This window comes from Convolutriloba macropyga, chromosome 7, assembly GCF_964194025.1.
Source record: "Convolutriloba macropyga chromosome 7, txConMacr16.3, whole genome shotgun sequence".
NCBI lineage: Eukaryota > Metazoa > Xenacoelomorpha > Acoela > Convolutidae > Convolutriloba > Convolutriloba macropyga.
This window is the reverse complement of record NC_134474.1, coordinates 38,172,982-38,245,070: the sequence shown is the minus strand read 5'-3', so window position 1 is coordinate 38,245,070 and position 72,089 is coordinate 38,172,982. Positions and strand designations below refer to the sequence as shown.

The 72,089-nt window shown below is 35.9% G+C and overlaps 2 protein-coding genes across 3 annotated transcripts in view; one reads left to right on the top strand and one right to left on the bottom strand.

Annotated features, from left to right (window-relative positions):
• The window catches only part of LOC142342262 (glycine betaine transporter OpuD-like), a 71,111-nt gene extending 52,740 nt beyond the window's left edge, over window positions 1–18,371 (bottom strand). Inside the window, 3 exon segments of the mRNA XM_075393540.1 lie at window positions 13,190–13,454; window positions 17,152–17,355; window positions 18,151–18,371. Coding sequence (XP_075249655.1) covers window positions 13,190–13,454; window positions 17,152–17,355; window positions 18,151–18,213 — 532 coding nt within the window. The 5' untranslated portion in view covers window positions 18,214–18,371.
• A 9,173-nt stretch (window positions 18,372–27,544) lies between these two features.
• LOC142342261 (uncharacterized) lies at window positions 27,545–69,906 on the top strand. Of its 2 annotated transcripts, XM_075393538.1 has the most exons (6): window positions 27,545–27,630; window positions 34,916–34,991; window positions 41,762–42,425; window positions 56,782–57,019; window positions 60,180–60,781; window positions 68,974–69,906. In XM_075393538.1, the coding sequence occupies exons 3-6, from the start codon at window positions 42,006–42,008 to the stop codon at window positions 69,316–69,318; spliced, it is 1,605 nt and encodes a 534-aa protein (XP_075249653.1). In that variant the 5' UTR covers window positions 27,545–27,630; window positions 34,916–34,991; window positions 41,762–42,005; the 3' UTR covers window positions 69,319–69,906. The 2 variants fall into 2 exon arrangements, with proteins under 2 accessions (XP_075249653.1, XP_075249654.1); XM_075393539.1 differs by lacking the exon at window positions 41,762–42,425.
• Window positions 69,907–72,089: the final 2,183 nt, after the last annotated feature.

The following is a 72,089-nucleotide window of genomic DNA, read 5'->3' as shown; positions in this document are numbered from 1 at the left end:
GATATTTTAGGAAAATTAGAATGCATAGCAAATGGATTTTGCGGCCGTGAAGTTTTACTTAAAAGTCTTTGTCAAACTTCCTCTACTTGGACTCAGTGTCTCTCGTTCTCGTCAATCGCTTGTTCTGCGTTAGAGGAAGTAATGAAATCAGTTCAATTAGCATTAGGGCAGGTCGAAAAAGATGTACCATCGGTGATTGAGTCACCAGTTTTCCAAAAACTTCTATGTTGCACTAAAAACTTCAGTGTTAGCGACACTAGTAATCAGTACCAGTTGGTTTCGTTTCTCAAGAAACAACCTAATTTTGTAGAGCCAGTTGATATTATATTTGGAGAGGAGACTGAGATTAGAAATGTTAACGGTCTAAGTAAATTTAAGCAGACGATAAGAACAGGTCAATTTATTCCGATTACTGATGTTCTCTCAAAAATTCTTTTTCAACATGAAGATGTTTTCCAGGTTTGCTTAGCTTATGATAACTACTTGAAAAAACTGTCAGCTCGTGGAATTCTTTTTGACATCAATCAGAGTAAGGGTAGCCTTAATCTTGATAAAGCAAAAGCAATAATAGATTTCGATACAATTGTTGAGTGCGAAGGCGAAATTTCAGTGAATGTATCTCTTCAACTGTATTTTGACGAACTTGAGACTGCAAATCCGATAGGCTCTAGAGCAACCATACATAAAATTGGCTGTTTTTATTGGTGCCTAAAAAATCTGCCCCCCTGGTTGAATTCTGATTTGCGTTTTACCTTTGTTGTGGCCCTTGTTTCTTACCTTGACGTAAAATCTTATGGTTTTTCACCTGTAGTAGCTGCTATAACAAATGACTTGAAAAAACTCGAAAATGGAATCACCTTAGCAACAAAAAGTGGAAAATCTCTTACATTAAAAGCAAATAGACTAACTTTCGTTGCAGACAATTTAGCGTACCACTCTGTTTTTGGATTCAATGAAAATTTCTCCGGCGGCCTATGCTGCGAAAAATGTACTGTGCAGCAGTCTAAGTTCAAGGAAACGTTCGAGGAGAAAGTACAAGAGCTCCGGTCTGCTGCTTCTTGTTTGAATGATGTAGGTGTGACGGGATCAGGTGTTAAATCTTTATGCCGGCTTAAAACATCTTTTTTTGAACCGTACGATAATTTCACAGCTGACCTGCACCATGACATTTTTCAAGGAGGATTGATGCACACAGTGAAACTTGTTCTTAATAACCTTATATTTGAATCAGGTTATCTTTCACTGCAGGATCTTAATTCACGGATAAATTGGTTCAACTACGGACGAGATGTTGACGGAAAGCCCTCCGAGTTTGCTGAAGAAAGGTTATTTTTATTTCAAGCTACGCGTGCAAAAGTTTTCTATCCGCAGTTTTTCGCGTTTCATTTTCTAGGATAAAGGAAAAGACATCCAAGTCACTTAAAGAGAAGTATGATTAGATGTACACCCTCTTCCGCTTCTTACCCCTAATGCTGAGTGACTTGGTGCCAGAGGGTGACTCGGTTTGGGCTTTCATGCTAGACTACTTCAATCTTGTCGAGATGTTGCTGAGCCCTGCTTTTGAGGAGGAGGACATCTCAATTCTTGGTGTTCTTATTCACAATCACCTCAGTTTGTTTGCACAAACTTTTACGGACAGCAGTATGATTTTCAAACAACACCACATGGTTCATTATCCTAGGGTTATTCGATCTTGTGGCCCTCTCTTGTATCTAAGCGTGCTCCGCTATGAACGAAAACATCAGTTTTTCAAAAAATTGGCAAACAACATTTGTAATTTTAAAAACTTGACTAAGAGTTTGGCAATGAGACATCAAATTGCGCAGTTTGTTGATTGGCGAAACGGTTTGCCAGTGAAGGAGGATGATTTTCCTGGTGCTAAGTTGGTCAATTTTTCAGAGTTTTTCAAATGTGAAAACCTCGATATTGATGAAAAATTTAAAAAATTGTAATGTTTTAATCTCAAAACATGCTCAAATCAAAGGTACGCGCTATAATTCTAATGAAGCTATCATAATCTCTATTTCTGATGATAATGTTCCTGTTTTTGGTCTAATAAAACATATTCTTGTAATAACACTCATGTGTATTTTGTTGTAGTCAATTTGAAAATTCATTTCTATGATTCTCATTCACGAGCTTACGCTGTAACGCAAGATTCCGCGCATAAATTTTCGTTCGTTGCTTATTCAGATGTTTTTGATTTCCATCCCCTTTCCCTGCACTCCTGTTTTCTTGAAAGTTGTCAGTTCTCTCATATCTGTTTACGTCATAGACTCGTGTTCAACAATTATGCTAGTTTATTTGACACTGTGAGCTGTAAATAAAACAGCAAAGTTTTGCGTATTTTTCTTGCACTTTTTTCTTTAGTTTTTCGTTTTTCGAACCATAGGTCTGGTTTCGGTTTGGTTGTTTCGGTTCGGTTGTTTTTTGCCGTTGTAGTTTTATATATTATATATATATATATATATATATATATATATATATATATATATATATTATATTATATTATATTTATATATATATATATATATACATATTAATTTTTCTCTGAGGTTAACCAATGCTTCAGAGATGGACAATCAACAAGTGGAAGAGGACGAATTTCATGTTGGAAAACTCCAGCCAGGACAGGTAGTATCAGATTATGCAGTGAAGTTATTATGGGAAGTTCAAAACGGTTACGTGGAATTAGATAATAGGGTAGTGTTTATTGGAGACTCTAATTTAAGAGATACTTATGAAACATGCTGGTCTTATGATATTTTAAAAACTTATCATAAAAAGTTTGTAATATGTTCCCAAGGCGGTCGTAGATTATCACATTTAGCAGAGCTATTTCCTTCTGTAGCACATTTTAAATATATTTGCATTTTACTGGGCGGTAATGATTTGAGAGAAAAATCCGTTGATGAAATGTTGCAATATATTTTACAATTTAAACAACATCTGCCTGCTGAGTGGCCCAATCAAATACTTTGTGTAGCTGAACTGTTTGAACGTGGTGATCAAACTGAAGAACCACTTTTATCAAAATTAAAGAACTTTAATGCACGATTAAAGACTGAATTTAAGGCTGAATATTTTCCCAATACTGTTGTTAAAGCAAGTGCTTTTCCCCGCCCTTGTGATAGTGCTCAAAATAAGTTTTTTTACGATCAGAACAATAGAATAATTCCCAATTACCATCTGAAAGTGCAATGTAGAAGCCAATACGCAAAACTTCTTAGTAAATTATGTGATTTCATGTTCAATCGTGCCTGCGTGCCTGACTTTTCCTAATTTTTATTTGTTTTGAACTGCTCTCTGACTTAATAGGTGACATATTGCTCTTGATATTAAGATTACACATTGTATTAGGACTGAGATTGCAGAAGGTTGGAGGGCAGTTCCTGAAAGTGTTACTTACATGAAGCCAATGTGTAACTTAATATGTAACTTCAATGCTTAATATTTGCATGTAGATTTATTATTTCATTTTAGCAAAAAAAAGTTAAATAAAAAGAAAAAAAGCCCAAAAAAATTAGTTAGTTCTCCGAATGTGCTGTATTAATTCATCTGTCTCGTACGCTGCTCCTTGAACGTCTGATTTTTGAATATCAATTTTCCGCCTGCTTCAATTATTTGTATTTCTGCTGATAAAATCAAAGGTTGCTGCTATTGTTAGTATAATCTAATTTCTAATTAATAACTCAGTATTTATAAATGCGATGCTGACTTTAATCTCTTTGTTCTGCAATTTTCTGTTATGCATTGTGGTTGCTCCCAAACTATATTGTTTTTAGAATTCTTATCATTTCTTAATCATTTTAGTTGTAGGAATTAAAGTTTTGGAGCTTCCCTTCATCTTTTTCTGCCGTTTAGAATGAAAGATTAGTTTGAGTTCAAAAATATTTAGATTGCATTTGAACCTATTCAGTAATTTTCTATTTTCATACTTCTAGTTTCTTATTTATAACTCAGTATTTATGAATTCGATGTCAACTGTAATCTCTTTCTTCTGCAATTTTCTGTTATGCATTGTGGTTGCTCCCAAACTATATTGTTTTTAGAATTCTTATCATTTCTTAATCATTTTAGTTGTAGTTAAAGTTTTGGAGCTTCCCTTCTTCTTTTTCTGCCGTTTCTAGTGAAAGATTAGCTTGAGTTGAAAAATAGTTAGATTGCATTTAAACCTTTTCAGTACTATTTATTGTGATTCCAAAACTGCCTCATCTGCTCTTATTGTGTGATTTGAATGTGCTGGGCTCCTCATTTTGTTAATCTGCTGTTTTCAATGTCCGATTGTTATCATTATAAAAAACAAAAAAAATTAGTTTGGATAATACAACTCTTGAGTCGATTTATATGGAAAAGAAACCTACAGAAAACCTGAATATAAATAGGTATGAAATATAAAACAAATTTTTAGAGTAGGCAGGTGTGTTTTTTGATTAGTGGGCACCGCCCTGTCAAAAAGCATGCCTTCCTATAACTTGCTTTCAATATTTTCAGTATTTTGCCGAAAGAGGAACGGAACTTGAGTAGAGGGTACCACCCTATCAACTTCAATTCTTCTGCTGGCCTGTGAGCTGATTTATTTTGCACGTTAAAGTGTTTTCTGTTGTTTCTTTTCCATTGCTCCAGAAAGAGGTTTGATGTCTTTTATTTTGTAAATTGGATTTGGGATGGGCAGTAACTCTCTCTGGAGCTTCTTTATTAAATTTTTTCATGTATTTTGCATGTAAAGCATGTAACATCACATGTAATTTTAATTCTTTGCTACTTTTAATTTGTGCCTGTATGTTTTATTTTAAATTTTACACTGCCCGTCCTTAATCCCAAGTTCGAGACCTTGTGGGCGCCTTCCCGCTGGTGGTTTTGTTTAAGTCGTGTACTATGTACATGGCGAGCTGAGACCCACGTTAAAAATACAGTATAATGGGAAGTGCAAAGTTGATAACCTGGTCACACCAGGTTTTTTTGCACACCCGACAGAAGCTGCTTGCTAATCAGAATGGTGTTTAAATTTGCAGGTAAATTGATTATAAAATGCAGGTAATTTTACCTAGAATTTGCAAGTAAATTGTTCTTTAATGCAACTTACCTAGAAACTACCTGCAAGCAATCTAAACTACCTGCAATTCTAGGTAAATTTGCCTGCAAAGTACCTAGAAATTGCAGTGTTACCCTCCTAGAATTTTACCTGCAAAAAAAAATTCTAGGTAGTTCTACCTGCAAATTGCATGTAAAAATTGCAGGTAAAATTACCTAGAAATTTCATTTTGCAGGTAATTTTTTTAGGTGAAAATACCTGCAAATTCTAGGTAAGTTCTAGGAAAATTTACCTAGAATTTTACCTGCAAAAAAAAATTCTAGGTAATTCTACCTGCAAATTGCATAAACGGTTTGCAGGTAGAATTTTTTTTTTGCAGGTAAAATTCTAGGTAAATTTTCCTAGAACTTACCTAGAATTTGCAGGTATTTTCACCTAAAAAAATTACCTGCAAAATGAAATTTTAAGGTAATTCTACCTGCACTTTTTACATGCAATTTGCAGGTAGAACTACCTAGAATTTTTTTTTTGCAGGTAAAATTCTAGGAGGGTAACACTGCAATTTCTAGGTACTTTGCAGGCAAATTTACCTAGAATTGCAGGTAGTTTAGATTGCTAGCAGGTAGTTTCTAGGTAAGTTGCATTAAAGAACAATTTACTTGCAAATTCTAGGTAAAATTACCTGCATTTTATAATCAATTTATCTGCAATTTTTTTAGAGTGAACTCTACGTGATGTTCCTCACATTCCTACATCTACTATCCTTAATTTTGTTTGTGTCTATAACGAAAGTTAAGGAGTAGATGTAGGGATGTAAAGAGTATTATGTAGAGTTGGCTAACTGCAATTTTGGAAGTTAGTAAGACAATGTTAATCGCAAAAGATCTTAAAAAGAGTCAAAAAGAAGAGTTAAACGGAAGAGAAAAATGTATTGAGAATAAAAGACATCCAGCTGCAGTACACCAACCAAATTTGCTTCTTTAATCAAAACTAGATCATTATAGGTTCCCTTTTAAACATATTTGTGATCAAAATCAGTTTTTCTGGTGGCTGATATTGAAACCTAATTATGAACCACGTTACCCTCTCAATTTTCCTTATTTTACCCCCTGAAGACGAACTCTTTTTTCCACTCATTGGCATCCCAATGATCGGATCTCAAAGAAATTAAACAAAATCAACAGCATCAATTTAAAACAGTGCCATTTGCTCAATATTTGCGTTTTTCGCTGACAAATGTAGCAAATTTTACCCAATTTAGTGTGGCATAAGAAATCTTTTACAGCAGTTTATTGTCTGTGCTTTTGATTAATCCCAGGACAAGGTTTCACCCGCAATTTGGCTCTAAATAGCGGGGATAAGAGTGTAATAGGTGATTCCACTCTAAAATTTGGAGAAAAAGAGTGGAAAAACTGGAAACTGTGTTAGAATATCAATCAAACTATAGTCTTAAACTTAGTGAGAATTAGAAAGAAAGTTTGACTTACCAGATTAGAAAGACAAGCAATATGACTTCGATCAAAGAAATTATAGAAAAGAATCGTCAAGAAATGGTGCTTAGAATTAATATTCGGTTCAAATTGGTGAATCTAGATAACTACTATTAGAATTAGATTAATTGATGTAAAATCTTCCCAGCATGTATTAAATGATGATGATATCTCCGGAAGTGTGAATGAATTCTTAGAAAAGTGCAAATGCATTCCATTTATGGTTCCCTTTGCGACTGGTTTGCAGAAGCAAACCATATTGGGTAACCTTTCCTACCCCCACTATAAATCACGGTGCTAAGATTAGTTTTTTATCTTGACTTTTTCACACTGATAATGGGTATATACACAGCTGATTTTTGAGTCCTTTTTCATTCCCCAAATTCAAATCACCATCTTGATTTAATAATCAGATCTCTTCTGCAAATCTATAAATTCTACTGTAAAATATCATTTTGTTATTCTCTCATTTTTTGAGAAATTAAATCTTTTACTTAGTTAAAAACAATTTTTATTCCGCTTGCAAAAGTCCATAACCCAACAGGTTATGAGCCCAGCAATTTTCTAAGTCATAAAACTGATTTCCAAAACAAAACTAATTTGTTGTTGACAGTCATAATCCTTTTCTGCTACTTACCTTTTCTTTTCACAACTGTTTTGGTTGCTCAAACTCCCATAGATCAACAGACAGTGAAGCTGCTGACATACACAGGAAAGGCACAGGACTTTCCAATCTGGAGCGCAAGATTTGTGGCGATGATGCAGAGGAAGGGACTCTACAAATCACTACTGGGACAGAGGAGCAACCCAATGAGCCTGCGCCACTGGCCAATGGGGCAACCAATGCTGAGAAGAAGAACCACAAGGTGCTGAAGGATGCATATGAGAAGGAAGTTGCAGACATCAAGGAGAAACGGAACAATGTGTGGTGCCACCTGGCAGTGACTCTAGATGCAACAACCCTCATGCTGATGAGACATGACTGTGTGGGAGATGATGGCATTGGAGATGGAGCAAAGGCTTGGAAGCTTTTGCAAGAGAGATTTCAGAGTGTGGAGACGCCGACAGTGATGACTTTAGTGGCACAGCTTGCTCGACTGCAGCTCGAGGATTCTGAGGATTTGGTTTGGACAGCTTCTTCACCAGAGGACAGGAGTTGCTCACAAGGCTACAAGAAGCAGGGGAAGCAGTCTCAGAGACCCTCTTCAACGCCTTGGTCCTCAATGGTCTGCCATTGAGGTATGAAAGTTTTGTTATACAGGAAAGCTTCAACCCGGCAACGAACTTCACAGAGTTGAGGAAAAGGCTGCAGATCTTTCATGAGAGCACAGTGCAGAGACACAAGGGACAAAGTGGTTCAGTGGCACTGGCAGTGAAGCATGACTTCAAGAAGGGACCCAAGAAAGGAAACTGCTTTGTGTGTGGGATCCCTGGACACTTTGCCAAGGACTGCAGGAAGAAGGAGACAGCACAATGCAGCAAGTGTGGTGAGAAGGGTCACCTAGACAGGGCATGCAAGAGACAAAGAGATAGAGGCAAACATGAGTAAGTGGCAATGGGTCCAACATTGGCTACACCAGACAAGGAATGCTGGGCAGCTCTTACCCAGTGGAAGACAGCAGACATGCTAGTGGACAGTGGTTGTACAGATCACATTGTGACGAACATCGATGCGTTTCTGGACTTTGTGCCCATTCAATCAGTGGTCAGAAATCCCAACAAAGAGGCTTCCAGAGTGGTGGGCAGAGGCTGTGTGAGGATCAGAATACCCTCAAACAAAGGGGAATTACAATGCGAACCCAAAAATGTTCTGTTTGTGCCGGACTTTTCTTCAAACCTCCCATCAGTCTCAAGATGCACGGAGTGGGGACATAGCTTCACTTTCTAGAGAGGAAACAGTTGCATGAAACTCCAGAAGGGAACTCGGGTAAAACTAACACAAGAAAATAATTTGTTTACTTACCCTGCAGCGTTCTAGAATTCAAGATGAGTTCCAACAGCGTGAAACTTGACAGTGCAAGGATGTTACACAGACAATTGGGTCATTTGAATCAAGCGGATGTGGTCAGGAATGCACCAGAGACAGTGGGGGAACTTGATGATGTATGCAATGTGTGTGCATTGGCCAAGAGCACAAAGACTCCAGTACCAAGAGTGGCAGAGACCCAAGCAGAAGAGAAGCTGGAGAGGGTGTTCACAGACGTGATGGGACCTTTCAGAGTAGATTCACTGTCAGGGTTCCGGTTCTGCATAGTTTTTGCAGACCAGTACACGAAGTTTGTGTTTGTTGAATTGCTTAAGGCAAAGAGTGAAGCATTGGCCAGCCTGATGAAATTTGTTCTCAGTGTGGGGACGCCCAAGACGCTGAGGCAAGACAACGCGAAAGAGTTTCTCTCAGAGCTGTTCAAGACGTACTGTTTAGATGCAGGCATTCTACAGGAGAAGACCATACCAGAGACGCCACAACAGAATGGGTTAGATGAGAGGTGCTACAGGACACTTTTGGAGAGGGCAAGATGTTTGGTCATTGACTCAGGACTTCCCAAGATGATGTGTGGAGCAGCAATTCTTTACGCAGCAAGGATCAGAAACTTGGTTGTGAGACGAGGAGAAGAAACATGCCCAGCAGAGCTGATGAGAGGTATAAAACCTAAGCTTCCAATTAGTAAATTATCTATTTTTGGTGGCACAGTCTTCATGAGGAAGAGGGACAGAGAAATCAGCAAACTTTAACCCAAGGCACTGGAAGGAAAGTTTGTGGGTTTCACTGAAGGAGAAAACGGATACCTGGTGTACATACCCAACAGACGCAAGGTGATGGCAGTTCGAGATATGATCATTAAGGAGTCTGAAGTGGGCTCAATCCCTGACAACAAAGAAAGGGCTGACCTACTAGATGATGGGTCGAAACTGGGAATCTGGCACCCAGATGATGCTCATCAAGATGATGACAACAGAGAACGACAGGACACATCTACTGCAATAAAGGAGGAGTGGCATGACGCAGGGAGCGTGAATACTCAAGAAACAACACTGAGACAAGAGGTCTCGAATGTTGGAGAAACAGCACTTGATGAAGGATCTACTGGAACAAGAGGGAGTCACAGAGACTCAGAGTCACTGGAAGACAGTGACACAGAAGACTTCTCACAGTTAGAGACAGTTGGCTTCAATGAAGATGCACTGGAACACGCGGACAGAGCAGAGCCCAGACGAGGGACACGAGCAAGGAATGTTCCGCAATTTTTTGGAGAAGTCAGGACCCATCTTGTTGTGACTGAGGGCGACTATGTGGAACCCAAAACAGTCTACGAAGCCAAGCAAGTAGACGATTGGGACCAATTGCACCGGGCAATGAAGGACGAGGTCAAGGCACTCCAAGACAACGAGACTTGGAACCTAGTGAGACCACCCGCAGACAGGGACGTCATACCGGGCAAATGGGTCTACAAAGTGAAATTGGGACCCAGTGGTCAAGTGTACAAAGACAAAGCGCGCTATGTGGCAAAAGGCTTCAAACAAGTGGAAGGACTGGACTACTTTGAGACTTTTGGGCCTACCTGTAAGCCAGAGACATTCAGGATTCTACTTCAGCTATCAACGAAGCAGGGCCATGTGATGCACCAAATTGATGTCAAGACTGCTTTCCTGCACTCACCAATCGAGGAAGAAGTGTATCTGGAACAGCCACAGGAGTTTGTAAAACGCGGATCAGATGGGGAGAAGTTAGTATGTCGATTAAATTAATCAATTTATGGTTTGAAACAGGCTGCTAACAACTGGTACAAAGAGCTGACAAACTTCCTACTGAGACAGGGGTTCACCAGAAGCAGGAACGATCACTGCTTGTTCGCAAGATCGAAGGCAGAGGATCACACCTTGGTCTGGGTTGACGACATCATAGTAGCATCAAGAAGTATGACAGTGGTCTCTGATGTCAAGAAGGCACTAGAAGCAACCTCTCACATGCAAGACAGAGGGAGACTACACTGGTTTCTGGGTCTAAGAATCAGACGAGAAAAGTGCAAAGTCACAGTCGACCACGAACGCTACATAGAAACAATGCTTGAGCGGTTTCAAATGGATCAATGCAAACCCTCAAGAACTCCAGCTGATTTGAATTTGAAATTTCAGACAGCACAGAACGGAGACGAAGAAGTGGACCAGCGGATCTACAGAAGCTTGGTTGGATCACTTCTGTTTCTGGCCGAACAGACGAGGCCAGACATCATGTTCACAGTCAAAATTCTGTCCAGACACATGAATGCACCTACCAATCAACACTGGATGGGCGGAAAACGACTTCTGCGATATCTTCAAGTTTCAAAGAGTTTAAAAATTACTTACACAAAAGAGGCTAGTTATGATTTAGTGGGGCAAAGTGATGCAGACTGGTCTGGAGACGTGAACGACAGAAAATCAACAACGGGCTATTACTTCAAGCTCAACGGACGTGGCGCAGCGCTCAGCTGGGTTGTCAAGAAGCAGGCCACAGTTGCTCTTTCTTCATCAAAAGCAGAATATCAGGGAATGGCAGCAGCAGTTCAGGAAGCACTCTACCTGAAACAACTTCTAGAGGATTTTGGCATCCAACAGAAACGTCCAATAGCAATTGGAGAAGACAACCAAAGTTGTATCAGACTCTGCCAAAACCCAGTCATGCACAAAAGAAGCAAGCACATCGAAACAAAGTTTCACTTCATCCGGGACAAGACGGAGGATGGGACTATTTCAAATCATTACGTCCCTACAGACAAAATGGCAGCGGACATGTTCACAAAGTCCTCACCCGTTTCGAAAGTGGAAACATTCAGAGCAGTTTGATGGGAACAGACTCTACGCAATCAACTCAAGTCTGAGTGGGGTGTTAGAATATCAATCAAACTATAGTCTTAAACTTAGTGAGAATTAGAAAGAAAGTTTGACTTACCAGAATAGAAAGACAAGCAATATGACTTCGATCAAAAAAATTATATAAATGAATCGTCAAGAAATGGTGCTTAGAATCAATATTCGGTTCAAATTGGCGAATCTAGATAACTATTATTAGAGTTAGATGAAATGATGTAATATCTTCCCAGCATGTATTAAATGATGATGATATCTCCGGAAGTGTGAATGGAATCTTAGAAAAGTGCAAATGCATTCCATTTAAGGTTCCCTTTGCGACTGATTTGCAGAAGCAAACCATATTGGGTAACCTTTGCTACCCCCACTATAAATCACAATGCTAAGATTAGTTTTGTATCTTGACTTTTTCACACTGATAATGGGTATATATACAGCTGATTTTGGAGTCCTTTTTCATTCCCCAAATTCAAATCACAATCTTGATCTAATAATCATATCTCTCCTGTAAATCTCTAGATTCTACTGTAAAATATCATTTTGTTATTCTCTCATTTTTTGAGAAATTAATTCTTTTGCTAGTTAAAAACGCTTTTTATTCCGCTTGCAAAAGTCTATAACCCAACAAAGTCCTTGAACAAAATCAACAGCATCAATTTAAAACAGTGCCATTTGCTCAATTTTTGCGTTTTTCGCTGACAAATGTTACAAATTTTACCCATGTCAGTGTGGCATAAGAAATCTTTTGCAGCAGTTTATTGCCTGTGCTTTTGTTTAATCCCAGGACAAGATTTCACCCGTAATTTGGCTCTAAATAGCGGGATAAGAGTGTAATAGGTGATTCCACTCTAAAATTTGGAGAAAAGAGTGGAAAAACTGGAAACTGCACTTTAATTGCACTTTTTTGTCAATAATACTTAATTGCACTCTCTGGTCCAGGTGAAAACAAAGTGCAATAATAACTAATTATACTTTTTCCCATGGTAAAGCTAAATTTCACCTTTTCAGGTCAGAGTGGTATAATACGAAATCGCACCTTTGTTTACACGGTTGGTTTACCGAGCGATTGGGCTATGCAAAACTGGAAGAATAGTCAAGTGTTAAAATTTCCGGGGTCAAAGTAAATGAAATATTATAGGCAACGAAAATTTGGAGAACTCTCGGTTAACACAATTATAACTCATCTATAGCTCACTTTTCAAGAAGTGGTGCACAGTGACATCATAGGCTGGGCTTTTTTAATTCAACCGAACCTAGTTAAACATTTTCCAGTCAATATAGCTTAAGTTCCATAAAATCCATGCCTGAGAACTATTGTAACTTTATTAGGCTGCAAGTGTTTTCATTGATCGCTAAATGTTCTCATTAACTACATTACCTTAAGTGGAAGAGCTTGTCTGGGATTTCCTGGCAGACACTTCACCATTGATACCAGACAGTATATGAGTGCGAGAAAAGTTGGACAAAGATCTGGAAACTTTCAGAGCTATGACCACGGAAGGTCTACAAATCTAATAAGAGATCGTTTTTGTTTGACGGTTTGGTTGAAGATGGATTAGATCATACATTGAAGGCATACAGAATTTCCAGCGCACGAGAGTCTGATCAGAGTTTTGATCTACGATGATTTAATTAGAGGTCTAGGGTTTCAAGCTGAAAGAGTTCAAACTGGCTGCAAATATTGAGTAAAAACTACAGATAATAAATGCTGAACTCACAGGAAACATCACAGATCAAAATTGTGCCGGACAATTATGAAAACTGGTGCTCAAGAGGTCAAAATATGCCATATCGATGAACTCACAATTGAACTTACCCCAGTGCAAATAAGTGAGATTGATGGCGTCCTGTGCGATGAGGTTGTCTGGTCTGTAGGGGTCAGCTGTGTACCTGTTGGGCTGAGTATAGTGGTATACTGGCTCTGCCACTCCATAGTAGAACAAACCCACCCCCACTCCACACGAGAACATCATCGAGAACCACGTCAGGGCTGGGAACTCCGGCTCGTCATCATCTTTACCCAGCTTGAGGGAACCATATTTGCTGAAGTATAGCCATACCATGAAAAATAGCCACAAATCCTGAAACAAAACAGCAGTCCGCATAAATTATCAATAGTCCAATTTTTGGCTCTACAATAAGAAACGATCGATCTTTGATCGGTATTTTCAATGGACAACATACAAACCCGTCCTCACATCTCTTTCTGATTGGCCGTGTGACTACCAAACGTATTATATTTGCTACTTTATTCGATGAAAATTTCTCAAAGATTTTTTTGTACTCTGCGAAATCGAGCAGATAAGCTCAAGAATTTCGTTTAACAGTTTAATGCATTTTACCTCATATATACATTTTTATAGTTTTGATTGCTGAATTTGGCGTGAAAATTGCGAAAATATATGAGTAACAACTAAGTGAAAAAATGGGTTTTTATTTTAGAGAAAAGAGGTTTGATAAAAAGCCGCTTGTTTAGAGAAGAGAAAACCAGCATGTAAGTAATTTTGTTCCAAGTAAAAACTAGCGAAAATGTTCATTTTGAATGGAACCAGAGCTCAGTCTCAAACTCAATTTTCTTCTATTAGCTTTTACGTGAAACAGAATATGATTCAGTTCGACCGCCTGCAGGTTTCCAAATTCAATTTTCATTGGTTTGCCAAATTATCTAGTTCGCAAGCATTTAGAACAAATACGTTTTTTAGTTTGACATGCGGCCATATCTTGGCTAGTTTTTTCCCTCTTCCCGGACCCTTTTATTACAAAAAATTATTCGGATTGTGTTCGGGTGCGATCAGCTCTTCAAACTATTTTTGTTCTTTTTGTTTTTTTATGTTAATTATTGAAAAATTTTGAAGGTTCAAGTAATAAAAATCCCAATTACAACCAATTGAAGTCAAATTAAAAAAAATAGATATTTGGGTCTCAGAACGAGCTCACTGTTTTTATGGCTTTGCAAAGTGTTTTTTTAAAACCTAAACTGAATTCTCGTTTTTTCCTGGATTTGTTTTCTTCGCCTCATGACTTATTCTCACTAATTAAAAAAAACCAATTGGCTTCTTTATTTGTACAAGTGAAACTAAACCGTGTTTCAGTTGACATCTTACGGCTCTTATGAGTATTTAGTAGACTATCAATGAGTTTTTGAACTTTGCAACCCTTTTATGTTACTTCTTACTACTTTTAGTTTACTATCAGTAAAGACAGCTCAATCGTTTTTTAATGTAAAATAAAATTTAACTTCTATAATGATTTTTTGTTTTAGCTAATGGCTACTTGGTTCCTACAATTTTTCAAAAACACGTTGGATTTTTAAGCGTTTGCGTGTTTTTGAAGATTTTGTTTACTTGACAATATATCACATTAACAACAGGTCCAATTGGCCTCTAAAGACTGCGCAACTGAAAGCATTTAACTTTTGGGTTTTTTGTGAAGGTTTTGCTGAACACTTGAAAACTATTAGGAAATTTTTAAATGTAGGCGTCAAGTTTTGGTTGTAATTAAAGTTTTCTAATCTTTTATTTTTATCTTTGTGTTGTCCAGCACTCTCATTAATGGCAGGTTTTGTCGGCCCTACAATTCAACATTATTTTTCCATTTAGTAGTTTAGTGAACGATATATTTATTTTTGAAAGGTTCAATTTCTTCCTCATTTGCTGGAGAATCAAATCAAAACGTGACTGAGTGGGGTCGGAAAACATAATTACGTGCAAACGCACATTACCGAGTCTTCTTATCATTGTTTTATTTTAATTTGTAACTGTTTCTTTTCATTTTCGGTTACTACCAAGGTTGAGGTCCAGACCCAATTTGGTTTATGATCAGACCCAGTCGAGAGCACACCCGTTTGTTCTCAGACAAAAATTACAGGGAGTGGACGGAAGTTCGTGCGCATTACATTCTGAAAGATGGTCTGGAGACGGTCTGATCAGAGGTCAATTTGTTCTGAAAAGTCTGATCATAGGCAGATTCGAGAGTACTTGGGTCTAATAATAGCCTATTCGAGCCCACTTTGGTCTGATCAGAAGCGACTTCGAGCGGAATTGGGTCTGATCATAACCTTTTCGAGCGCACTTTGATCTAATCAGAGGCAACTTAGAGCGCAATTGGATCTGATCATAACCTTCTTGAGCGCACTTGGGTCTAATCAGAAATATTTTCGAACGCAATTGGATCTGATCAAGGACCATTTCGAGCGCCTTAGTTTTTTCCATTTTTTTACTGAGAGATTTTGGTTCTGCCAAGAGGCAAAAATAAAGCAGCGTTTTGATCAGAGACTCATCTATAGTCCGATAGCTTTGATCTATAGTCTATAGCTTTGATCAGAAAAAGAAGTCCAGCTGATATCAAAGGCCGGTACCCTTCAGAGGAAAATTTGATCAAATGGAGACAACGATGTTTCTTATGGAGAGTTGTCGAAACTCATCCATCGTGTCAAAACTATACAATAAACGATACGCTAATTTTTTTTCCCATCAGTTGGTTTTCCCTTTCTCCAGCAAAACTTTTATAATTGATTTTTCCTTAAATGAATTAAATACAGTAAACATCAAATTTTATGAAATGAATATATTATAGCAAAGTTAAGCGATTTGTTCATAAGTAAAATCTCTCTCTGATCAGACTATTTAGAGCGCACTTGAGTCTGATCATAACAGGATTCGAGCGCACTTCAGTCTTATCATGAATGCGCAACTGGGTCTGAACATAAATGCTTCGAGTGCACTTGAGTCTGATGATGGTCTGATTAAGGTCTAGGCAATGGTCTGAATTTGAGTTTGGACCGTTGTCTGAAGATGATCTGATCAGAACGCCTCCGGTCTGAAAAGTCTGATCAGAGACCTTTTGTTTCTGGAGAGTCTGGTCAGAGGTAACTTGGGTCTGGAAAGGCTGATAAAGGTTAATTTTCGTGTGGAAGGTCTGATCAGAGATAATTTTGGTCTGGAAAGTTTGATCAGACAAAAATTTGGGTCTGGACCTCAATCTGGGTTGCTTAATTGATTGTTCAGAGTATGCATTTTTTAGATTTTTGTAAGACGAATACAGAGACTTGACGACTGAATTAAGTAATTTAGAAATTTTCCGGATGAGTTCTTTTTTTAAATTTTAATCACAAAAACTATTCCTTATCGACAATTGAAGCGACACATACGGCAACAGAATATATCTTGTCTATAGTTAAAGTAATATTGTGCTTCGGAATTAGTGATATATTGGTTAGAAATTTCTGAAGAAATTGAATTAAAATAAATCACGACATTCAGCTTTGTCTTAAAATTGTTTTTTTTTCTATATTTGATACTATAGTAGTCCCACAAACCATTATAAATGGAAGTAAAACAAAATATTACAACCGAAAACATTGCTATAGATTATTGGTTCATGTTTGCGATCATTTATTTAATAAATATTTGAAAAAATTTTCTAAATTAATTCCAAATAACGAGAACGCTTATCAGGTGTTCAGCTCTTTTATCCGATTTCAATTTCACTTGTTTTCGACGTAAATAAAACCAGTAATTGGAAACTAATCTTTTTATGCGCTTCAAATCTCGTTAATTTACAATGGTCATGTTAAGGCATTTCAGAACTTACAATACGCAAATTGAGCTGAACAAGAATTGGTTAAGGTATCCCCACACTTCGCGAAGGTAATGAAGCTCTTGCATCTCTTGGCAAGATATTTTGAAGTTTTTTTCACAAGACTTTTAGTGGGATATTGATACTATATTGGGCTTTTATTGTTTTCATCTTCAAAGCGAATTATAGTTCGACCATTACCTGTGTGGCAACGTAGAGCCACGTGAGATTGTCTGCGATCCAGGCTCTTGAATCTCCCATGTTTCTGTTTGCATTGTTATGGTACATGCACCATATAGTCAAGCCCCAAATGATTGCGAATGCAGGAATGGACACCCTGGGATTCAGGTCGATTCTCAACAGTCGAGGCACTTTCTTGGAAGTGGCTATTCGCAAGCTTGTATCCTGAAACAACTCACTGTGTTGTCTGATCCGTAACTCCTTGCGTGCACAGAACTTGTAAAATTTTGTAGAATTTTCAGAAAAATCAAATTGAACAAGCGGTTTGATCCATTTCTAGGGTTTCTAGGAACCAGTTGATTTTATATAATGTATTTCGACAAAAGTAAGCCTTTCCATGTTGAAGACTTTGGGGAGCATGAAGTACAATCAACCGCGACATACTACGCGCACAAAAAGCCAATGATTATTTTTGTTGAGTCTGAAGTCAGCACTACGTCAACTTGTATCTTTTCCTTTTGTTCCAACCCCCTCCCCCAGCCCCATAGATTTTGTGGGTGCGTATTATTTACACCTCCAAACGTACATGCCACATTATTAAATAGTGGTTGCTATGTAATGCCACGTGGGGTGCACAACTTACTGGGGGCACAAACGGAAAATAGCCGTAGTCTTATATTCCAGCAACCGGATTTCGGTTTGGATACGACTGTCTCTTATTGCAATCTGTGACAAATTCAAAATCAGAATGTTCATATGTCTGACCATTCAAAGTATGCCATGAATCAGTATCATGAATAAAAAGGCTGATTTCAAATTGGCGCTCACTTGCAGAAAAATCAACCAATGCATATCATGATGTATTGAGTGAGTGATAACACTATGATGATTGAGTACTCGTCAGATGAAGAACAAAACTTACCGACCACTATTCCAAAATTCTGAGGCTGTATCATTTCATAGAAAACATATTTGGCCAACTGTTACTGTTTTTTTAAATGAATTCTGTGCCATTCTTACCTCAAATTTTCCATACGTTCCATCTCCTTTGTTTCCGTACACCTGAGCTGTTCCGAAAAACATTTTTAGTGTTCTTTCCGCTTTTCGCTTCCGTTTTGGGTCGCAACTCTTTTGTTCTCTGATCAACACGCTGTTTTTTGGACTTTAGTGTTGCGGAAAATGTAAGAAGCTGGCTTTGATATTAGTCAGATTGTAACTAAATATAGATACATTAATCACTTTTAAACACTCTGTAATCGACAGTATGATGCTTAAACGTCCAGCAATTAAAATTTAATCAGCTCTTTATAAGCCGTAGAAGAAATTTGATTGCTCGCCTTTTTGTGAAAAACTTCTACCTCTGGGCCACCACGTTTTTTTATATACATAAATTGTCTGTAGCATGAGCAAAATACCATTAGGCGGTTCAATGGCGAACCAATCTGAAATACATTAATGAACGCCTAATTTGCAGCTAATAGCATAAAAGTCCCTCGGATGACCAATTGCTGACGCACGACCATACGCAGGTTAGCAATTACGTAGATAAAGGCTTTTTAGAAGTTTGGTGTATAAATGAACAAGACGGCTCGTGCGAGACTGTGCGTAGCACATAATGTTCCAACAAACGTCTCAAGATTGTGAAACTATTCTTATTCTTCGGAAAGGAAAAGATCTCTTGACAATTGGTTTTGCAAAACTTAAACTGAAGGAATTTTCTAGAGCATCCGGGAATACATTTTTATATGAAAAGTGAAAAAATCACAGTCCTCATTTCGATATGATTTTATCAATATTAAATTGCAAGCATTGTCAATTCGTTTGCAAAATAAAGCAGATCCGCAGAAAAATAAAGCTCAGCGAGAAAAATCAGTCGCAAAGAAAATTTATCTTACACAAATCTAGACAGTAATTTCCCGGACCTTCGGGTTAAACGATCTCAGCGCTGAATCATACTATTTAAGTCTGTGATTTTACTCTGAGCAGTACTATGTTCATGTCATTTTTGAAACTGATCATAGTAGAAATTCAAAACAAAAAAAGATACTGAATCTAGTCTGAATTTGTTTTGAACCCGGTCTGAACTTCATCTGCAAAGGTCATTTTTACATTCTGCTCAGTCTGATTTTATGCCGAAAATTTTATTTATATTCTGAGAAGTAGTCTGAACTATGCTGAAATTGCTGTTTATATTCTGAGAGATAGTCCATGTACGGGTACCTACGGCTGAGAAATAGTCCATGTACGGGTATATACGGACGCGAAATAGTCCATGTACGGGAACCTACGGCTGAGAAATAGTCCATGTACGGGTGCATACGGCTGAGAAATAGTCCATGTACGAGTACCTACGGCTGAGAAATAGTCCATGTACGGGTACCTACGGATGAGAAATAGTCCATGTACGGGTACCTAAGGCTGACAAATAGTCCATGTACGGGTACCTACCGCTGAGGTGCAGTCCATGTAGGAGTTCCTTCAACTGAATATATACACAAATCGTCGTCCCATCTTAGTGGGGTCGGAAAATTATGTGCGAACGTATATTGCCGAGCCTTCTTGTTTTCTTTGGTTGGAAATTCTTACACAAATCGTCGGCACAGAAACATTGTATTCCAATTGTATATCGTCAGCCCAGTACTCTATCCGTTTTCGTGAGGCTGAAAACTATAATTCATTCAAATTTCCATTACAATCTGAATTAAAAACCATAAAAATCTAAAAATCGGCAGGTCCCAGACACTCAGCGTGTGTTTACTGTTGGTTTTGGCGGGTGTTTTTTGTAATGATAAAACGTTGTTTTCAATGTTTTAATGTAGTAATCTCATCGTCATTCTCAAAAAGTGCATCGCCCAAAAATTCAAAATTTTTCTCGAAGTTTTCCAATTTCATTCTGATTTTCCTATGATCATCATGAGAATCAAAACCAATGATGCACAGAATATTTTCAGAAAAAAAAGTATCTATGAGACTTATCCTGCACATCATGAGTAGCAAGATACTCTTAAGATACACTGATACACTACTCGGCCGACGATATACAATTGGGATACAATGTTTCAGTACTGAAATACTATGGCACAAAGGTCCGGGTTGTAGAATAAAAAGGAAGTAATCTGTTTACAGATAAATTACTGACGCTGCTGTTGTCTTTTTTTATCTCATAGAAAATATGCTTCAATTGCTTCAATCTACCGAATAAGAAGACAAGATAGAGGGACAGTTGAAAATCAAGGAGTAAACAGAAATTAGAGTCGTTTATGTAACCTTTTGTCTTTTTGGTAAGAACTCTCTTCGTGTTATTTTTGATCCATTTGTCTTATGTGCCACATATATATAAATTTGCAAACATTTAACTAAAAAATCAAACACTTTTCTGTTCAAAAATTATCGAAGAATTAGAATAAAATTAGTGTTTTTTTACGTTTTTCATACTGCAACCGGATTGTTTTTTATGATAATGAACTCACGCAGGTTGATTTGGTACTTTGAGGATTCAATCAATTTTTATTTTACTGGAAAAAATAGATTTTGAAGTCAACCAAGCGTAATTTGAGAGAACGGTTGCATTGTTATGATGCAAAATGACTCTTCTTCGTTTTTATCTTTACTGAGCACTTCTTTCCTGTTCATCCTGATACATTTTAATTAATGATGATTTCAGCGACTCAAAGTTGTATATAACCCTTAAATAACTAGTGGACAGGGTTATGGCTGCTATATGCAGCAATTTATGAGAATATTTTTTCTCACTAGATGAAAAGGCGTACTGTGGAAATTGCATCAAATCCAACTGTTAAATTGAATGAAAACAATTCTTCGCTCTTCCGACTTCTCTTGATATTCCTGTTGTTGTTTTTGAGTAAATAGCAAAAGTAACCCTAATTTTCTGTTGTGACCTTTTAAGACATAGAATGGTAGAAGGCTTCAATGCGGAGGCTTTAAACTGCATATCATCAATTTGCACAATAATTTTAATTAAAAAAATTTTCTATCCTAAAACTTTTCCTGATTTGATTGTTTCTTATTTTTTTGATAAAGAACTATATGCTGCATAAGGAGCCAGACCATAGCCGAATACAGTTTGAACATCATAACTAATGAAGCCACTTGGGAACGGTAATTTCATTGTTTTTGTTATTAGTATCACTGGATTTGAATCTATACTTCACGTGTTTAACAACTGCTAATTCTAGCAGGTGAAACCTTGCAATGCTTCATTCGGGTTTTGGAACAACAATTCATAGGAAAGGAATTTCCTGCAATAATTTATTTGTATAAGATATTAGATAACTTTTAACCGTTGGAATTTGGAACTATTATGCGAAGCAAAATATGCGTATTCTATGCGAAGCAAAATTTGTACAGAAAAGCTGAACAATTAGTTAGTGAAACCACCGGAGTATAAAGTATTGCAACGGTAACCTACAGTGTAGCCGATAAAAGTTTACAAAAAAACCGCCAATAATTTTTTTCGGACATATTTGAAACCGCTGAAACGACCTCTGCATTGTAATGCCGTCCTTGCCCTTGATAGGAATGCCGTTGTTACTTCTAGCCCGTTAACCTAGAGTGTTAAAAACGAACTGCTGTTTGGTATAGTGGAGAAATTTCCAATGAAAGTCAAGCTGCGACAACAATTGGGAACTAATTTGACTAGATTAGGAGGCCCAGTAACTTGCAAAACCAAATCATCAACTGTGTTCAAGTACAACTGTGAGCGAAGACCCGAGAAGGCTACGAATTTAAAATCAACAACGAGCGGCATAGCAAACTCAAATTAATCTACCAACAGATATGAATAACTGATACTCACCTTGAGCAAATAATCAAAAAATGAAGCGCTTTTTTTCACAAATAGGATTTGCTTTGCAGTCGTAAAATCAACATAAAAAGAATTTTTTGACAAAACGAATGCACAGTTTTGTACTTCCTTGGAAAAGAAAAAATCTTTGACCAATAGTTTATTAACTGTACGCAAAACCACAGCAGACATAACCGCCAACGTCTCCCTGCCTTTCACAAAATTGCTTGTCCTCTACATGAAAATGAGAAAGAAAATCAAGACAATGAGCCATAAAATATCTACAAAAAAAGAATGGGGAAAGCTGAGCAGCTTGCTGTTTCGAAAAAGACAAGGTTGTCCATGCTCGGTTTTTCCGAGTATTATATACCAGTTTTTATATTCCAGTTTCTATAAAAATTTGTTATAAATGTAACAATTGAAGGAGGCTGGCCAATGTATGCAGTTTCCCGAATTCCTCCTCAGAAAAATTGTAAAAGTTCGTCAACCTAGTTATCTACAACTAATCATATTTACAACGGGGCAGCAGTAAAACATCAACTGAATTCAGTATAAATAGAGATTTAAAACTACAACAAATTATTCCAAACTCTTTAGTTTTGTCTTATTAAGCTGACGGAATGCAAACTGAAGTACAATTAATTGAGCGGTAAAGTTATTGTTATGTTGTTTTTCTGTGTTTTTGTCTTTTCCAAAAAGAATTAACTTTTTTAATCTTCTTTCTTTCTCTTTCTTTCTGAGGAGCAAAGTTTTTAAGTCTGAGAAGTACTTTTTCCAATACTAGCCAGACCGTAGCCAAAAAGAGCTTGAACAATAGAACTATTGAGGCCAAACTTGAACGAAAATTTCTAGGTATTACTGTAATTTTTAGTGTAATTGATTGTTATTATTTTTAGTGTCATTAATTTTGTATGTTTTAGGTTCACGTGTTTAACAACTGCTCGCTGAATCAGATCGAAAACTTGCATAGCATAGTTGGGTTCTTCCAAAAAATTTGGAAGAACCCAACTTGGGTATTTCTAAAAATTGTTCAATTGATTGCAATTTCCACAAATTCTTCAACAGTACAACTTGGAAACATTGCTGTGCAAACAAAAAAATCGAACAGCAAAGCTGAACGATTAGATAATGAAGCCAATTGAGTATCATGTAATGCAAAAATAATCTACAGTATAGCCAATAATTCACAAAAGTTAACCACCCGTTCGCCAGTTCACAAAAGTTAACCACAATAACGTAATATCTGAACAGATTTGAAGCTCTCGAATGAATTGTGCAGTTTCGAAATTGGTAAAAAAACTGTGCAGTTTAGTGTGTTCCGTGGTACAGTGGAGCAGTTTTGGAAAAAAGATCCTATATCTGACAATAATTCAGAATTAAATTGACTCGGTTGTGGGGCCAGCAACTTGTAAAACAAAAATCAGCAACTGTCAAGAAAATCTGTTAGTGCAAATCTGAGAAAACTGGGAATTAAAAATCAACAACGATCAACCGAGCAAAATCAAAAAATATGTCAGCAGATACGCACGATTGATAACCAATTCGAGCAGCACATCAAAAAACGACGCTCTATTTTTCATTAAAACCACTTGTTTTGCCGTCAAAATATGGATCAAAGAGAAATCATCTTCAAAATGTACGCATTTTGGTTGCCGTAATCCATGGAGAAGTGACGTTCTCTGACCAACATTTAATCAACTGTACGGAACAACCCAGCATACATACCAGCAAATGACAACAACCAAAACTCGAAATTTTGCTGTGCGAAGAAACACATGTAACAACAAGACCGAACCATCAGTTATCGAGGCCAATTATGTATCAGGCAATGCAAAAATATTCTTCAGTAGAGCCACTAATTCAGTTCACAAAAGTTAACCTCATTAACGTTTAATCTGGACAGATTTGAAGCTCTCGAAAGAAGTGTGCAGTTTCGAAACTGCTGAACGAAATATGCAGTACAGTGTTTTCCTTATTATGGGTAGGAGAGCAGCTGTTATTTTTGGCCGCTTAACCGAGACAATGGAAGACAAGATCCTAATTGATATGGTGGAGTAATTTTTGAAAAAGGATGCCACCGACAACAATTCAGAACTAAATTGATTTAATTGTGGGTCAAAGCAGCTTGCAAAATAAAATCAGCAATTGTCAAAAACATCTCTTAGTGAAAATCTGAGAAGGCTAGGAACTAAATATCAACAAAGATCGACCAAGCAAAATCCAAACAATCTATCATCAGATACGCAATGCTGATAACCGCATCGAACAACTCATCAAAAAACGACGCTCTATTGTTCACTAAATGCATTTGTTTTGTCGTCCAAAAATCAAACAAAGGGGAAATCATCGACAAAATTAACGGATTTTGGTTGCCGTATTCCATGGAGAAGTGAAGATCTCTGACCAACAGTCAATCAGGTGTAGGGAACAACGCAGCATACAAAACCGAAATTTACTCCCCATCTTAAAAAGAAATTGTGATAAATATAGCAAAGTAAAAAGCGCTCCAGCTTAGAAAATTCCCAAACTCCAGCTTAGAAAATTCCCAAACTCCAGCTTGAAAAATTCATAAAAAATTGTCGGCCCAGCTATCTATAACTAATCAAGCATGCAGCTTGGCATTAGTGAGAAACCACTTGAAATTAGTAAAAATAGGATTACTTAATGATGCCAATTGAGTATCAACTAGTGCAACAATAATCTAAAGTTCGCAATAATTCAGATAAAAAAGTTAGCCAAAATGACGTGTTATCCCGACAGTTTTTAAGCTCTCAAACGAACTGTCCAGTTTTGAAATAGGTGAATGAACTGTGCGGTTTAGTGCGTTGTGTTTAAGCGTGTTGTTTTTTAAATCTGCGAAGTACATTTTCTAATGCTACTAGCCAGACCGTAGCCAAAAAGAGCTTGAACAAATTAACTATTCAGGCCAAACATGAACGAAAGTTTTTTAATATTACTCTAAGTTTTAGTGTAATATTACTCTAAGTTGTTATTATTATTAGTGTCATTATATTTGTATCTTTTAGATTCACGTATTTAACAACTGCTAGCTGTATCAGATCGAAACCTTGCATAGCTTAGTTGGGTTCTTTTCAAAAAATTTGGAAGAACCCAACTTGGGTATTTCTAAAAATTGTTCAATTGATTGCAATTTCCACAAATTCTTCAGCAGTACAACTTGGAAACATTGCTGTGCAAACAAACAAAGTGAACAGCAAAGCTGAACGATTCAATAATGGAGCCCATTGAATATCATCTAATGCAAAAATCATCTACAGTATAGCCAATAATTCTGTTCACAAAAGTTAACCACAATAACGTAATATCTGAACAGATTTGAAGCTCTCGAATGAACTGTACAGTTTTGAAATTGGTGAAAAAATTGTGCAGTTTAGTGTGTTCCTTGGTACAGTGCAGCAGTTTTGGAAAATTGATCCTATATCTGACGAAAAATTTAGAAATAAATTGACTCGATTGTGGGGCCCAGAAACTTGTAAAACAAAAATCAGCAACTGTTAAGAAAATCTGTTAGTGAAAATGTGAGAAACTGGGAATTAAAAATCAACAAAGATCAACCGAGCAAAATCAAAACAAAATATCAGCCGATACGCACGGTTGATAACCACTTCGAGCAGCTCATCAAAAATCGACGCTCTATTTTTCACTAGAAGCATTTGTTTTGCCGTCAAAATACGGATCAAAAAGAAATCATCGACAAAATGAACGCTTTTTGATTGCCGTTATCCATGGAGAAGTGAACTTCTCTGACCAACATTTAATTAACTGTACGGAACAACCCAGCATACACACCAGCACATGACGACAACCCAAATTCGAAATTTTGCTGTGCAAAGAAACACATGTAACAACAAAGCCGAACGATCAGTTATCGAGGCCAATTATGTATCAAGCAATGCAAAAATAATCTAGAGTACAGCTACTAATTCAGTTCACAGAATTTAACCTCATTAACGTTTATTTCAGACAGATTTGAAGCTCTCGAACGAACTGTTCAGTTTTGAAGCTGCTGACCGAATTGCGCAATATAATGTCTTCATTGTCATGGTTAGGAGAGCTGCTGTTATATTTGACCGCATAATCCAGACTGTGGAAGACAAGGTGCTGTTTGATATGGTGGAGTAATTTTGGAAACTAGATCTCACCGACAACATCTCAGAACTAAATTGAGTCGATTTTTGGCCGGGCAACATGCAATCAAAATCAGCAACTGTCAAAAACATCTGTTAGTGACAATCCGAGAAGGCAAAGTTTTGAATATCAACAATGATCGACCGAGCAAAATTAAAACAATTTATCAATGGAAACGCATTGCTGATAACCGCATCAAACAACTCATCAAAACACGACGCTCTATTGTTCACTAAATGCTTTTGTTTTGCCTTGAAAAATCGGACAAAAAGGAATCATTAACGAATTTTGGTTGCCGTAATCCCTGGGAAAGTGAACATCTGTGACCAACAGTCAATCAACTGAACGGAACAACGCACCATAGAAAACCGCAAATGACTCCCTATCCTTCAAAAAATTTGCCAAATTCCAGCTCAGAAGATTCATAGAAATTTCTCGTCTTAGCTATCTATAACTAATCAGGTATGCAATTAGACCGCAGTGAGATACCACTCAAATTCAGCAGAAATAGGGCTTAAAACTATCACAAATTTGATAAAACTCAGTAGGTTTCTCTTTTTAAATTGAGAGACTGCGATTTGAAACCAAATTAATTGAGCAGTAGAGTTATTCTTACTGCATTTTTTTCGTGTTTTTAAATTTCAGGAAAAAAAGATTATATTGACATGCTTCTTTTTCTCTCCTAATATATCCGAGGAACAAATTTATTGAAATAGAGCGGTAGTGTTTCTAATACTTCTTAATTAACCTGACCGTAGCCGAACACAGTCTGAACATCAAAACTATTGAGACCAAATATGAACGAAATCTTTGTTAATTTTTTTAGTTTCCTTGGAATTATATCTTTTAGGATTAAGCTTTTAAGAACTGCTATCTGTATTAGATCGAAACCTTGCTTAACTGTAGTCGGGTTCAAGACGGAGAGTTGATAGGATTGATTTTTCCTAAAATTGCTCAATTCTTTGAATTGATAAGAAAATCTTCAACAAACCAACCTCGAAATATTGGTGTGCGAAGCAACATATCAGAGACCAAAGTTGAACGATTGTTAATGAGACGGGTTCAAGACGGCGAGTTGATAGGATTGATTTTTCCTAAAATTGCTCAATTCTTTGAATTGATAAGAAAATCTTCAACAAACCAAACTCGAAATATTGGTGTGCGAAGCAACATATCAAAGACCAAAGTTGAACGATTGTGAATGAGACCAATTGAGTATCAAGTAATGCATCAATAACCTACAGTATAGCCGATAATTCAATTCACAAAATACAATCACAATAACGTATTATCTGAACAGATTTGAAACTGCTCAACAAAGTGTGCAGTTTTGAAACTGCTGAACAAACTGTACAGTTTTATATTTTCGTTGTCATTGATGGGAGAACAGCTTTTACATTTGGCTCCTTAACACGGACTGTGGAAAACAAGAAACTGTTCGGTATAGAGAAGCAATTTCCGAAAAAATATCAAAGCTTCGCCGACAAATCAGATGTACGGTGTTTCGATTGTGGGGCCGGTCGAATCAGCAATTATCAAGAGCAACGGTGAGTTGAACTTCGAGAAGGCTACGAAATAATTTCAACGAAGATCAGCCAATCAAACTCAAAACAATCTGTAAGTAGATAAGCGAGGTTGAAAACAGCATCGAGCAGCTCATCAAAAAGCGATGCGCTAATTTTGACTAAATGGATTTGTTTTGTCAAAAAAACACCAAAGGGAAATAATTGACAAAATGAACGCTTATTGGTAGCCGTAATCCACGGAAAAGTGAACATCACTGAACATCAGTATATCAACTGCACTGAAGCACTAATTATACAAAACCTCAAACGAGTCTCTGAGGTTTGATTAAATTCCTCTCCCCCTCTTGAAAGTGGGAAAGAAAGTCATGATTGCGAGTATAAATTTTCTCCAAAAGACCAGGAAAACTGAGCAGCTTGTTGTTTTAAGGACAAAATAGTTTTCCAAACTCTAGTTAAAAAAGGATTTAGAGTTGAAAAGAAAAGAACATGAGATATAGCTGCAGCTTTTGTAAGAACAAACTACGCTCAACTTATAATACCAAATGGATCCCTTGAACTAAAGGGCTCGAGCGAGATGACGATGGCTTTAATTTGAGTGCAGAAGGCTGATTATATTTCAGTTGGAAGACTTCAGTTGGAAGTCTACAAAAAATCTTCGTGGCTGGACCGATCAAATAACCCTGAGAAGAGTTACGATAAGTAACGAAAATAAACAATTTTGATCATTCCGAATTGAGGTGGCCAACGAATAGCCCAGGGTAACGTACGTTTGATCATAACTTTTTGATCAAATTCAGATGACTGAGCAGAAATTGATACTTTATAATTCACGGTCAAAACAAACCACGTAGGGCATAACTGAGTTTGATCGAACATAAAGGCTCTCCTACGACAGAAAAAGTTGAGCATGTTTATTTCTACGGTGCATCAACTCAACATAAAATCGTAAGAGAAACTGAGCCAATTGAAACCGCTAATGACTGGCACAATTACATCAACTTGATTTTCAAATGCGTATTATGGCGTGTTCTACACTCAAGCTCAAGTCCTCTTGTAGCTCATGTTTGGTGGCCAACTTCTAGTTGTTCCAACTAACAATTCAACAACAACAATCAACAATTTCGTGAAGTGATTGAAGCAAAACAAAAAAGAATATGATTTACAATCAAGTGCAACACTTTAAATTGCGGTAAAAATTTCCCTGCAAGGCTCAAAGCAAAATGTTTGGTTCTTCAAAGTAGAAAACAGATCTGAAAAAAAAACATGAAAAAACAGGACCTGATCTAAGACTCTGTTAACAAAAGCTGCCAACAAGACGTTCTTGCATAGTGGTTTTTCAGCGTTCAAGAGAGAGCGAGAAAAAGAAAATCAAAAGACAAACGGAGAAAAAAGATTTTTGAAGACGTCCAACTTCAGTTAACTTTCAAACGTGAAAAAGCAAAAAGAAATTATTGTCCACTGGTTTGTGACACTCCTAAATTTTTGGACTATGTATTTTTCAAGATAATGACTTCGAATGATCAATACGCTGCAGTGAGGAAGCAACTGGAAAGCACAAACTTTGGCTATAACAGGCAAAAGCATAGTTTGAAACAACTCAGCGTTTTATTCTATAAAAACCCAATTTGATTGAAGTTTGCATCTTCCTTGTTTGAGATGCTGACAAGATATGACAACCATTACACTAAACAATTGGCACACTCAATGAATTTTTTGTCGTCCCAACGGCATTAGGGTGGGTAGTCAGTTGACCCAAGCCGGGAAAAAGAAGACAAAACGTCTTTTAATTTGCCATGAAAATGATGTGAAAGTGGCTAAAGACATATAAACCTGTTGGAAGATAGAATTTCCCTTCCAAATTGCACGTCATGAGTCTTGACAAAACAAAAGCGAGCACAAAAACGATAAAGAGTACGGCGGAAACTAATGTAGAGCAGTACGAAATGAGAATGCCTCAACCACAACAATCAAGAAGCAAGTTTTACTAAGGTCTTGAGATTATGGAAATTTGCATCACCAATTAGTAGACACCAAAGTTCAAAAGGGGGTTTGTAAGAAAACTGGTCGTATCCAATTTGAAAAATTTTTGTTGAAGAAAAGATTGTGTGACAACATCCAGCTCAAAACCAAAATAAGCCTACAGGATGTTTGCAACACTGCAAACAATTACAAATAATTATTCTAGCGATAACCTATAAAAAGCATTCGGTCTACTGCACTTCTTGATTGAAACCATATTCACAGATTGTGACAGAACGAGACGTCTGCCGGTCAATATCGAATCAATATTTCTTTAACTACAAGTTCCCAGGCACAATTCAAGTTTATTGCATGATCATTGGCGATCAATAACTAACAAGCCTGTTCAAAGATACGAATGTTAGTGTCAATTTAGATTTAAAACTTTTAACTTGTTCAAATTTTGCTGGAAAGTGAAACATAAAAAGCAATACTTAAGAAATTTTTTTAATGATTCCACCAAATGGATGCAAATACCCGAAGAGGCAATTGCAGTCTTCAATCAGTTACAAACTCGTCACTTACAATGTGCAATAGAAATTAAGAATTTTTGCAAAGTATCTAGAATACGAATGGATAACAATGGGAAAACAAAGTGGCCTCTGTTTAAGCATTCCTGATGTGGAGCACACGACTTCCATTTGGCGTTGGAAAAGAAGATACATTAATACAACGAGGGACAAAACCTAACATCGTGTGTCTTTTGACTTATCTCAAAACAAAATATGTGCAGTGGTCTAACTTTGTTTGGATCCTGAATGAAACAAATTTTCTTAGCGTGTTTTAGTTGAGAATTTGAAGTGGAACCAAAAAGACCTCTTCCAAAAGTGCGCTTGCAAATGCATTGCAGTTAGGTTGATGGAACAGTTAGCCAAAGAAATTAAAATGAAGACTTAAAGCAGCACTTTCTGCTCGGAGTCATCTACAGTGTTGCAGTTGATCCAAAACTCCCATCGCAAGAAACAGGTATTTGCTTCCAATTGACTGGTTGCAAAACTGGATTTTTTTGATATTTCACAGTGGAATCACATACGCGTTATCAACAACCCAATCAACATTGTTACGAATGCAATCAACAATAAAAACTCAATAGATTTGATTGGCTCACTGGGCCGGCCCGGTTGCAGCAATTAGAAAGTAAATCACCAGAGCAAGCTAATCTAATCTATTACTCGGATGTGTAGAACATACACTCATCAGTCCTCATAGCACAAGCTGAAGAAAAAGAAAGCATTTATTCAGTAAAAAAGAGGAACAATTCACTAAATTCACCAGGATAATGGATACTCTGGCATAAGTACAGAGAACATTGGGCTATCATAAAGTGGCAAAATTTGTAAAAAGCTTTTATGAAAATCAAAAAAGCATAGAAAAGTTACTGAAGAAAGAGCAGAGGTGATGTGTCATAAAAAGTTATATAAAATTGAAAACAACAAATTTTAGCTGTTTTCAACAATTTGACTTATTCTTGAAAAATGTTGTGTGCATTTGACATATTCCTGAAAAACGAGCACAAAACTAACAACATGATGGCATTGAGGATATAAGAAAAATTATTCAGCAGAAGATTTGGAACCTTGGCTATGAAAATATCTTTAGTCAATCAACAACAATTGCGTAGCGCGGAAAGAGGGCAGGCCAGAACAGATAATTCCAGTAATGGCAGTTTTAACGCAAAAGTGGTTAGATGCGTCAACAGCCTTTAAAAAAGTTACAATTGACTACTGTGTCTTTTTTAATGTTAAAAAAATCCAAATGAAAAAATCCCGGTGGGATAGTGTTTTTACCTTTCTAAGTAGAGCAGCTAAAATATAGAAAAATCAGTCAAGCTAAAAACAGATAGCTAACTCAGTGCAACTTTGCATTTCGTTCCTACGAGAAGCACGAACAAAGATCAACGACAAAGGGAAAAACTTAGTTGACGCAAACAAAGAGTTTTCAGAGTATACTTAAGTAATAAACGGAGAGGGGTCCAAAAACAAGGAATCAGATGGAAGTTCAAGCCTACCAAATAACCTCATTTTGAAGGGGTATTAGAACGGTTGGTTAAAGAATGCAGGCAATGTTGGGGAATAGATCAGTTGCCAATGGTACTCCTTCAAATACAAAACGTTTCGTTGAAAAGAAGTTGAGCAGAAGATAGTTGACAGCAGTCAAGTCAGATGTCAAAGACTCAGAAGCATTGATTATCAATCGCTTCTTGCTTCGTAAAAAAATTGCCTAACTTGAATACCCAGCGCAAAAGTTTCTGTTTATCATCGCAGTTGGTCGGAGAAACTCAATATCAGGCAAACCTAATTTCAGATAGATTATGTAGAGAGTTTTGTACAATTTTAAGTAATCGGCAAACATGGCAATACCCTACAGCAAAAAACTCAAAAAGGCGGATCTCGTTTTATTGATTCAAGACACCGGGAAGGGAGGATATGGTCTCTTGGGTCAAAATACCCAAAATGGCTGAACGTTGTGATTGGACGAGCAAAAAGTTTGAACAAACGGCGGAGTTAACGGAACAATTAAACACTATCGAGTTGATAACTTTTGCCACCATTGGTAGTTACCATTTTTTATACGTGATTAAGATACATGAAGTGATACTGAAATTCAAACTCCAACTACCCATTAATCACAAATCATTAAAGCCACTTCCACCCAAATTACGAATTTATTGAACTGTTTGAATGCTAGTTTCAAAACAAAATACCAGGGTCGGGATACATCAATGCTTGGGCATTGAAATTCGGAAAACATGTTACTGAACACACCTTCAGGTTATTTCTAACGATAGTTTTTATGAGAAAAGTGTTTCAACAATTCTACAGGATGCGCAAATTACACTAATTTTAAATAAGGAGATGTCCCTGTTTTAATTAATTATCGTTCAATTTGCGCAACATCAAATTTTGTGAAAGTTTTGGAAAAACTTCTACTTAATCAATTAGTAGAATATCGTGAAAAATATGCATTTTTGAACGGAAATTAGTTCGGTTTTCAATCTAGAAAGTCGTCAAACCATGCGGTGCTGTACATTATGGGAAGATATGGAAAATGACAACGACACAGGTGTTGTTTTCTTGGGTCTTGCAAATGCTTTCAATTCAATTTCACACGAGATCTCTCTCAAGAGAGCTGAAAATTTCAATCTTTCCCGCTCAATAATTTTACTTCTTGAATCTTTTCTCACAAATCGAACATGGTGCGTAAAATTTTGTATTGACTTATCAGATTAAATAAGTTTAAGTCATGGTGTTCCACAAAGAATTGTGTTAGAACCTCTTATTTTTCTGTTATATTTCAACGGTTTCTCTGAAAAACTGGAAAGCGAAAATGATATTGTTTGATTTGCGGTTGACTCTAGTTTATATGCAAATTAAAAATTAATGAAAATATTCAACAGAAAATTGAAAAAACTATATTTAACTTTTAATGAAGTTATCAAACCAGCCCGGGCTTGAAGTTTTCGTGGAGTACAAAATGATTCGAACCTAACCTTTGAGAATCAATTGAACTCAGTTTTAAGCCTGATGGCTAATTCAATTCGTCCTTCGTATCTTGTAAGAAATCAAATTCCCTTAAACGTAAGAACTGGTGTTTTCAAGCATTTTGTTTTGTTGTAATCTTTCATCTCCCATCTTTCTTTCGGTGGAATATTCCTTAGAACACTTAGAGCAAAAAAACATAAGTCGCATAAATAGGCAACTTAACGGGGGAGTGAATAAGTGTTTTTTTTCGACCAAAATTTGACCACCCCATTTTCTCATTAAGGGTCATATCTTGCCAGCCGAATAGTTTATCTGAAAAGTTAGCTTAATGAAGCTACAAACAGATAAGACACTGGGGAACATCCAAAAAATTTAAAATGTCTACTAGCCGCCAAAACGCTAGATAGAGCAAGAAAACAAATCAAATTATAATAAAAAAGAACGAAACGAAGTGGAGTAACAAATCTTTGATCTTGAAAAGCGTTCAAAAATGGAACAAATTGCCCTCTTCAATAAAAACCTTAAACAGTAAAACTTGCATTAAAAATATTTGAACCAACGTATTGCACGGTCAGCGCAAGAAAGTACCCGTTAAAAGACAAATAGGAGCCTTCAAATCTTATTTTTATCTATGAGAACAAACAGCCACAATTTTACAATTATTATATTAATAACAGTTCTGAATAATTTATTGAACATTTGAAAACATGTAGATATCTAACCTTAGGTTTATAATCTGAATAATTTACATGTTTCAACAAAATTACATCAATTCGGAGAGCGCGGTATGGCTTACTTTATATCACGGTTTTGAGTGCTAGCAATTTTTTTCTGGCTTTTGTTATCATATGGTGCGCTGTTAACCTAGTTAGTGACTTTGTGCCTTTACGCGCGCTCGGAACAAAGCCTGAAGGGGACTACAATTTATGTGTTGCCCTATTTAGGTGATCCAAAGAGCAAAAACTGATTTTTTACCCCTATTTGAAATTGAAAAAGCTGGGAATTTGGATCATTTCATTTTGTGTTCCCCCAGCTTTGTGAACTCGTTATTTGAATCCACCCGACGCAGGTTATTTTTACCTAATGATTTGCTATGTAATTGCACGAGCTGTGATAATGAAAAAGCTGCCCTATTTAGGTGATCCAAAGAGCAAAAACTGATTTTTTACCCCTATTTGAAATTGAAAAAGCTGGGAATTTGGATCATTTCATTTTGTGTTCCCCCAGCTTTGTGAACTCGTTATTTGAATCCACCCGACGCAGGTTATTTTTACCTAATGATTTGCTATGTAATTGCACGAGCTGTGATAATGGGGGTGCGTAAAATAATGGGGGCGCAAACGGAAAAGAACCAAAAGTTTTAATTAACAGATTTTTAGCCGCATTAAAGACCGTTTCGATGAGTAAAACATGTTTCAAAAGCTTTCAAAATTTATGCAAGGCGACTAACTTAAATGAGGCGACGGGCCGCTATGGTGAACTGCTAATTTATCACAAAATTCGGGTCTTGCCCATTATAGCCCAACGCACCTTAGTCCTTAGTAGTCAGTTAACGCATAGCCCTTCGATCCTGGTAAAAAGTAGGCTGTAATTTTGTTTGTGGGGCATAATGGGAAATACCTCAACATTCAACGCAGGCAGTATTTTAGTACAACCTGACTTTTACCGATTAATTCAAACCTAATTTGCTGGGCTGAAGATTAATCTGAAGCGTTTGCCTGCAGCAATCAACACTTCGATAATTTTTTACCCTGGGTTCCGGGAAATGCTAAAATCAAAATATTTGTCAACTGAGTATGTTTTAGTGCAATGACATGGGCGCATGAGACGAATTGTGGCACAAGACGATTAAGATAAGTGATTTAACTTATAAATAAAATGGTACGATTATGCTGAATGTTTCAAATTTCAGATAGATCTATTCTGTTACTATTCCCCAGCTTAGCAGGCATCTGACTTTTTTGCCCCCAGACGAACACGCTAATTTTCACATAGTAACATGCTATACAGCAACCCGAAATTTGAAAAATGGTTGGGGCATAAAATTCACAGCCCCATTGATTGTGGAAATTTTATCGTGTAAGATCTGATAAGATGCTGACAAAGAATTTTTATCGTGTAAGATCTGAGCAGATCTTACACGATAAAAATTCCTCTTATCAGAATTTACACGATAAAAATTCTGTTAAGAAGAGTTTTTATAGTGTAAGATCTTATAAGACATCTTATAAGATAAACATTTCTCTCATCAGAATTTTTATCGTGTAATATCTGAAGAGACATCTTATAAGATAAACATTCCTCTCATCAGAATTTTTATCGTGTATGATCTGATAAGATGGAATTTTGGAATTTTTATCGTGTAAGATCTGATAAGACGGAATTTTTATCGTGTAAGATCTTATGAGACATGTTTTAATGATTTCAATATAAACCGTATAACGTAGTCAAATTCCTTTGATAGTAAAAAAAATCGGTCAACTAACCAATTATGAAACAAAAAAAATGAGTGTTGATTCTGTTTTGGCGGCAGTTTTATTGTGAGTGTTAACTGGGTACTTTGAATAAATTTAGCAGTCCAAGAGAGTTTCGGTCTTTGAAAAAAATTTTCAGCCTAGTTTGATAATCAGCGCTTCAGAGAAAGCCCTTGCCACTGGAATAATATTTTTTACAATATCTTATAAGTCTTAAAAGACTGTATAAGATACTTTTCTCTTTGTTGCTCTGACGCTTAAGTGTTGCTTGCTGTAGCTTTTCGGCTACTGCTTGAAAACAACTATAAATTGTCTTCAATTTGAAGAGCATGCCATACTTCAAGAACATTTAGAGTCATAGCTTTCCAAAGGCTTATCGTGTAAGATCTGATAAGAGGAAATTTTTATCGTGTTAGATCTGATAAGACGGAATTTTTATCGTGTAAGATCTTATGAGACATGTTTTAATGATTTCAATATAAACCGTATAACGTAGTCAAATTCTTTGATAGTAAAAAAAAATCGGTCAACTAACCAATTATGAAACAAAAAAATGAGTGTTGATTCTGTTTTGGCGGCAGTTTTATTGTGAGTGTTAACTGGGTACTTTGACTAAATTTAGCAGTCCAAGAGAGTTTCGGTCTTTGAAAAAAATTTTTAGCCTAGTTTGATAATCAGCGCTTCAGAGAAAGCCCTTGCCACTGGAATAATATTTTTTACAATATCTTATAAGTCTTAAAAGACTGTATAAGATACTTTTCTCTTTGTTGCTCTGACGCTTAAGTGTTGCATGCTGTAGCTTTTCGGCTACTGCTTGAAAACAACTATAAATTGTCTTCAATTTGACGAGCATGCCATACTTCAAGAACTTTTAGAGTCATAGCTTTAGTCTAGTTCAGTTTTTGATGCTTTATAACAGCAGCAAAATGGTATTGAAGTCCCTTGATTAAAAAAAGTTTGGATGCTAAATTTATAACTAGAGCCAAGATGTATTCTACGACCTCCGGTCAGCAAAAACTACATGTTTTGTATTAGAGTTTGTACGACTAGAGGCAACTCATTTTGTTCACGCTAAGAGGAATTATCATGAAAATCATACGGGACTTCCATCATTATTATATTGAGGACAATCCGTCAAAGCAGATGTACCTCAGGACACACTTGTTACAACTGTGACTTCAAAAAGCTAGCTGGCCATTTTGCGTCACTTGTTTACTTTTTATCCAAAAAAATCTGACGCAATAAAATCTGACGCAACCTCAGATAACATTCTTTTTATGTCAATAATGTCAGCTAATAACATTTTCATTCTGAACGTAATTGTGTTATCAGTTTTGCACTTATGGGCTATTAATACAAATCTTGTACTAGATTTTCACAACAAACATAGGACAAATGCCAAACTTGGTCCACTCAAAACTTCATTAGTGTTCATGCCTGCCTTTCTTGTTGCTATGAAAAAGTGTGAAAACGACGAGGCTGGTATCCAGAAAGAACTCAAACTTGTTGACGGCTTTTTTATATGGCCCTTTTCCAACCGAAGCAGTCAATCCGACGTCACTATAGGACTAGACATGTTTCAGCAAAGTTACAACCAACACCGTGAAAACTATCAGTTCGAGGGTGAAAAAGCTTCTCCTACGAAATGCAGCGATGAAATGACGGCCCAAAAAGATGGCATTGAAAAAGCAAACAAGGTTACTTGGTCAAACTAAAACGCCAAAAATTGTCATTTAAGTGAATCAGTTCCGGAAAAAACATCACGGAAAAAACTCCCACTTAATTTGAGGTAGGAAATAAACCCCCGCACGCAAATATACCCCACTTGACTTTTACCGATCTCCGCTATTAGGCCCGTGGGACCTGATAGGAAACTCTCACAACCGAACAAAATATCACTACCAAAAATCAAATTTAAAATGTGGGTAAACCGCTTTTTTAAATTTGGTTTTTGATTGTAATAATTTGTGGTAATTTGGTTGTGAAAACTTGTCAAAATCCTCTTTATTCATATTGAGAGCAGGTACATCTTTCGTTAAACTAGAAATTATATAAAGCGTCGAAAACAAGCTTGGTAACTTGAAAACAAAGTTCTTGGCCAAAATCGAAATAGCTTGAAAGTTTCAAAAAATATAAAATTGAAGTCACTCAATCAGAAATTTTACATCAAGAAATTAGGGAAAAAAGAAGATTTTGAAATTTTGTTTCAGTCAACTGTTTTCTATGGTTGTTCAAAATAAAAATAACAAGGAGGCTCAGTAATGTGCATTCGCATATAACGTTCGGCGCCATCTCAAACATTTTGAACTTAATTGTCTACCAAATGAAGATAAGATGGGACTGAGAGCATTCAAAACTCTAATATTTTTAGAAAATATTGGTGCATCTGTTTTAAAAAAATTGCTCTAAAATCAAACCACTAATGAAATTTAAAAATGATTCACGAGCAAAAGACCGATGACATCGGCTAGCGAGAAAAAGGGACAAAACCGGCAAGGACTTCAAATAAAAACAATGAAGATTAAATACGAGAATAACTCAATATCTTTAATTTTCTAAAACATTTATTATCTCAACTAAACAAATTAACATAAACTTTTTGAAGAAAATTCATCTCAATGTGATGAAAACTACTAGATATTAAACAAATTTCACTTATACCTTCAAAAAAGCCATTGAAACCATCCATTATAAAGAATGTGAAACGACTACATAAGACTGCAATAGGGAGGCAAAAATCAAGAAGTGAATTAAAACCTGCCAGAAAACGGAGTGGAAGGCGTTAAAATCAAATACTATTTATTCACTACAAACAGTAAACATAATCAGTTGCGTCTTCTTTCAGGTAGCTTATTGTGAAATTTGACTTTTGAGAAAGGTGTCAATGATGGGCTACTGTGGCAAGACAGCAACACAGCTAAATTGATTCTAAAAATGGGTGAAAAAACTACAATTAAAAACAAAATTATTGAAAACAAGTAGCATTGAAGACTAAATCCATTAATTGAAGGAATAAGCCAGCAAATAGAGTTAACTTTTATTTCATTTGAAATAGGATTTGACCTCCCTATTTTGGGGGACTACGATAAAAAATAAAAGCAACAAAACAAAGTGAAGAAAACTAACTGTTATGGGAACCAAATTTTTCAAATTTCAGCTTTCGACAGAAACTAGATAATAAGCTTAAACTTTAACTGCTTAGAACTGCGCATTCCTTAGGACGCAAGGAGGGCGCCAACTCAAAAATTTTAAGATGGGTTTCGAATTTAAAATAACACAAAAACAAACACAATAAAACACACAATAAATACACAACTACGTCAAACTGGCAATAGCCCTGAAAAATTGAATATCAGTTTCATCCCTGTAAATTTGCATCAAGTTTTGCACTTTCCCTTTCAAATTCTCATACTTCTTCCTCTTTGGGAATTTGTGACCGGATGAGGCATTCAAAAAGTTTAATTTTTGCACTGCAGCGTCTTTTTGTAAATTAGTCAAAAGTTTCCAAAATCTGGGGTGGGATCCGCTGAATAAGGATTGTATCCCATAATGCCAGCCCTCAACAGCATTGGTTTTTCTGGCAATTCCCTCTATGGCTGCGTCTCTTTGATTCCATATTTGTGGGGGGAATGTGGCAGGACGGTTCAATAATGGACACTTGATATAATTTGTTTGGAAATATAAACAAAGCTCGTCTATTTTCTCAATAACGAAGCTATCTAAATTCTGCCACATTAGATATTTCCTCGACAATCAATTCAAAAGATTTTTCTATTTGTTCATATTTTTCTATTAAAATTTTGAGTTAAATGGAAATAACAGCCCGACAACATAGAAGCTAGATGATGTTTTTGAAAGGCATTAATAGGGGCAATTTCAAAATCCAACAGAACCTTATCCGGCTTACAATCTAGGGCAAAGGTGTCTAAGGCATCGAGTAATCGGCTGTACGTTTTCTCCGTTTTGTTCGGAAGGAGGGCATATAAACAAGCAGGGGCAATACCGAGATCATATACATGAAGGGTGTATATTTGATAAAAAAAGTTTTTTGGCGATAGTTTAAACGTTCCGTCCCCAAGCCAAAACTTGGAGCTTTCGAGAACCGACGTCATATAGGGATCACCAAAAACCAAAATACGCTCGTGGTCATCTTTTCCGCTGTCATACCGCAAAAACTCTTGAAAATTATCAGGTATATCAAAATGCCGGTCCGATGGCTCATGAATTGACACTGTTTGTATAACCTTTCTCAAGCGCTGTGAGGTTTGTATTAAATTTGGTTTTGACGGCAACGCATACTGGGTCGAAAGAACATCAGTTACTGGTGAAATTGCGGAAGCGACGGCTGCTGCGGGTGTTAGGTTTTTCACTCAGGTCTTTAACCTCTTTTATAACTTTTCATGTGGCCGGCTTTCCAATCGAAGCACTATGATTGTACTCACCGTTCACGCGAATAAGTTGGTCATCTTGTGTTAAAGTGGAAACGCGGCACTTGTAACTTTGATATTTTGAGCAATTCCAGGCAGTGGTAAACTTATTTAATCTTTTAACATAAAACTCATGGCCTTCTACAACCAATATTTCTTTGTTTTTTGAAGAAATAGTAAACTCAAAGTCGGCAGTTATCATGCTGAATTCAAAATGCAATAAAACAAGAAATGTTCTTGAGTTCCAACCACTTTTCAATTGCTTTTAATTGCCCCATTAAGGATTAGTTGAGATAACTAATTCGCTAATTGTTATAGTTTTGCATTAAACTATTGTGTCGTTAGCTCTATGTCTCTGACAATTATGATCCATGAATTTACAGATTAAAATTGGGGTGAAATGATTGAGGTGTGAAAAGTATGTTCACACCTCAGTCATTTCACCCCGATTTTAATCTCCATTAATTAAAATAGAATTAATTGAGGCTTAATTATCCTCAATTATACGAAGCCTAAAATCGGGGTGAAACAATATAGGGGTTAAATAATTGAGGGGTTTAATGATGTAGAGGTTAAAAAAACGGGGTTAAAATATTGGGGGTTAAAAGAATAGGGCTGAAAAAACAGGACACCGCCCATTATAGTCCAACGCACCTTAGTCATTAGTAGTCAGTTGACGCATAGCCCTACGATCCTGGTAAAAAGTAGGCTGTAATTTTGTGGGTGGGGCATAATGGGAAATACCCGAACATTCAACGCAGGCAGTATTTTAGTACAACCTGACTTTTACCGATTAATTCAAACCTAATTTGCTGGGCTGAAGATTAATCTGAAGCGTTTGCCTGCAGCAATCAACACTTTGGTAATTTTTTACCCTGGGTTCCGGGACATACTAAAATCTAAATATTTGTCAACTGAGTATGTTTTAGTGCAATAGGGCGCTTGAGACCGAATTGTGGCACAAGAGGATTAAGATAAGTGGTTTAACTTATAAACAAAATGGTACGATTATACTGATTCTAATTTCATATAGATCTATTCTGTTACTATTCCCCAGCTTAGCGGGCATATGATTTTTTTTGCCCCCAGACGAACACGCTAATTTTCACATAGTAACATGCTATACAGCAACCCGAAATTTGAAAAAGGGTTGGCGGCATAAAATTCACAGGGGTCGAAACAGAATAGATCCTGTAAATTATATTTAGTGAAAGAGGGCAAATAATAGCTAGGTTGTTACCCCCCCCCCCCCCCACAGACACACGCACCCCGATTCAGCGTAAATGTATCATAATGGGGGCTGTAGATTCGTAGGGGCTATAATTAGATTCGTGTAGCGTCGCAGAAACTTCACCTTCTTTTTCAGACCGAAATTTAGATACTTTATAGGACCAGCAATTTTTATCTATGATAAATCTAATTCTTTCGGCACACAATTAAAGCTGCGGCTTCGAAATATTAGTGACCATGTTGTTGTAGCCCATTTTTTGTCCTAAACTTAGACTTTCACTTCTTTAAGTTCAAACTTTCAGACTAAGATCGGAGCCTCGAAGTTTTAGTTACAGATGAAATTGTACCCTGGGTTCTCTAAAAGAAAGCGGTGCACTAGTTCAGTTTTTGATGCTTTATAACAGCAGCAAAATGGGATTGAAGTCCCTTGCTAAAAAAATGTTTGGATGCTAAATTTATAACTAGAGCCAAGATGTATTCTACGACCTCCGGTCAGCAAAAACTACATGTTTTGTATTAGAGTACGTACGACTAGAGGCAACTCATTTTGTTCACACTAAGAGGAATTATCATAAAAATCATACGGGACTTCCATCATTTTTATATTGAGGACAATCCGTCAAAGCAGATGTACCTCAGGACACACTTGTTACAAGTTTGACTTCAAAAAGCTAGCTGGCCATTTTGCGTCACTATTGTTTACTTTTTATCCAAAAAAATCTGACGCAATAAAATCTGACGCAACCTCAGATAACATTCTTTTTATGTCAATAATGTCAGCTAATAGCATTTTCATTCTGAACGTAATTGTGTTATCAGTTTTGCACTTATGGGCTATTAATACAAATCTTGTACTAGATTTTCACAACAAACATAGGACAAATGCCGAACTTGGTCCACTCAAAACTTCATTAGTGTTCATGCCTGCCTTTCTTGTTGCTATGAAAAAGTGTGAAAACGACGAGGCTGGTATCCAGAAAGAACTCAAACTTGTTGACGGCTTTTTTATATGGCCCTTTTCCAACCGAAGCAATCAATCCGACGTCACTATAGCACTAGACATGTTTCAGCAAAGTTACAACCAGCACCGTGAAAACTATCAGTTCGAGGGTGAAAAAGCTTCTCCTACGAAATGCAGCGATGAAATGACGGCCCAAAAAGATGGCATTCAAAAAGCAAACAAGGTTACTTGGTCAAACTAAAACGCCAAAAATTGTCATTTAAGTGAATCGGTTGAAAAAAACACCAAGGAAAAAACTCCCACTTAATTTGAGATAGGAGATAAACCCCCACGCAAATAAACCCCCACTTGACTTTTACCGATCTCCGCTATTAGGCCCGTGGGACCTGATATGAAACTGTCACAACCGAACAAAATATCACTACCAAATATCAAATTTAAAATGTGGGTAAACCGCTTTTTTAAATTTGGTTTTTGATTGTAATAATTTGTGGTAATTTGGTTGTGAAAACTTGTCAAAATCCTCTTTATTCATATTGAGAGCAGGTACATCTTTCGTTAAACTAGAAATTATATAAAGCGTCGAAAACAAGCTTGGTAACTCGAAAACAAAGTTCTTGGCCAAAATCGAAATAGCTTGAAAGTTTCAAAAAATATAAAATTGAAGTCACTCAATCAGAAATTTTACATCAAGAAATTAGGGAAAAAAGAAGATTTTGAAATTTTGTTTCAGTCAACTGTTTTCTATGGTTGTTCAAAATAAAAATAACAAGGAGGCTCAGTAATGTGCATTCGCATATAACGTTCTGCGCCATCTCAAACATTTTGAACTTAATTGTCTACCAAATGAAGATAAGATGGGACTGAGAGCATTCAAAACTCTAATATTTTTAGAAAATAATGGTGCATCTGTTTTAGAAAAATTGCTCTAAAATCAAACCACTAATGAAATTTAAAAATGATTCACGAGCAAAAGACCGATGACATCGGCTAGCGAGAAAAAGGGACAAAACCGGCAAGGACTTCAAATAAAAACAATGAAGATTAAATACGAGAATAACTCAATATCTTTAATTTTCTAAAACATTTAATATCTCAACTAAACAAATTAACATAAACTTTTTGAAGAAAATTCATCTCAATGTGATGAAAACCATTAGATATTAAACGAATTTCACTTATACCTTCAAAAAAGCCATTGAAACCATCCATTATAAAGAATTTGAAACGACTACATAAGACTGCAATAGGGAGGCAAAAATCAAGAAGTGAATTAAAACCTGCCAGAAAACGGAGTGGAAGGCGTTAAAATCAAATACTATTTATTCACTACAAACAGTAAACATAATCAGTTGCGTCTTCTTTCAGGTAGCTTATTGTGAAATTTGACCTTTGAGAAAGGTGTCAATGTTGAGCTACTGTGGCAAGACAGCAACACAGCTAAATTGATTCTAAAAATGGGTGAAAAAACTACAATTAAAAACAAAATTATTGAAAACCAGTAGCATTGAAGACTAAATCCATTAATTGAACGATAAGCCAGCAAATAGAGTTAACTTTTATTTCATTTGAAATAGGATTTGACCTCCCTATTTCGGGGGACTACGATAAAAAATAAAAGCAACAAAACAATGTGAAAAAAACTAACTGTTATGGGAACCAGATTTTTCAAATTTCAGCTTTCGACAGAAACTAGATAATAAGCTTAAACTTTAACTGTTTAGAACTGCGCATTCCGTAGAAAACATGATATTTGTTCATTGGACCCCATTTGGAAAAAAGGGTACCTCGCAATAGCAGAACGTGCAAATGAAAATTGATTTGTCTCTAATTTGGATGAAAATGCGAAAGATTTTAAAAAGGACATGTTGATAGTACAATCCGAGTCTTTTTGGATGCGAAAAGATAAGATCAGAAATAATCTTACTATTGTGTGCGGCTCTTTAAAAAATGTTAATGGTTTTTCCGGCTATTGAAACTAACCAAATTTTAAATTTAGTTTATGTTTTTCTAATAAAAGTCAATTTAAATTGGCAAAAGACTGCCGAATTCTTAGTTCCAGAAAGCGGTTTTAGGAACCAAAGGTTAAGAACAATTCATTTTAGTAAACGAAGACTGTATCATCAGTTGATGTGTCTGCACCGCCTGTCAATTTGAAAATAGCGGGCTAAAGAAGCATGACTAATGCCACTTTTCAAAAAGGGAAAAAACTGATGACTTTCAAAAATTTTGCAAAACCAACAAGGTAATACTAAACAATGCAAAGAATAGAGGAATGTGATATGTGCGCAATAACATTTGGCAAAAAATATTCCAATTTAAATTTTGGCAGGAACTTCTGCAGACGGGAAGCTTGAGAAAATGTTGCGATCTTCCAGAGTAGAGTTGCTGTGGGGTTTCTGGATCTGCATTGTCTTCACGATGAAGTGCATAAACTTTATGCTCAGTGTTGTGTGGCCAAGAAACAGATACAACATTGCAAAAGAATTTTTCTCGAGGTCTTCACGAAGTTTTGTTTAGATTCAGGAATTCTACAAACCATTGCTAAAAGACAGAAGCAGCTGTAGAATGGGTTAATTGATAGATGCAACAAGACACTGCCAAGGACGGCAATATGCTTTCTCATTAACATTAAATCAAAATTTTTCGTCCGCGAACACCTGGCAATCAGCTTTCCTAGATGCAGCATGGATCAGAATCTATGTTTTGAGACGAGGAATAGAAAGATACCCAGTAACAATAATGAATCATTCAAAAGAGAAATCTCTGTAGATTAAGGCTTTTTTCTTGATTGCACAACATTCCTGAGAAAAAAATATACGGGCGTCAGTAGACTGAAAGACAAGGCATTACAAAAAAGTCAACCATGAAGACAGGGACGTCATTGCGGACACTTTGGTTAAAAAAAGTTGGATCCAATTTCCAAGTTGAAAAGAATAAAGGACAATATATGGGTATGTTACTACGCGAAAAGAATTAATCAATTTATAGTTTGCAGAAGAGAGATTGCAACTGATACAAATGAATTTCTTGTGAGACAGTGAATCATCAGAAATAGGAACAATTCTGGTTTAACTGCGAGAGAAAAAACAAGGAGTCAAATCTACATCTAGTTCAGGGTTGATGACATCTTTATGCTACCGGGAAACACGACCGTGAATTCAAACAACGAAGAGAGAACTTGATTCTTTTTTTCATATGGAAGACAGAGGGTTACTTTTTGGGCCTATTAACCAACAAAAGGACGAGGAAAAAAACCACATTCCACCGTATGCTAAATACGGACGATGTTCAGAAGTTTTAAAAGAGTTTCAAATTTGAACACTCAAAAACTCCTGCTGCCCTTGAATTAAAACCATCCTCAGTACAGATTGGAGGAGAATGATTGGATCAGAGAGTTTAGAGAAGCTTGGTAGGATTGTTTTTTATCTGCAAATGCAGTTGATGACAGATATTAATTTTCCAACGATTAAGAACAGTTCATCTCAGTAAACGAAGACTGTATCATCAGTTGTTGCGTCTGCACTGCCTGTCAATTTGAAAATAGCGGGCTGAACAAGCATGCCCAAAGCCACTTTTCGTCGAAAAAAAAATGATGGGCCTTCGAAAATTTTGCAAAACCAACACAACAGAATAAAATGCTTAACATAGCCTGCAAAGATTTAGAAGGCAAGACGAGTTCAACAAGGTAATACTATACAGTGCAAAGAATAGAGGAATGTGAAATGTGCGCAAAAAAATTTGGCAACAAATATTCCGATTTAGTTTTCGGCAGGAACTGGTGCAGACGGGAAGCTTGAGAAAATGTTCCGATCTTCCAGCGGAGAGTTGCTGTGGGGTTTCTGGCTCTGCATTGTCTTCACGATAAAGTGCATAAACTTTATGCTCAGTGTGGTGTGGCCAAGAAACAGATACAACATTGCAAAAAAAATTTTCTCGGGGTGTTCACGAAGTTTTTGTTTAGATTCAGGAATTCTACAAAATATTAAGAAAAGACAGACGCAGCTGTAGAGTGGGTAAACTGATAGATGCAACAGGACACTGCCAAGGACGGCAATATGCTTTCTCATTAACATTAACTCCAAATTTTTTGTCCGAGAAGACCTGGCAATCAGCTTTCCTAGATGCAGCAAGGATCAGAATCTAGGTTTTGAGACGAGGAATAGAAAGATACCCAGCAACAAAAATGAATCATTCAAAAGAGAAATATCTGTAGATTAGGGGATTGTTTTTGATTGCACGATATTCCTGAGAAGGAGATATACGTATGTCAGCAGACTGAAAGACAAGGCATTGGAAGGAAATTCCTTTTGGTTATTCGGATCTATTCTGTTTCGGCCCTCAAAGCTTAGTGGGCTTATATTTCTTACGCCCCCCCCCCGGCGCACGTGCTATTTTGTTACATAGTAACATGCTATATAACAACAGATAATTTGTAACTGGGGGCATAAAAACACTGGGGGCCGAAACAGATAAGATCCGGCTTTTTTTTCTGTGGACATCGAATTTCTTAAGTTTACAGCCCAGTACAACAATTTGGTGGCCTTTCGAACTTTGGTCTCGAAAAGGTCTGAATTGGGCTGAACCTCTGGTAAATCAGATAAAACTGTTGAACTGGAAGACTGTGCAGAACATCTTCGCGGAAACATGGAGAAAATAAGATTGCCATCAGACGGGCACATCTGCTGCAATTCAAGAGTAGTGGCATGATACAGAGAGCGTATACACTGATTAAAACACAATCGAATACTTGTAAATTCATACAATCGAAAAGGGATAATTAAAAGAATAATAGATAATTATCAAAAGAAAAATAGGTTCATTGCAATTAAACGTTTAATTTCTCCGGCACTTCAATTCCTTTTTAATTCCTAGCTCTCATGGCACTTTCACCTTCAACCAAAATTTTTCGTCTTTTTGACAATTTCATTTTTTTCTGAAAAGTCTATGAACATTATGAAAAACTCAAAACATCATGTTCATCCTACTTTCAGAAAAAAATGCTTTCTGGGTTTATACTGAACATACTTGGCTAACACAGTACCATTAGGCCACTCTGATTCAGTACTGAATCGTCGATTTACTATTGGATTATACTGATTCAGTAATGAAAGTCTATGACACTCGGGTCCGGGCTTGTTTAACTGCGAGAGCATAAACAAGGAGTCAAAGCTACGTCTAGTTCAGGGTTGATGACATTTTTATGCTGTCGAGAAACACGACAGTGAATTCAAACAAGGAAGAAAAAACTTGATTCTGTTTTTCATATGACAGACAGAGGGTTGCTTAATGGGCCTGTTAACCAACAAAGAGAAGAGGAAAAAATCACATTCCACCAAATGCTAAATAAAGACAATAATCAGATATTTTAAAGAAATCTCAATTGTGAACACTCAGAAACTCCTGCAGACCTTAAATTAAAACCATCTTCATTACAGATTGGAGGAAAATGATTGGAGCAGAGAGTTTAGAGAAGCTTGGTAGGATTGTTTTTTTATCTGCAAATGCAGTTGATGACAGATATTATTTTCCCAATTAACGATTTGCAAAGACTTCAAAGTGGACACGCAAATCAGCAAATGCAGTTGTGGAAAACGACCACTACGTCCTTTGCAGTTAGATAAGCAGTTGCACTTAATTATACTCAAGAGGCTAGTTATTTTATTTACTTTATTTGGGGAAAAAGTTACGGTCCATATATGTAATCGAATACAAGAAATCAAGACGGGCTGCTGCTTCAACCTGAAGGGGATTCGCGTACCTCTCTGGAGTGGCCTCAAGAAGCAGCCCAGATTTGCTCAATCTAACCTTCATGAGAAGGAGAAAACCAGGGCGAGGCAGAAGCTGTTAAGATAGCACCCTACTTAAAAACAACTTCGACAGGATTTTAAACGGACACACCCAACAGTGATTGGCAAAGACAACCAGAGTTGCATCAAGCCTTGACAGAAACGGGTCATGAAAAAAGAGGGGCAACCACGTCGAAACAAAATTTCACATCATTAGGGGCAACACAGACCATTGGACTATTTCCATGCACTGCGTTCTCACTGATGAAATGGCACCAAACATCTTTAGGAAACTCATACCCGTCTCAAACTTGGAATCTTTCCGAGTTGTTTTGATTGGTAGAAAATAACTCGAACCTGGGTAGGGGTGTTCGAATTTTTAACAAAATTCTTAACACGATGAAATTATAGTGTATACATTACCAAATTAATTTCAGCCGGAAACTATTGTAAAATTACAGTTATTGCATAAAACCAAGCTAAATATTACTGAGCAGATGAACATCTTGTTCATGTACTCTGTTTTAGATAACTAATTTTAGCGGCAAGCTCTATAAACTTGAACTCTCGTCCCGTCTTTAGTGTTTAATTTGTTAGAGTACCTGGAATATCCATTATAATTCATGGAAGGTATTTCACTATACTTTCTCATTGATAATAGTTTTTATAAGCGCTACTTTTATCCCTTTTTTTAAGTTTTTTTTCCGAATCACAGCCTTGATCAATAAACCAGATCTCTCTTTTAAATATCAAAACTTTACTGTACGATTCATCTGATATTTCCTCAAGGTCATTTCGACTGCAAAAATCTATGACCAGGCATACAAAACAAAGCTTAATAAAATAGGCTAAAAGTGAAATATTTTAAACAAATTAAATTTCTCCTCCAGCGGAGTTTTTTTGAATAGTCTCAAATCCCGGGCCGAAGTGTCAACGCCATTCAACGCAAAATTTTGTAAGATAAGTGGTGAATGTGGTGAAATGACATGAATCATCCGGTGAATGCGGTGAAAAAACCTTTATCGCCTAGTAGCGGTGAAGTGAAACGACATACTTTCACAGCTGAACTTAGCTGTGAAATTACATAATTTCACCGCTTCATTTAATGACAAACTTATATAAACTCATCGCTCAGAAAAAAGTGTTACACTTGTGTGAGAACAGCAGTGAATGCGGTGAAATTACATAAATTCACCGCCTAATTTAGTGGTGAGATTACAAATTCACCGCTTGGAGAAAAGTGTTAAAATTGCGTGAGATCAGCAGTGAATGCGATGAAATTACACAAATTCACCGCTGAATTTAGTGGTGAAATAACATAAATTCACAGCTAAGAAAACGCTTTGAATTCTTTTTTGTTCAACGAGGTTAAGATAAATATATTAAAAAACGCACGAAAAGTTTACCCACGAATAATTATACATCTTTTTGAATTTTTTTAAGCAGTGAATTTAGGCAATTTCACCACTAGAGTAAGCGGTGAACTTACAAAAAATCACCACATTTCACCGCTAAAATTTGTAATTTCACCGCTATTCTTACAAAACTTCAACGCGCATGTTTTACAAAAAGTAGACTGAATTTGATTTAAATTCAAAACAAATATGATAGTTTTTATTGAGAGGCGGGGCAGTGGAAGAAGAAGTGGCTGACATGCAGTTGAGAGGTTCGAATCCGTGCAAGGACCGTAATCTGTAATAAGCGGTGAAATGTGGTGACTTTTTGTAAGTTCACCGCTTACTCTAGCGGTGAACTTACATAATTTCGCCGCATTCACCGCATTTCACCGCAAAACTATGTACGAAATTTGCGATGAAAAAAAACAACTTTTCAGCGCTTCTCTTACATATTTTTTTTGATTTTTTCTCGACCCGGGATTGTCTCTTCGACAATAGATTCCGTTATTTTAGGGTTTTTAATTGCGCTTTTCTCCTGTAAGTCTTCCATTGTATCCTACTGGGGCGAAAGCTTGGAACAAAATCTATTGTGAAGTCTTCGATATTATTTCCTAGTCCTTCCGATTCCGTCGGTTAGGTTGCCCTAACCTGAGTCAAATTCTTTGTTGCTCATTACAAAGAGTTAAAATTAGGATTTTTTACGTATGTGCCATAACAATTTACTATGTAATAACGTGTGCTCTGTAACTGGGGTTTGCACAATGCTCAAATGGAGTAGATCTAAAGTTAGGATCATCTTAATGGGGTGATCTTAATTGGTTTCTTTTTCAATTGCAAAAGAAAAGCAATGAAATATTTTAATGAGAAACCGAAAGAATCAAATGAATCATCTCGCCAAACCCACAATTAACACAACCACTAAGTTTCAGAACTGCCTATTTTTTGCAATAATTTCGCTTCGATAATGCACGTTACATGATTTAAAGAGTTGTATTTTATCTAGTAAATGTTTACCCGGGCTGAAATCCCAGACGGAATCAAGTATCCAGACAAACTCAGACGGAAACTGTCTGTTTCAAAAGCAAAAACCTCTCAACACACTTGCTTCGGTCTGTACATACTTGTTTCCGTCAGGGACCTCAGCCTGGGTAAGGTTGAAAACAAATTTCAATTACAGGAAGCGAGAAGCTTGCGGGAGTAAAATACACCTCCTGCTTGGGGTCAATCAAGGATCAAAGATTGATTATCTTCTTATGTTACACAGAATTGCAGAAAACAAAGTTGCGTAAGATGACTCAGATGATGGATTTCATTGATAAGCATAAAATTAATAATAAAGAGCAATTTGAATTTCAGAAAAAAACTCAGCGACAGATGCAGTTTTAGAACTGGTTGAAACAGTTTCCTCTAATTTAGATCAAAGCAAAAAAACTGTTGCTATAGATCTAGCTTTATAGATCTTGCAAAAGCGTTTAATTCCATTTCGCATAATATTTTCCTGAAAAAATTGAGATGTATGGTTTTTCCCAGGAAGCAAAAGAATTACTGTTTTCATTTCTTGCCAACCGCATACAAAAGGTAAAACTTAATGGCATGTTCTCTGATTGTGAAATTGTGATCACGGTGTGCCACAAGGAACTGTTTTAGGACCATTCATTTTTCTTTTATATGTGAACGACTTCTCATCTAATATAAAAACAACGGAAAAAGTAATTCAATTCGCAGATGACACAAGTATTGTCTGTTGTGGACCGAAAAGTAGCTTACATGGAAAAGTCATGGAAATTTTACAAAAAACAGAAGCATATTTAGAGATGAACAAACTAATTTTGAATACAAACAAAATCGAATTAATCTTTTTTTTTCTCGCGCGATAATTCTGATTTCGGATCTATTTTTTAAAAAAACGAAGTTCTCACAACAGAAAAAAGTTCCAGATATCTTGGTATTCAAATTGACAGGAATCTTAGTTTTGATGAGCAGCTGAATAAAACCTTAAAAAAGATGGCTCATGCTATAAGATCAATTTACTTAATAAGACATCAAATTCCCCTGAACGCGCGCATTCTTCTAAAATCACTTGTGCTTTCACATTTATCATTTTCGGCAATCTTTTTTCAAATTTTATCTGCAAAAAACCTAAAACGCCTTAACCGACAGATTAACTGTGATATAAAGGTGTGCTTTCTACGCAAAAAATATGACAAAGCAAGAGATCTGCTAATCCTGACAAAGATTCTACCAGCTGAGCTAATAATAGCAAAAATGTCGCTAATCAAATTTCATTATGGTATAGCCAGGCCAGAAAATGCTGACAATTTTTACGGGTATCTGAATCTTCATCAAAATACTCAAACAAAACAATTCAAAATTAGACAGAATACCAAAACCAGCTTTGGAATGAATTCGATCGTTCGTCAATGCGTACAAAAATGAAATAAGTTACCACAGTGGCTTCGGTTGGCAAAAACTGGAAAAATTTTTAAGAAAATGTTGAATGATTTCTTGCTCTCTTAACATGAAAAAATTTCTTTGAATAGTAACGTAGGAGCTTTTAAAAGTTATTTTTATTTTTAGGAAGAAAACAACGGGAAGAAAATTTTATAAAGTGATTCGTTAAGAAATTTGTTGATGTTTAATACTTTATTTTGTTTGAGTGATTTGAAGTATTTTTTGTTTCAAGTATATTTAACCGTATGGTTATAATTTTAATTTACTTGTTGCAAAAACAAAAAAAAATATTTCAGAATAGCGATATGTGCAAATCTTTTTTCACTAAAATTATTGTAGTTAAACTAAATTTGTCTGTTGAGTAAAAGTTAACCTTAAAGCAGTTCCATGGCTACATTTAAGGCTACAGTTCCATGGCTATATTTAACCTAAAGCTCCTTATAGAGCTTATGTCTCTCATAAAAATGACAATCCAAAGCTAACCCAAAGAGTCTAGTGGTCTTATTAAAGGACTGGTGGTCGATATGTCTTTAGTTGTTTCGATTCATGGAAGGCCCCAAGCGTCTATCGCAGCAGTTTTCCGGCTATCTGCCGGCAATGTTTTTTGTGTAGAATCTACTTTAGTATGATATATTTTGCGTAAAGATTAAAAACTGAGTTATTGTAAAGTTGTTGAAAACTGATAAATCGTTGGTAACAATTTCATAATTTACTTTGAACCATCAGCTAATGTATTTTTTTTTACTTTTCATGACTTTTTCTTTTTCCAGGTAGCTCACTTCGCTAAAATAATTGTCTTTTATTAAAATTTCTAATTTGATTTCCTAAAAACCTATTTTTGAAGAAGGAAACAGAAGTAAAGATTTTAACTCAAACAAATCGTGTTCATTAAGTGATCAATCGCTGCAAGCTTCAAAAACTAGTTTTATCAGCAGATTGTAAATATCGTTATAAAATCCGTTTTCTTATCCCGAGATCATTTTTATGAGAAAAAATGAGATGTAAAGTTTATACAGGCTTTGTTTTCTTAAAGAGGTCAAATGGCTCGCATACAGTTATGTCCCTCTCGGCAAGTCTCTTTGAAAATTTAGTTGTTTCTCTGAGAAGGAGTTTGGAGTCTTCAAGTTTCTAGGATAATCTGAGACAAAACAATCCAATAAAAGCTGACCAAATGGTCTCAGACAAAATAGTCCCGAGTACAAATCAAAACATTTTAAAATAGAATCTACAAACAATTAACAAACATAATCAATGAGTTAAGCTTCTGAATTCAACGTTTTGAATTAGGATTAAACCATCAACTTGTGTCAAAACACATGTTTCTGAATTCAGTCTCATACAAGCCTCTGAATGTAATGTTTTTAATGATATGAACTAAAAACTTGTTGCCAAATACATTGTTTGCAAAAACTATGTTGTATTCAGCTTAATATTTTTTCAATGAAAAACGGACTTATGAATAATTAAAGAGATTTTTCTGAATTGGTGCTATTTTGTCTGGGACTGTTTTGTCTGCGTTCTGAGGACTATTTTGTCGGGAACTGTTTTGTCTGGGGCTATTTTGTCTGATTAACCTTAGCTTATCAGCTTTTAGTTGAAAACAAAAAATGACAACAGGTGCACCTCAGAACCTGATGTGTTAGCGTATTCCAATACCTAACATTCTCAGACAAAACAGTCCCGGACAAAACAGTTTCGAATAGCAGAACATTCCCGGACTAAACAGTCCCAGACAAAATAGTCCCAAGAAAGCAGACAAAACATTCCCAGTCAAAATAGTCCAAACTAAATATAGAATTAAATATTTGCACATCAAGTCATATTGTTGCATTTCATTGAACAAGTGTTTGGTTTAATCCTGATTCATATCAATTAAAAGCATTGCATTCAAAAGCTCGTATACGACACTGAATTCTGAAACATAAATCTAGAAAGAAGTTTTCGATTTAATACTAATTCATAACAAATAAAAATATTGCATTCAGAAGCTTGTATGCCACATTTCATTCATAAGTTTGCATTCAGAAATTGTATTTTGAATTAAGTTTTTGGTTTAATCTTATTTCATATTAATTAGGAAAAATTAAATTCAAAAGCTTAACTCATAGATATTTTAAAAAAAAAAATTTGTAGATTACATTTATAATTGTTTCGATTTTATTCTGGACTATTTTGTCTGGGACTACTTTGTCTGCTTTTATTGGACAATTTTGTCTGGGACTGTTTTGTCTGGGAACATTTTGTAATTTAGGACTGTTTTGTCAAGGACTATTTTGTGCGGGACTGTTTTTTCAGGGCACGGTTCAATCGGTTGAACTTGTTGTTTTTCTCTTTATGTCCGTTCAATTTAAAAAATGCATTCGAGAAAATCTTGTTCTATATGAATTGGAACGGCTCAAAAGAGATTTTTCATAAATTTTTCAGTTCAAGGTGCTGATAATTCTGCCAATTCTGTACTGCTGAACTGTCGTTTAGAATAAAAATCAAAACTTCAAAAAAATGTACTGTTTTAAAATAAATAAATTTTTTCTTATATTCTTTATAAACGTTTTGTTTTTGTTTTAATTCTGATTGCTTAAGTTTTGCCACTGCAGTTGAAAATCAAAGTTACTAAACAATGCAATTCCGTTTACCCCTTTTTGAGCAAGGATATTTTTTTATGGTTTTGATACTCAGTTCTCTGATCTAGCAAATCACAAAGCCCATAATTGTCACCTCCCGAGTTCATAAGCTTCCCTTGTATTGCACTTTGTCTATATTTTTAAAACGTTTTGCAAAATTGTTACACTTCCCACGTGCTGGAAAACCGATGCCTAACTCTCTTGATCCCTGGTCTACATATAAGCAAAAATCTAAGAAATAAATTTAGAGCAAAATTTTCCTACATAAAGTATTGACATTTTATAACAACAGTTTTGCGGACATAGTTTATTTAAAAAATTGAGTTGTTTAGCTACCATTAGAGTGACGCACTTTATATTTTTGTCTCTTAATTTTTTTCTGTAAACGTTTTGCTCCGCGTCTGATCGATCTGTGTTTTTGTGTTTAGAAGCAAGACTAAGACTGAAAGGTTTAATTGAAACTCCTGGGGGCGAAAAACTATCATGACGTTTGAATTCATTAAAGCAAATAGCAAACATTACTTACACAAGAAAGCGGCCATATTTTACTCTCCAAACCAGACATACACTATGGTACCAAAAAGCTACGTACACCTAAATATTTTTAAAAAAGCAATAGAAACAACAAATAATATAACATTTTGAGTTCAAATTAGTTCTCTAATAACGCGTCATTACACCTTTAGCTTTTTGAACGTCTAGTAGACGGTTTGTACTGTTTTCATACAGGTTTCTCACGACGTTTGCGTCAATTTCATTCCAAATTTCATACATTTTTTCTTCTAAATTTTCCAAAAAAACTGTCTGTTTTCGTAATTGCTGCTTCAAAATTGCCCATAAATTTTCAATAAGATTCAGATATGGACTGTATGCTGGCCATTCCAGTACCTCCCTCTCGTTTTCTTGGAAGAAATTGCCGATAATCTTCAATTTATGCACAGGAGCATTATCTTGCTGAAAAATAAGGTCCAGGAAATGCATTTTTTTTCGTAAATTTTCTAAATTTCCAAATAACCGACAGCGTTCAGCTTGTTTAGACACTTAACAAGCAATTTCCGTCCAGCTGATCGTATTGCACCCCAAAACATAAGTGATCGTTTGTCCGAACTCAAATTTTTTGTGTTTTTTTTTTTTCAAGAAATCTCGTTCCATTTCTTCGAAAAACTCTAACAATTCCGTCGCTGGAGATGCGCACCATTGTTTCATTAGATAAAACCATGTTCTGCCAGAACGAGAACGGCTTCTTGAGCATATTGATACACCATTTTGAAAAAAAAACACTTGCTTTTATTCTTCAAACTGACTTTCTTTGCAGCATTTCTTGAAAAAACGCCATATTTTTTGTGAATTCTTCTAACTGTACCTCTGGAAATTGTATCGTAGCAAGAGAAAGCATTGTGAGCCACACGAATTCGCTCCAGTGAGGTTTTGGGATCTTTCAAAACATCGGCAACTAACTTTTTTTCTGATTTTTTTGACAATTTGGGGGGTCTTCCGCTCGATTTTTGGGCCTCGAAACTGTTGTTTTTCAGGTAACGGTTGTATGCATACTGTGCCCTTGATCTTGATTTTAATTTGAGTTGCTTTTGTATTTTAGACCATGAAAATCCTTCTCTTAGCGTAACAACTTGGCAAACGGTATAAGAACAAAGCGGTTTAACCATCTTTTCTGTTTAAGCGGAGAAAGTGAGAATGAAATATCTCTTAAAACTTCTAAATTTCACACCTTTTTTCACGCCTTGTCGCAAATCAAGCTTATGAAGCACGAATCATGCTTTAAAAGCAGAAATCATGCTGTACGTAGCTTTTTGGTACCATAGTGTACCAGCTATTTCCTGTCTTCTTTAAACCCAATATAAAGATGCTTCTTAGGTTCGAAAACCGACCATACCAAACTTTTTGTACGTAAAAAAATTTTAACTGATGATATTGAGAAACCGAAAGTTTCCTCCCTTTTTCTTCGCCTTCGTCTTGCAATTGCAGCAGGACATACCGAAGATCTTGAACAGTATTTTTGTCGTTTTCGTTTGCTCTGCTAGGCTGGGGCAATTTCATGGTTTGAACGTAAAAACTGTGCTATGACACCCAGCATATTTCGCCGCCCCATCCAAAATAAAGCTGACCTCCCTTTGCGGAGCTAGCTACCAACAGGGCAAAAACAGCAATCTGCTGTCATTCGTACAGCGGTAATTGGTTGAACTTTTAATGATAACAAACAAACGAAGCAAATTATTTTCTCTTCTTTTGACTATATTTTTGCTGTCCTGTGAATAGTGGTTCGAGCTTGATGTTTTCGCTTTGAGGGAAGAACTTTTTTTCAGTTTTTCAAAGCTTGGATGTGGACATGGATTAACTCGATGGCATGGTCTCTGCATAATTGTACTGCAGACGGATCGACGGGCTATATAGCATACCTATATGACAATAGTGACTCTAACGACCATCCTGGGCCGCCTGAACACGTTTTCACGAATAAGCACTTCTTAGCAATTTGTGGCAAGGAAACTGGAAAATGGAAATCATGCGACGGTATCATTCAAAGGCAATGTGACTTAGAAGGCAAGATAATTAACTAACAGCCGCGTTGTCTACTCAGCCGGCTATTATATTGCATTCTTTTTTTTTAACCAATCGATGAGGAGTATTGGAGGGCGGATTTTCTTTACTTACACAACAAATTGCTTAGAGTGAAACTGAAACATGAAGTAAAATGCGTGAAACAAAGAAGTGGTTTGACTGTGATCAAATTGTGAGAATCAACCAAAAGGAGAAGGGTTTTGGTAAATACGAGTATTGTATATTAGGCAGAAACACTATCAGGTGGAAGCAAACTTTGTAGCCATTAAACAAACTTTGTAGCCATTAGACAAGACTTAAGTCTAAGTCAAGTCTTGGCCAATTTTTGACAAGTCTTGATTTTTGCGCAGTGAATAGGCAAAGTACACTTTTATAAAGAACTTATTTACAATCAACGCATTTCAAAATTAGCAAATATTGGTTTAAAAAACTCTTTACGAGAAATTTGTTAATCTGAACAAACTATTTTGGAATTGAGCATATACCAATTTCAAACTTTCCATAGATTCACCCCGAAACTAAACTTTCAATTTACAGAGTAAAGTGGCAATGTCTCGTATCTTTCGGCGATATCAGATTTTTTAACATTCTCTATCAAGTCTCCAGTCAAGTCTTGACCAGTTTGGAGAAGTCTCGATTTTTGCGCAGTGAATAGGCAAAGTACACTTTTATAAAGAACTTATTTAAAATCAACGCATTTCAAAATTAGCAAAAATTGGTTTAAAAAACTCTTTACGAGAAATTGGTTAATCTGAACAAACTATTTTTAGATTGAGGATGCCTGCTTAAAATTTTCTATAGAATCAGCCCGAAACTAAACCTTTCTTTCAGTGGGCATAGTAACGTGGCCATGTGTGGCATCTTTGGGCGATATCAGAATCTTTTGCATTCTCTATAAAGTCTTGACTCAAATTTTGATCAGTTTTTGACAAGTCCTAATTTTTGCGCTGTGAAAATGTAAAGTAGATGCTAAGTAGATTGCTAGCCCCTCGCTTAGTTAATTCGGGGCAAAAGTAAAAAATGAATGTATCATGTCCTAATCTTGCAGCTAAGCCAGCCGCTTGCCTAGTAAATTCGGGACTTAGCTGCAAAAAAACACACACTAAAAACACAAACAGATTACACAGCTTTTATCAATTTGCAAATCTCAGGATCAAAATCATTCAAAAACATGTCTTAATCGATTAGGCTCATTTTCAATCAAGATAACTTTTCTAGTTTTCACATTCAATCCACTGAAATATATATCACAGTTACGTTACAATTAGACAAATAATGCCATAATTTAGTGCTCTGCGCGGTTTGGTTCAGTGGTTTTAAAGTATAGGTTGGTATTGCACTTTTTACTGCTTTTTATTGTTCCTTCTTTACCTTATTTTATTTTTCTAATTGTTACAATTTCTTTTAGAATTCAGTTATTAACTATTGCAACTAAACATTTTAGTTACATCCCTCAATTCAATTTGACGTGTCTTAATGCTTGCCTTCATAAACATAACTACATTTTTTTACTGCTGAAACAGCGAGTTGTAGCACAGTGCTCTTATCCCGTGATCAAACGGGGCGCAGTTGTTCGATCCAAACCAGGCGAGAAGACCATTTATTTCTTTTTTATCCCGTTTTAACTTTTACTTTTCAAATGTGAACAATACTGAGGCAGTAGTTCAATCCCCACCTCGAGCAAAGCCCTATTTTTCTTTTTATTTTTTTCATTTTTTAATTCTCCTTTCATATTTTGTCACGCATTACTTCTTGAGTTATTAAAATTAATTAACGACGTATTCTTTCTTATGAATCAACATTGTTATTTGATATCTTACCATTTATGGAAAAACGATGAACGAATCAACAGCTACGATGCTAGTCAAAAACAGCAATAAAGAAAATAAGACAAGCAGAGCCAGCAGAAGCCCTTCCCGGCGCTTGAATTGGCTCCCAGCAACAAGAGCAATCAATTGTTTTTAAAAGAAAAACTCTTTAAAATAGGAGCATCAACTCTTCTATCTGAAACTATTTTTTTCTTTTTTTACTTCTGCCTTTTAATTTGACTGAACTTGATTGTACATACATTAATAATATTGTTTTTATATTTTCCATCAAGTGAACTGTGTGGATATCTGAGGGCGATCAGTAATTATTTCTTTCTCAATCAATTGAACTTTGTGGATGTGCTCGCGTTGTCTTGTGCCTATTTTCTCATTTTGAAGTGTTATTTAAGCAAGCAACTGTAAGTGGCGGCCTTCTTCCTTCGTTACGAAACGAAAGCAAGCCATCAATAAAAACTGTGCTCAATATTTGACCCATCACTTGTCAAGACTTGGCCAAGACTTGAACAAGACTTGTCAAGTCCTGGTCAAAATTTGCTCAAGACTTGCCAAGACTTAAGACCTGATTTATGATGTGCAAAGTCTAAAAAGTGACAGGATCAGAACTCTGATACAGTACTGATCCAGGACTTGCAATTTCACTGAATCAGTACTGATTAGGACTTGACGTATTGTCCGGGTTATCAAACACAAGCCACGTTATCGTTGTAACCAACAAGGACATTTCATTTAGCATTGCAGAACATTCATAAGGAAAAAATCTATGATATGGAACACCCAGACATGCACGTCCTTGATAGATATAATTATATGCTAATACAGCACTTTGATTTGGGGTTGAATTTATTTAGTTCCACTAAAATTGGAGTGTGACTCAGATGGATTTTCCTTGGCTCTTCATTTAATTAGTCCGATGTATTTAAGTAATCACGTGATCAATTTTGTTTTTTCATTAGGCTCAGAACATAAATTAGTTGGGTTTAAATTTTGCACAATTGGTTTGAGAGCATCACAGCATGTACATGTTACACAATTAATAAATAAAGTAAAAATTTACATATAGAAAATACAGACATCTTTTCAACTTGCTTGTATGAAGAAATCCATCCTCCTGTTTTTTACTCGGTTTTCAAAATCATTCAAAGTAGCATACAGTCATGAATCCAAAACATGGTGTTTTTAATCAAACTGCTGCCCAGTTTGAGCTCACAGGCCAAAATTTGGAATGCCCAGACATGCTTTTGGCCTGGAACTTCACTTCAGCCATGTTATACATCAGTTACTAGATCTGACTTAAAAAATACTTAATGCTTCAGGGGAACTCCAAGCAGGCCCTGGGAACAAAACTGCCAAAAGCCAAGAATTTATGGAAACTAATTTGAACTTCTCAAATCTACACAGAGAACACGCTGGACTGCCTAAATTGGTCTGGTTAGATAGTTTAGAAAAAGAGGCTGTCGACATTGCCCGTAATAATTGTGCGGGCACAAACATTACTTCTCAGTTTATCAAGTATTTCACAATTCCGATTGACGCCGACAGTATTGAGAGCAATTCGTCACAGGAAATACTGAAAATATTGCAAAACGTATACTCTAAATCAACAACTGTGTATGAATATGGAGGTCCTCTTAAAGATTTTTACTTTTGCGGTCACGAAATCGAATCTAATGCCACAGAAGCCAGTGAATTCCAAAGAGCAACTCAATTTTTGCTCAACATATTGCACCCAGATATCACTGGTATGGGATGCGCAGTTGAAAAGTGTAGCAGTGGTGATGGAGGTAATCTTGTGTGTACTTACTGGCTGCCCCTTCGAAAAGAAAATGCTGGTCAAACTTTTAGTTGGAATGACCATTTTCTTAACTTGTGTGAAAAAGAGCCAGGACTGTGGAGAAGTTGTGACCACATTACCCAGGTATAGAACTGATTATTTTTCTGATGAAGCTCGGTGTTTTACATTTTGCGCAAAAATGTTTTTGTTTTCTTGGTTTAAAACCTAATTGCACATTTTTCTCAGTTGAGAAAATTCGGTTACAGCTTTGAAGATATCTGCAGGGAATAAGTCCAAGTTACATAGTGCCCGACTTAAATTGAGCGCGCTTATGACCAAGTTGAGTGATATTCAAAAGACATCAAGGGACTAGTATTTATGATTTATTATAAACCGAAGTTAGGTATTGGTTTTCATCCGTTTTCACAAACGGAAGCCGATTATTCGAAGGCTATAAATTTTTGCTTTTTAATTGCTCTTGAACGTAGTTCATAGCAATTATTGTAAACGAGTGTGTCTTTTTACGACTCGAAGAGGAGTATTGATATTCTGCAGGTTTTTTTTAGCAGAAGCAAGTTTGTTCATGACTTGAATTTTGACTTCTTTCTATTCGAGCTTTTACCTCCATTTTTGATTGTTGACTTCTGTTTTCGAACATTGGATTTTAACAATAGCTTAGTTTGTAATGTATAGCAATTGGTAACAGTCTGTAATTCAAGGTGAAGAGGTCAATTTGAGAACCCATTTAACTACCTACCCCCCCCCCTCCCCCTCCCAAAAAAACTACCCCCTACGCACCTAACCCCCCCCCCCCCCCAAACGTACCAACCAACCCCCACCCAACGTACCTACCCCCCGCAACGTACCTACCCCCACCCCACCTACCTACACCCCCACCAGCACCTACCCACACCCCTGAACTGAAAAAATTTTTAATGCTTTTTATGTTATATTGGTCTACTATTTTCGTTATTTCTAGTGTTTTTTCGATTTCTGATTTTGTCCAAGTTATGATAGAGATTATTTTGCACGACGATTCGAGTCGTTTCCGGTATTCTACCGGCTATGTTGTTTTATGCAAAATTTTGACTATTCAAGTGACTTTTACGCCCTTGACTTTTTGCATTTAACGTGATCTAAAATTTTCTCTCAATCACAATTTCAAGCAGTTGAACTCAATTAGCGGCAATTTAATACTTAAAGTCAACTGAAAAGTGCGCCGAAACTGGTGTCATTTTTTACTTTAAATCTTAATAGTGGTTTATGTTAATCTTTAATGTGGTTATTTGAAGCCCACTATAGAACTTCTTAGTCCCATTTAGGCTCCCCTCCCCGACTGAAGCAGGCTGCAATTAACTAGAGCTCCCACTAGTCGTTCAAGAGCAATTCTTCCGACGTTTAGTCGGTTATGTTTTATTTATTTGAGATGTTGGCTGCAGCCTCAGTCAGTTTATGCTTTGAGTCGATCCCGGAGCATGGCTAGGTTATGAACATAAGAAAGTGAAAAGTAGTTTTGAGTACTCGATTTTCGGGTTCCTTTGTTAACTTTTAAAATTTCCTTATGCTAAAATTTGAGTTCAGACATTTTTTACCATTCTTTATCGAATTTCAAAATTGTACGTCTTTTCTACTGATCTCTTAGTGTTCGAAAATTTTTTTTGCTGATATTGATCCTTGGATGCTACGGTGTGGACTACGTACTTGATTGCTTGGTTGTGTGAAGGGGCAATGTTTATTTTAATAAAGAACTATGTAACTATTTCGCTGTCTTTTTGTCTTTCTATGTTCTAATTTCTGACAACCTATAAGTGCTTTGTGTCTGTCAGTAGTCAATGATAATAAAAAAACAAAATTTAGTTATTTAATTATTCAATTGTTAATAGCCGCACAGCGATAGCTGGGGCTATTATAGGCCTTCTCTTAGTTTTATACAATTCAAAGAATTTGAATTGTATTGCGGCGCTGTCTTTTTTTTAAGATCTGTTCACACATTTTCATGACATTTGAAGTCAAATTGAAGTAGTTATTTTGGTCACGCCGAAATAGGAAGTGGAGCAATAAAGCGAGTGGTTTTGCGGCGTGAAATTTTTTTGCTCTAAATTTAAAGTAGAGTGAGAAAACGGTGTTTGAACAAAAATTCGCTTTCTCGCTAGTGGCTCTTTGTTCACATGCGGCAATTTCACTTTGATTTTTACTATTTTTTCAAATTTTTGGATCGGATTTTTTTCTAAAGGGTTTTCCCATTCCATTCATAGTCCGTTCGAGTTCTGGTTTTCCGTTTAGTCAATGAAAAATCTTTGAATTGTCCTGCTATGTTTTTTTCGTCGTCGCGATTTTTGTTACGAATATAAGACATCATAACCACTTTAAATCTGCTTTTTGTTCATTTGTTCATGCAATTTCATCTGAAGTGCGTGCGTGACGTCCTTTTTCGCACTTAGTTTAGCGAGATTTTTGTTCATTCGCGTGATTAAATATTTGGTCACATTTGACCTACTTCACTCTCAAAAAAGACCTCCTCACTTTGAAATTGACTTTTATTTACTGTAATTCAAAGAGATAAGGTCAAATGGATGTGTCACTCTAAATGTTGAGAGCAGCTAATAGAGGCAACAAAAACTGATACAGATTTTTAATCAATGTATAAAAAATCAGCCACCAATGAAAAGACCATTTTTTTGGTCTGTCTTTTTTATCAATTTTTAGACTGCAGATCTAAGAAGCTATCGCGGCTATTTTCTGGCAATCTGCGAGCTATGTTTGCTCGTTTATTGTTTCAAATTGACAAACTGAATAAAGTTAATAATTTGGTTGATAAATGAAAGGATTCTTTTCCAAATTAAACTAGTAGCCGATTCCGGAGCTCTACAGCTACATATAGACGACTCTGGAGTCGTATTTAATTGCTTAACTCGCTCAGCAAGATGCGTTCGCAATCACTATCCAAAGTTCAATTGAAGAAATATGGTTGTCATCACTCAAAGTTAAGAAAACTCAGATTGAGATTTTTTTGGCACAATTTTGGAGTCATATCCAGAGTTAACCCACCGAACCCCACTAAATTCCCATCTATAATTCCACTTACGCCCTCAACCAATAACCAATCACCAACTTCATCCACCTATTGTAGTAATGCTAATTGGATAATTGCCGCCGCAATTACCGATACTACAGAGTCTTTATAAACAATTAACCGTCGACTTTGTGAACACTTTAGACTTAGTCTAAACTGACGAGAATATTAAAAGAGGAGAGTTACGCTGTGTGAAATGTGTTGAGTGGAAGAAAACAATAATCATGTCCAAAACTGCTGTGTATTGTTTAATACACTACTGAATAGGCTATGGCGGCTGATTCTCTGCCGCTATTGAAACACGTAAGAAGTGAAAGGTACTGAAGCTATCCAGGGGGCTCTTCAAAGCAGTAAGTCTGAAATGAATATATGACCGAAGACAAACAAGAGTCGGCTCCACGAATAACCTAGGGTTTAATTCGGAGCTAGTCATAAGCCTCGTGATTTTGTAGTCATGTCGACTCAATTATGAACACGTACGAGCCTAGAGCTCGATGTTGAAGGAAATCAGTTTGTCAGCTCAACAAAGCGTATTTCAAGCCGCTTCTGTCCAGCAAATAATTTTAACTCTCTCCCTCTCTCTCACTCTCTGCTCTAAGTGCAAAAACAATTCTCCTCCGCTGAGCGGAAAACATTGCACCATTTATAAGTTTGCCGATTTTAAAGCAAATTAAACTTAGAGTAATATTCGCATCCAGCAGTAAAAGGGATTAATTACTTGATCAAGATTAGATACCCCAACATATTTCCAACGTAAATTTTACTCACAACTCTGCTCTATCATTTCTCTCTGTTTAATAGTTAATCTTTATACCTAATCGTTTTATTTCTAGCAAATGCTACATAGATTTGGCAATTAGAAAAAGACATTGTGAGCATATAGTGAGATTCATTCTAGCACTTAAATAAGGTCTATTAAATGATATTGGTTTAGCTCTTTTGTGGTAATTAAGATCCAGTGAATAAAATCCCTACCACATCAGAGTTATGAACTGGTGCGACGAGGAATAAAGAACGTCGGTTGCTCACAAAAACTCAAAGACCTGGTGGACTTTTTGTGGCTAGTTTTCCAAACCAAAACCCAGAGGTTACATAGGTTCTATAGTTGGGGTCCCAGTACCGCGCTATCTATCCCAGTACCAGTGTGAGCCCTTCTTAGATACTGAACTTCTCAATTACGGCCTACCGAAACATATGGTTACTCCCCACAAAAGATCAGTCCAGTGATTTAAAAACCTTGAGCACCGGTTCTTTGTTTCTGAGACCCATTTTTTGACACTTTAGGTTGGTTTTTTAAGCGCACACGTGAGTAACTAATTCTGTATTATTAAAATACGTCTTTGTATTCCCCCCCCGTACAAAATTAGACAAGACCGGTCACATTAATTATGCTTTTACACTAAATAATTGTGCTCAGCTTAATCAAATCTTTAATACTGTCAGCATAGCGAGATTTACCAACCCCCTTGTCGTATATGCCAAATCTCACACCCATATTCATTAATTGAGCTTGTATTTTATCTTCTTAACTCAACTTTATCGTGTTCAACTAAATCAAATAATCCTAGTGCAAGCAAGGCTAATTCAACGTTGTTCTGCTTCATTTTACATTCATAGTGTACCTATTAGTTTCTCTAAAAATAATAACTCACTCTGATAGCTACAAATAACGTTGTACTGTTAATCAAACGTCCAAGCAATCTCTACAACATCTAGATTTAACCCCTGAGTTCATAAAATTTTGTTGTTTTGAGTTAAACAAAGTTGGTTTCATCAGCTTTTTTGCTCGATTTTGCCAATTTTCGCTTAAATTAACAAAATTTTTTGAGAATTTATCCTAAAATTAACCAATTATACACGAATTTTACTATAATTGTCCAAAATAAATTAAAAACTCTCAAATTTTATCAGATTTTTGAAACACTTAGCCCTTGATTTACCCAAATTTTGTCCAAGTAGTTGAATTTTGTTGCCAAACTTTACTATATTTGACCTAAACAAGTCAAATTTCTCCCCGAAAATTGCACATTTGAGCACATTTAGACTAAAAATACACTCATTTTAATCGGAGTTTTTCTATGTTAACTTAAAAAATGCTCAGTTTTAGACACTTTGGTCCTAAAATTGCCCATTTTTGACCAAAATATTGCATGTTTTATCCAAATTTTATGCAAATTTATCGGTTTTAGTCCAAAATTTACCATAAAATTTAACCATTAAGATTTAGTAAAATAGTAGATTTTAACCACAATTCACGTTTTTAAACCCAATATCGAAATAATTTCGACCTAAAATTGTTAGATTTGACCAAAATTATTGACAAATCAGCCCAAAATTGTCAAAATATTGTCCAATTTGAGCCTAAATTTTCTCAATTTTGCCCGTTTTCCTCAAAAAAACACATAGTCTTGGTAAAAAATTGTCAAAACATACCAAAATTTTGCCTAAATTGACTAGGTATTTGATCAAAATTGACCCAAAAATTGTCACATTGAGCTCAAAATTAATCCAGAATCGGTCCATATAATCCAAAAATTGCTCAAAGCTTGTAGCAAATTACCCATATTGAAGCAGAAAAGCTAAAAAGAACTTCTCAGTTTGGATATAAATTGGCAGATCTAATCTCAAAATTGATCTCAAAATTAAAAACATTTTCCGGAAAATGGCCGCCAATTATCAAGTATGAGTAAAGATCTAAAAAAACTGACAAAAAATAGCCATTAAAAGCCAATTAACGCCATTTTTGAGTTATTATACTATTAGAAAAACAGCGTTTTTTTTCAAAAATAATCACCAAAAGTGCAAACATAACAGAAATATCGCAACCTTTTCGTGCAACTTTCCTACGTAAACTTTTCCTTCACAGCTATTCTGTGATTTTTAAGTTTCCCCCTGATTTTTCAGAGCCATATAGACAATTGTATTTGTTAGTTTACGTATAGCTTCAATAAAATTACATAAAATTACACTTCACATAAAATTACAAACAACGCATAAAATTACACTTCAATAAATTGACAGCCCAAATTCTTAACAAAAGCGTATAGAATATCTAATAGGAGGCAATCAAATAAGTATTATGGATAACTCAGCAGACTGTCGAGTGCTCAAATACGGCACCGACGTTGAAAAATCATACGTGACAATAGTCTACTGTATTAAAAGAAGAAAAACTATTGGGTAGGTTACTTAATTTAAAACATAAAACACATCAATAGATTATTTTTTAAATAGACTAAATAAACGTGGCTCAATCATCGATTTATATTGTATGTACACTCAACAACAAGCTTTCAATAAATAAGTGAAAGCAACCAAAATCTGAAATTAGTAACCTTGCCAGATAAAAAGCTCTATAACTTTGAAGAACTTTGCATTTTTTCACCCGCATTACCTAATTTTATTAAAGAAATATTCCTAAAAGAAAATGTTAGTTGTATCCTAACGAGGACGTCTGATAGCAACAACCAAATCCTTTCCTATCGAGTCAGAGTATTTGGGCCAATTCAACTACAGCCTTCTCCGAAAACAATCAAAAACCAGAATTTTGTCACGCAGGCAAATCTTTCTGGATAGACTTTTGTCTAACCAAAATTGATTGCTATCATCGAATAAACAATTGTTTATAGCTTTTTGACCTCAAAATATTTTTGTATAAAACAATTAAAGCAAAACGATTTTTTTTCTTTTTATTGATTTATAAATTAGCTTACGGATATTACTACAGAGCACCTTAATGCTACCATTTTGTACGACAATAAAGTTGCAAAAGTTAAAAACTACACATTAAATAACTACAAACAATCACTGGTGACTTACAACAAGTTGATTAAAGACCCGCGTTCTCCATTTAAACTATGATCTTAAAACAAAATGGCTAACATTGTGGAATACCCAGACTTTTCTCTTGAAAATTTTGCAGGTTTAGACCCAAGTGAGGAAAAAGCAAATTTTCTAAGTCTAATAGAAAGAAAAATAAAGTTTTTGTTAGGAGTTCGCCTCTGACGCACGCCGAAGTGCATTATTTGGCTGTCATAAGAGGACCAGCAGCCTAATGGTTCAATTCAATTTCCTCAGCAGAGCCATGGGATGATGTTGGGAAACTTTTCCTAAATAGATTCACTTAAATAGAGTGAGAAAGATAAGTACAAAAAACGAAATGAGGTAGAAAATATTCTTAGACAACCAGACGAAGTAATAAAAACTTATGTGCATTGACTAACAAATGCAGTACGAAAAGTGTAGCCAGACCATTCACAGATGCTCAAAGGCAAACTACATGCATGGAATTTTCTGTAAGAGGACAAACTCCTCCAGCACTTAAACAAAAAGCACGCCACTTTTGATAGAAACACCGCTTGCAACTTAGGAACAAATTAGAAATAATGTGAGCACTAAAGACTTAAGTGTTGCAGTAATTAGTGACGTCACAGGCACAGCATCGAGCAGCATAGATAACAAAAAAAGATCGATGGTATAAAAGACCAGAGTTAGCAAGTTTAATGAAAAATAACAGAATTAGCGCAGCTTATAACCCAAATGAGCCTAGAAACAAAGAAAATCACACCCGATTTTGCAAATTTTGCCAAAAATCAGGTCACACAATAGCATTTTGCCAGGCAAACAGACACTTTAAAGAACAAAACAGACAGCAACCACAGCAAAGAGATAGGTTCAGAGATAATTATCATAGCTAGAGAGGACGTCGTCCAAGAGAAGATAGTTATGACAGAAATCAGAACAAATACTGACAAGACTATAGACCAAGAAACAGTTGCTACAACCAAGACAACCGCAGACAATGCACTCTTTATCTGATGCCATTTTGATTTGTTATTAATCGTTTTCAAAAAATGGACAACAATTTTTGGTCGCAATTATTGTTTTTAATTTTTTGATTTTTATCATCGTTTTTTTCGGTAGTCTTATTATGGTAGCCACAGGTCTCAACGGCCCTCTAAGGTAGATTGTTTTGCTCATTTAGTTTTTTGTTGAACGATATGTTGATTTGATACTTTTTCATCTCTTCCTCATTTGGTAGACAATTAAGTGAAAAATGTAGATGAGCGGGGTCAGAACTTAATGTGCGAACGCACATTACCGAGCCTCCTTGTCGCATTTAAGGTTTAGTGATGAAATTCAAGCAAATAAATTCACTCTTACTTTTTTTCTGTGTTTTCAAACGTAGAGCACATGCACAGTTTGTTAGTTTTTATAAAATCAGCTAGCTATTTGCTTTCGAGACACATAATTAATTCTGCAGGAGAACTGCATGAAGAGATCGTATCCGCCGAGTACATCACAAACAACTACAACACTAAAGACGACAACGCTGCTGACGACTGAGACTCCTGCATTAGACTCTGTTAAGTCGTCAACGTTATCATCCATTTTTGAACCAACAAAGAGTGCGTCTGGCAAATTAGATCACGCATCTACTGAACCGAATCACGATTTGCCTGATTCCCATTTCACGCGACGTCCATATGAAAACCTGGAACAAGATATCAAAAGTTATGGAATCAAATTGATATATTACGATGTCTGGGAAATAGTGTTGAAGGTATTATTGGCCTGCTTACTTCCTAATTGCTTCAAATATGTTTAACTGCGATACAATTTAATCAAAGTTTGTTGAAAAAATCTTTAGTACGTATTGAGGAGAAAACAAATCTAAACCAGTGGACCACTGAACTATCAGCGTCGTAATGACTATTTTTCAAAGCAGTGTTTCAAATTAACTCACCTCAGATATTTTTCTCGTTAACGAAGATTTTCATAACAACTAACCATCAAAAACCTGTAAACCTGTAAACATCTGATTGAAAAAAAAACGAGAACAAAAAAATAGTTCTAACGGTTAAGTGCGTGGAAAGTCCGGAAAAAAGTCAATTTTAGCAAGAACGCGTCCTTTTCACCCCCAAATATTCAAAGTGAAGCTTAAACTATCTTCAATGATGATTGCAAAGCTGACAAATTGTGGAGTTAGAACAAAGATTCAAAATTTCTTTCTAATGAAACAAATACCGCATTACGAGAAAGAAACGTTATTGACATGTAATTAAATATGTTTAATGTCAGACATTGATTATAAATTGATTGGTAAATCATAAATTGATTGGTAAAAGAAATGTGTTCAAGACAATTTGTCAATTTTTTATGTAGATTATAATTTTTAATTGATAGTTGAACTTCTTTCAGACCTTTTCAAGAGACGTAAATCACCATACGTGGATACTATAGCCATTATCTTGTTAAACTGCAGGATTTCGCGCAACTAACATTCGATGAGCTTTCCAGGCATCACGAATATATCCAAAACTGATAGACCGAAGTGACCTCTGATCACACTAATGTGCGCTCGAAAAGTACCTATGATCACAACATTGACAGACGGGAATGGCCTCTTACTAGACAATTACCAGACGGAACAGACATCTGATCAGACCATCCCTAGACTTACAAAGTGACCTCTGATCATACTATTTTGCGCCCGAACCAATTTGCAGACACCGTAATTTTGGTCTGAAAAGAAAACGTGTGCGTTCGATTTTGGTCTGATGAGAGCTCACTTCCTGATGGGACCTCAACCTGGGTACACATTCATTCAGCAATACTCTTCTTGTCTTGTTATGGGGAACAAATAATTTGGCTCGGTTCTCTCCTAAGACTGAATCCGTTTCCTCTGCTTTTGCCAATCTTATCTACTTACCACTCAGCCAAAACTTTTTTCCTTTGATTCATCAAAAAAAACGTTCAAAAACGTTGATACCTTCATCAGCAGAAAGTTTTGATGATATTGCTCGATAACATGAATTCTCATTTATCTGCACACTCCGAACCAACTTCAGCAACCTTTTGGATCTGGCATTAAGCGGACGAATTGCTGCGTACATAGGTTTCATGCGCTTCGATTTGATTATTAATTTTGCTGTAATGTTGCATTAACTCTAGTACCCGACGCTTCATTGCAAAAATGTTCCGGAAATTTACCTCATCCTTATTGTTGATAAGAACTCCCCTCTTGCCATTGTCTTCAATTTCTCTTTAAAATGCTTTATTATAGCTGCGAAGCTGTAAGCTGAGCGAAGCTATATTGCGGTGCTCTTGGTTTTTTACGACTCGAAGAGGAGTATTGGTTTTCTTAAGGTTTTTTTTTTACCGGAAGTACTATTCGTTCAGACGCTGTTTTCACCTAAAAGCGAAAGTGAGAAAAATTGCCGTGTGAACTAATTTTTTCTGAGCGAGAGAAGTTTTTTGATCATGCGCTGCGTTTAATGAATGACTTTTTGACTTTGAAAAGTAGTTTTTGACTGAATGGCACATATAGATAACCGTTTTTAGCCGTTTTTTCGTCTAAGTGGCCCATTTTTTTGCTTGTAAGTTGGTTTTTTGTAGAAATGATTTTTATTCGATGCTTTATTGAAATGTAAACCTTGGAAAATAATAGCACAGTGTTTTGGAGAGCCTGAAAACGCGTTTCAAGTTCAAAATTGGCATAAATTTCTTGATTTTTTAATTAATTTTTGGCTTTTTTCCTATTATTTTCTTCATTTTTGGATCTTTTAGCCGTCTTTTTGTCAAAAATTGGTCAATATGACAACTTCCCGTTGACAATTCATATACTCGATGCCTCTTTTTACCTCGATGTAATTTTGTTTTATAAATTTGTACATATGCTAATCCGATTTTGGTAGTTTTTTTCCTATTTTTCTCAGTTTTTTGTCTGTATTTTGATTTTAATTACTAGAAATATTTTTTTTGTGCAACATGAGGGGTTTTAATTTCGTTCCAATAAAAACCTTAATAATTTTTTAGCGTTAAATTTTTGAAAATTAGTTAATTTTTTTTTATAAATGCAATCCTAAAAATTTTTTGACCTTTTTTTGCAAAATGTTTCAATGTTTCGTATGTTTGATTTCTGCTTTTTCTTTTTTTATCTGTTCAGGAGAACAGATTTTTGTCTCGGATGTATCGTTGTATTTTCTATGCCTTTAATGCTGAAAAATAAAATGGTGTTAGTTTTTCTTGTTTTTTTAAATTTGATTTTTGAACTTTCAAAACTTTTAAACTTTGATTTGAACTTTCAAAAATCAAGAATTAGTGTTTGTTACGGTGTTCCTTACATTGTGTCCATATTGTTCACATTCTAGCTCGTATCTTTCTAGCTGTGTCCTGGCACCTACATTTATACCGGTTTTATTGATTTTTTCAGTTATTAACAAATTGAATGATTTCGGCTTTTTCTTAGAATTTCGTCATTTCTTTGGGTTGCAATTGATTTCGTTCAACATAAGGCAGTACTAAGAGTTTACTAGAAAACCTTTTTCTTTCCAGAATTGCTACTTATTACTTTTTTTGTATTTTTTTCCGACCTTG

Coding starts and splice junctions, on each gene's coding strand:
- LOC142342261 (XM_075393538.1), top strand. CDS start 42,006: ATGTCAATAATGTCAGCTAATAGCATTTTCATTCTGAACGTAATTGTG. Junction 42,426..56,781: donor GCATTCAAAAAGCAAACAAG/GTTACTTGGTCA, acceptor ACTTTTTTTCAG/TTTTTCAAAGCTTGGATGTG. Junction 57,020..60,179: donor AAGGCAATGTGACTTAGAAG/GCAAGATAATTA, acceptor TTAATGCTTCAG/GGGAACTCCAAGCAGGCCCT.